At 40.6% G+C, this 72,089-nt stretch overlaps 3 protein-coding genes and 1 long non-coding RNA gene across 4 annotated transcripts; 3 read left to right on the top strand and 1 right to left on the bottom strand.

The window, feature by feature from the left end:
• The first annotated feature begins 10,109 nt into the window (after positions 1–10,109).
• On the top strand, positions 10,110–24,435 carry LOC147639082 (protein disulfide isomerase-like 2-3). Its single transcript, XM_086787263.1, has 9 exons — positions 10,110–10,269; positions 12,116–12,274; positions 22,012–22,125; positions 22,293–22,465; positions 22,623–22,722; positions 23,243–23,419; positions 23,519–23,664; positions 23,748–23,894; positions 24,020–24,435. The coding sequence occupies exons 1-9, from the start codon at positions 10,147–10,149 to the stop codon at positions 24,171–24,173; spliced, it is 1,293 nt and encodes a 430-aa protein (XP_086643389.1). The 5' UTR covers positions 10,110–10,146; the 3' UTR covers positions 24,174–24,435.
• Positions 24,436–36,146: 11,711 nt separating this feature from the next.
• On the top strand, positions 36,147–37,199 carry LOC147639083 (uncharacterized). Its single transcript, XR_015263414.1, has 3 exons — positions 36,147–36,315; positions 36,555–36,654; positions 37,155–37,199. It is a non-coding gene; the product is annotated as an uncharacterized LOC147639083 (long non-coding RNA).
• A 1,515-nt stretch (positions 37,200–38,714) lies between these two features.
• Positions 38,715–39,446, top strand: LOC147639084 (uncharacterized). The gene is made up of 3 exons (XM_086793371.1): positions 38,715–38,911; positions 39,013–39,245; positions 39,317–39,446. The coding sequence occupies exons 1-3, from the start codon at positions 38,792–38,794 to the stop codon at positions 39,444–39,446; spliced, it is 483 nt and encodes a 160-aa protein (XP_086649497.1). The 5' UTR covers positions 38,715–38,791.
• A 12,856-nt stretch (positions 39,447–52,302) lies between these two features.
• On the bottom strand, positions 52,303–68,217 carry LOC147639085 (ubiquitin-conjugating enzyme 15-like). The gene is made up of 6 exons (XM_086787275.1): positions 68,050–68,217; positions 67,514–67,617; positions 67,268–67,370; positions 67,122–67,185; positions 52,976–53,064; positions 52,303–52,741 (listed from the first exon to the last, which is right to left on the bottom strand). The coding sequence occupies exons 1-6, from the start codon at positions 68,068–68,070 to the stop codon at positions 52,646–52,648; spliced, it is 477 nt and encodes a 158-aa protein (XP_086643401.1). The 5' UTR covers positions 68,071–68,217; the 3' UTR covers positions 52,303–52,645.
• Positions 68,218–72,089: the final 3,872 nt, after the last annotated feature.

A 72,089-nucleotide genomic window follows, 5' to 3' on the forward strand; every position in this document is an offset into this window, starting at 1 on the left:
CCTCTAAACTAAGCTTAATTTCTATTATCCTCTAAAAACCTCTACAAAAATGAAGAGATTGGAGCTTCTCTCTCTCTTCAATCTTCCTTGGTGACTCCTACGACATACCAAACCAATTGATTGGTTGGGGGCCTCTACACAGTGACTAAAGAATCAAGCATTTTAGGAGGTAAAGAGTGGATTATGGTCTTTTTTCTATAATTTCTAAATGTTTCTTTCTTCTCAACCCCTCTCAAGCTTGAGAAGCTTTAATTTGAATGGCTTGAGAAGCTTGAGAAGCTTTAATTCAAATTAAAGCTTGAGAAGCTTTAATTTGAATGGCTTTTGAATATTATTCAAATGCTTTAATGTATTGTAATAAAGAAACACATAAATTTTCATTTATTCTTACTTTTAATGGTTTTTAAGCATTTCTCTCTCTCCCCCCCCAAAGAAAGGTCATTCCTATGACCTATTCTCAATCCAAATGAAGCTTGTCATGAAGCATTTCTCTAATCCAAAAGTAATTTTTATACTTGTCTAATTGGAGGCCAAAATAATAGCTTTCTAATGCTTTTATGAATCAATCCATAATTGGATAATGATCCAATTAGTGGCCATTCTAATCATACTAATCATATTAAACTTCATTCTCTCAATTAAATTGAGAATTATCAGTAATAGCAGCGGAGCTATGGCAAAATTTCTGTAAAATAAACACATAAAACATTTTCATTCATAATATGAAAAGAGGACTTCCTACCATATTCTAGGAATTATCATCCTAGATTAATTAAATGATTCTCATTGTAATCATGAAGAAATTTATTTTTATGATTATGCATAATTAGTAAATTAGAAAAAAGAGAAATTCTTGGTAATTTATTTTTATGTTAAAAGAGTAATCCCCAAGACATTGAAAATCCATGTATTCCAATAATTTAGAGAATAAAATTGGAATGCTAAAATAATGAATAATTTATGAAATATTTTAATTAAATTTATCTTTTTGTATAGATAAATTTTTATGATGAAAGAGGAATTCCCACCATATTGGAATCCAATTAATTGAATGAAGAAAGTGTAATTCCTAGTGCAAAGGAATTAATGAAGATTTTTAATTAAATTTTAAGAGAGAAATTTAATTAAATTTATCTTTTTGCATAGATAAGTTTAAATGATAAAAGAGGAATTCCTACTATATTGGAATTCAAATGTTTAGATGAGAAAAGTGGAATTTTTAGCTTAAAGGAATTAATGGTTATTTTTATGTAATTTTTAAGAAGAATTTTAATAGATTTAATTTAGGAAAAAGAGGAATTCCCATGATAATTGGATTGCACTCATTGAAATGAGAAGAAGAAGGATTTCAAGTTTATTCAAAAAAATAAGTATTGATATTTTAGTTAAAAGATGAGTTTCCATAATAATTGAGAAAAGATGGATTTGAATTAAATTCTAATGTCAAAAGATGAATTTTCATCATAATTCTACCTAATGAATTAAGGTTGAGAATTTATAAGGGGAAAAGAAAATCTTGGATAATTGAATTGGTAAAATCACTAAATGGATATTTACCCAAAAACTAGATGTTTAGTTGAAAGTAATCTTGGTAGAACTAAACTGAATGAATTTAGTTAGACTATGTGAGGTCAGACAGTAAACCTAATTGTCCTTCTCTCGAACTAAGACAAAAACTTCGTGACTAATCTCACCAAGAATCTAGTTGGATAAATGGATAAAATGACGGGTAGATTACCCTCATGAGAGATCAAGGATCCTCATTATGAAACTGGGAATTATTGGAAAAAGGGTCTTTGGAACCAATCTCAAACTGGAATCTCACTTGCATTGGAAACTCTGTTTTTCATTCAAAGGACTGTTTTATGCCAGAATGCTGGAGGAAGCATTTGGCTTATGTTTTACTAAAGGAGGTTCGTTGGAACAGCTGCTGGCAGGGCGGGGAGTTGTCAAGGGACGGCACCTGCGGGGCGACAAAGCCTGCCGAGGTCTTGACCAGCCTCGGTACGGTTAAAATGGTGTGCTTCCGGGGTACGATGGGCGAGGGCCGACGAAGCGGTCCCTGAGTGAAGTGCTAGGACACCCTAAGGAGGATCCTAGAGGGTTCTGACCAGGCGATGCATAGGCTCGCGGTTGCTAGGACACCCAAGCATACGTCGAGGAAGATATCTGATGGACAAAAAGGAAAGGTTTTTGGGAACAAAAGTTTGATACTGGATCTCGTTGGTTGGTCAGCTGGTCTTCAACGGAGAGTTCAGATGATGCATTTTTGTAATACAATGGACTTGGAATTTTAGGAAAATATTATGATTTTATTCAAGGATTATCTTAAAGCCAGTCAAATCTGTTATAAATGGCAATTTCATATTGGGTATGTATGTGGTGTGCCTATTTGATTTTTGTATGAATCGTCGGCTAGGGGGCCTGGGAACTCTTTTCCTCGGTACCCGGGAAAAAACCCAATCAAATCTTTATAAAGGAATCCCACCAATTCAATGGTCGGGTGGTTGGCTAACCCATGGACCGGATGGGGCTGGATCGGAGGATTCTTGAGAAACAACTAGATACAATTAGTTACGTTAATCAGTTTAAATCCTGAGAAGACCTTGTTCTATGGGAAGGGATCATTGGCTGTGCCTCTGAAATGAGGAAAAAAGCAGTGATTCCATGGACCAAGTGCAAGTCTCTTCTTGATCTGACATGTGACTTTAGGCTTGGTCAGATTAGTTTAATTTAGTCATGACTTGACTCGTTAGAATAATATCCTAGTTAAAAGATTTTTCACCTTCCTGGCGGAATCGCCCGTGCCTTCCGGGCGAGGGGAGTCTTCCGGGCACGGTCTCAGAGGGACCACCCCCGGGCTAGCCTCTCGTCCCAGACATCCGCGAGCGAGGCCCCGAGTGTGCAGGATCCCTGCCCCGCGTGGGAGGCCGACGCCGCTTCCGCCGTCAGTAGGAGCCCTGAAGCAGGCGGGCGGGGACCTCACAATAGCACACTTCTCGCTATACACATGTGAAGGGTTTCAAAAATGAGAGAGCAAGAACATGGCATACATGCCATGCAAGCACTTATACTTCGTGTACTTGCGAGTCTAGGCTTGGATTCATTGGCTCATGAGTTTATGCACCAAGAAACACTAACCAAGTTGGAGTTGTCAGGCCCTTAGTGATAGAAGATGCAATGTGCCTGCATGAGGGTGCTGATTTTTTGGGGTCACTTTTCAAACTATAGCACCTTGACATATTTTTGTTTGAAATATACCTATACCCTTCGAATATAAAAATATCTATGATAGTCTATGCACCCATTGGGATAATGATCTTTGTGAATCCCATTTGTTGATGGATTCTCGGCTATGGCATCTGCATGTTGGATGTACTTGATCCATTCTTAGTCGGAGATGCGTGGGTTTTTTTATAAATTGTATATCTATGCTAAAAACCTTTATGCATAATCTTTGGTTATCATTTTAATTTTGGTGATGATATGGCATAAAAAATTGCACATGCATGCTGCTAATGGATAATATTTAATCTCTACCTTTACAAAGTCTTATGAATAGTTGCTGACATACTATTCCACAAGAGGGTAATTCCATCTCTTCACTCTTTGATTTTGGAGCACAACTTTGGGTAGCTAATGAGTGCTACAGGTAGAAACAGGGAAGTCCCTTTCTCAGATTGAGACATCCTCCTAGAGACGATGGAAGACCCAGCTTGGATTAGCACCCAAACTTCAATTTATAGTGGTTATGTTTTAATAGCATGCAAGGAAACCAATGATCTAATGTTTTTTTGTGTGTGATGAAACTAGTGTCATTTCTTCAATTACATGTTCTAATCTGTACGTTAACTATAGTCTTATGCTTGTATGTACATGTTTAGAAACTGTACTTATTTCCTTCTTTTTGTAGATTGTTTGGTGGGTTTCACTCGGCTTTCCCTTTGCTCGAAAAAACTCACTTGGAGAATGGTTTTTCCCGGTGAGAGAAACGTGTGGCTAGAACAATTTTCAAAATGGGGCAATGCCAAACATTTCAGTTTGGGCCACAAAAGGGATGAGAAGAAGCTCAAAGAAGAGAGGGAGGCTTTGATACCATATCAAAAATTAAACATGGCACCCTCAAGCATGCATGGCTATGGTGTGCTTAACCCTAATTACTCGAACACTAATCCTATGGTGGGCGTAGCCTAATTAAAAACATAATGATGATCCTAATTACTTTATCAAGCTTGACTCAAGCACAATTAGGTTACAAGATGGAAACTTGTACTCATGGAGAGGCTTGAGAGCTGCTTGTATTCATTGCTTGAAAATGCCCCTTTATATATGAGGAGGGTACACCTCTAACAAATGTGCTCATGTGGGATGATGTCCAAGTGTGATGTGGATGCATTCTCCTGATCTTGGTCCTCTACTCATAACTTGCCCTCAATGGCACCACAAATTTCAACAACTTTCAGCATTAGTTCTATAAATTGCCCACATGCTCCTATGCGCATCATCCTCCACCAACAATGAACTTGCATTGCTATCAACCCTTTGTGCACCTACTATAGAAGAATGTCTCTCACCAACTGGTTGGTGCACATATTGATACTCTGGTATTTGTGAGTCATTCTTCTATATAGGTTCTTCTAAGGATACCTTTCACTTTCTCCTAATTGTCACATTTTGCTGGTGGATTCTTGCCCTTGCACCCATGTCCACGGTAACTTTATTAGTAAGATCAATGAAATTGCCTAGCAAAGAACCCATAGCCACATTTCGGAGGCTCCCCTCTTAGAGAGCTTTTGCAAACTTAGACCGCACCCCAAATATCTCCCTTTCGAAAATTCATGATATCTAGCACTCTACAGTAAAGAGCTTGTCATGTTAGTGGTGCATGCATTCACCAAAGTTACACAGATTACACCATCGTGATGCCAACCAACTTCCATGGATCAATTCTAAGAAACTAGCTCTAGGTTTCAAATATTTGTCACTTCAGAGAAAACCATCATTGATCACCCATCAAAATAACAATTTCTAGATAATATACCTTTATCATATATTGTCCTAGTGTGCTACTCATGTGTGGTGTCATCATACTATCCATGGCATAGGAATGTTGATTGTCTTTGCATGTTTGTTTCTTAGCCATACATGGAGGTTCTTCAATTCCATCTTTGTAGCCTCATGGGATGGAGCATTTTTCCATTGTCGGCATCTCAACTTGAACTCCTCTTGCCATTGTGGAGGAACACACTTACTCCCATGTCTTTGCAAGTTTTTCTCCCATTGAAACAAGCATGACCTTTCTTTTGTTTCCACTAAAACAAGCATGACCTTTCTTTTACCTCAAGCACATTATTTTTACCACCATTAAAAATTGTCTTGACCGCAAGCCAATTTTCTTGGGCCTCATCGACCATAAGTCTTGTAAATTCAACTTTGTGATACCCCTTCTTTTACATGATGTTGTTAAGCAGTTCCCAAAAAGGGGTTTCGGCATTGGTATCTTGTACTTTAAAGTTTACAATTACAAATATTTACAACTCATACACAAATGGGTTGTACATATGGCAAGCCATTGTTGTCTAATCATGCAAATTTGCTTTAAAAAGTTAAAAAAAAAATGCCCATTGACTACCAAGTTCTCCACTAGGCCTCATTTTTAAAACTAACTCTACACTACTCCGTAGTCCTTGAGGAGTTAACCCCATCACATTTGCTCTCAATTCCTTCTCTTCTCTGAGAAAATTCTTTGAATAGAAGATCAAATAAAATATTCTCATCATATGTAAAAGGAATCTCTTTAGCTTGTTTAATTTTTAAAACCATTTCAAACGTTGACCTCAATGAACTCCTTGGTGGTATCTATTTGATTACACTTTGTGCATCCTCTTGACCACATTTTGGTTTTTATCATTTAATATTCTATTACCTCTAACAAAAAACTTCTCCCCAAATTGAATATTAAAATGGGACACCATTTCTTCCCTCTTCTTATAGTAGGAATTTCAAAAGATAAATCATCAGACACCACTGCTCCATACAATTGATGCAACCTAATAGAGCATCCTTTCATCCTGAATGACTTAGTAAGATGAGCTATATTCACCTATGTCACCCCATTTGTTATTAATAATTGAGTTATCACGGATCTATCCTCAGTAAACAAGTATGTTAACTCCATTGTGGCAAAAAAATATGCATGGGGCAATATTTTTGAGCATTTTGAATTAACAACATCTATGGACCACATTACACCAAAAAAGAATTTTGTAATCAATGCATGGTAAAGATAATAATCAAAGGCCATCTTACATTAATTAATGTTATTCTTGTTTTTTGGATTCACATGATTATATTTATCTATGAATTTGTGCTTTATCTATTAATAAGGCACCTAACAATATTAATCTCTAATCATGAATTTATGAGGCATTAATTATCATGTTCAAATATTAGTCTCCTATACACCTTTGAGATTTTTTGCAACTATATTTTCTAGCAAGAAAACATTGAATTTTTTTTGTATAAAGGAGCTTTCACCACCGAGGAAACCTGGGGGAAACCCCCTATGGAAAAAGTTTCTAGTATCTATTATATATCTTTAAGATTTTTTTGTAACTATTTTTTCTAGTGAGAAAACATGAATATTTTTTGCATAGGGGGGTTTGCCGATGAATTCCCTCAAGTAAAAAGTTTTCAATATCTTTTTAGAAGATAAATACTAGTTAATTAACAACAACAACCAATAGAACACTCATTAAAATACACACACAATGTTGAATGTTTTTTTTGCAAAATAATCCACTCAAAAAGTTAAAATTATTTTACTTTGGTGAAACCCTCTTTGAAAAAAAAAATTCTCATTTTATATTTTAATAAAGAGAGCTCTACACAGAGAGAGAGAGAGAGAGAGAGAGAGAGAGAGAGAGAGAGAGAGAGAGAGAGAGAGAGAGAGAGAGAGAACACAAAACAAATATGGAATGCCAATGGTTCATTTAAGCTAAACAAATGAGGAATGCCAAGGGTTTATTTAAGCCAAAAAGCACAATAAAAAAATCAAAGTATCTAAAAAATAGTGTTCAAAAATTTGTACAAGGTGTTTCACAGGCAAAATCCCTTATGCTTTTTTTTTTGTGTGCTCTCCTTTTCATGATTGTGAACCTACACTCTTGCCCTTACATGGTTACAAGATTGAATTAGGGTTGGGATAGTGAGGTTAGGATATAGATATGAGGGATACCAAGTTGCATTAATGGCCATCACTCATAAATCATTCAATGGTCATCACTCATAGAACAACAAGTTTTCATTTAATGGACATCACTTAATGTGCATAAGTTTCATATCTAATCATGATATAATATCCAAGACTTAAAGTGCTTTCATATCATATCCAATGACCCTCCCAAAGAACATGTCAAGGAACATGCGTCTTAACACGTGTTCTTTAGTAAAGATAATTGAAGGGACCTCTTTTAATATTACCCTTTTCATCCTCTGCCTTGGGTTAGTAACTTAGCCATGGTTGCCTTTACCGTACCATCACTGAATGACCACTTTATACACACAATAATTTAATACACACATATACGAGCAATTATACATACATATAATTACAATTATACACACATATAATTACAATTATACATACTTTTAATTACACTCATACATACATACTCTTAATTACACTCATACATACTTTTAATTACATTCATACTTTTTGCAAATAGTTGCCAAAGATTTCTTTTGGCCTACTATGCATGAAGATGTTGCTAAGTTTGTGTCTGGGTGTGTACCCTATTTCATAGGTTTTGTACACTAATGCTATGCTGCTAGCACCCCATTGTGGATTTTGTACTAACCACATGCCCAATTCGCCCACAGAAAGGAGTTTATGCCAATTGGGCGATGGCAAAGTAGGGGGTTAATTTCATTAAAATTGATTTTATGCATAGAAAGATGCATAAAGGATTTATTTTTATTTTAAAATTATTATTTTTCTTAAAATTGAATTTATGCATCCCTTTGGAAGACACTCCATGCACACACTAAACCCCTTTGAAGCCTCCTTATGGCTTAATGCAATGTATCCCCTACTTAATTGACCACACAAGATAACTTTATTCCCACTTTGCAAAGCCTCCTTGTAGCTTATGAATTAGACTTTGAAGTTGTGCATCCCCAAGTTTGGCAATCATGTTATGTTGCATAGTCCTATTCTTGAAGGACTTGAAAGCTCAATCCTATTCTTGAAGGAATTTAAATCTCTTATGTTGAAGAAATTGTTGAATCCTACTCTTGGAGGAATTGAAAGCTCCCTTATGGAGGAAGATAATTAACTATATTGAAACTATGGAAGGCTTTCTTCTGCACTAAAGAGTATGAAAAGAAATACTAAAAAAAAGAGAGAGTATACAAACAAATACAAAGATGAACTAAAATAATGTCAAGAGATGAGCCAATTATAAAAAAATTAGGCATGAGATTACTAGTCAAAAAAGATAAACGAGCACAGAACACTATGGAAGCTAAAAATGATAGCATATCGCCTAAAGGAGGAGAGTGGAATTTATTTTAAATGATTTGAAAAAACATTGCTCTTAACCTCTTGTATTTGCATGATTGTTCTCCCACCTTGGTTGAAAGAATTTTATAGGCAAACTGGTAGGCCAAGGTTATCATTTAGCAACTAGAGGCCCTAGTTTAGTCCATAGTTATAGTTGTGTTGTAGCATCGTTTTAAGGAGGGAGCTAAGGTTACTATCAAGAGGGAGTGTTAAAAAGTTTACCTTTTATTCCTATATAGATGAAGGGGGAGGATATGCCTTTGTATTCGTGTGTGTATGATTGAGAGCTTACTAGTTATCTTGTCGTCGAAGGTTATTTGCAAGATTGTTGAATGTAAAAAGCAAGGCACATGAACACACATGTTTTATGCTAGTAGTCACATGTTTATTGTTTAGGTGACATGGGATAGCATGTATAGTCACATGGACTAGGCGAGTCTCATTCATTAGGTTAGACACATGAGGATTGTTGTTGAGAAGATAGGATCCATAGGGGGATCTAAAAGCCTTCATCCAAAGCTGTAAAATCATGTCCTTGAAAGGCTCTTATTTCAAGAGAGTTTGACCAATAGAATGATTTTATGGTTTGAGTTTTTAGTTGTTTTGTTATTTTCATTGTCATCTTCGTAATTATCCTTAATCATATTTTTAATGCTACATGTTCTCCTCTCTAAAATGCAATGTAATAAGAAAAATTAAAAGTTTAATCTACCATGAGTAATAAGGATAAGACTACTCAACCTCCTAGCTCTTAAGAAAAAGATGAGCCCAAATGGTTAAAATTGATGACCTAAAATCGTAACAAAAGTAACGTTCCAAAAATTTCAAAGTGGAAGAAAGATTAAATGGTGTGCTTTCACTTTCTATTTGTTCTACGAAGTACATGAAGAGTCTCATAAGCGTATGGTTTGCATAGATGCTACGAGATTTTACATCAACTTGCTTCCAATGCTGAAATTTAATTGTGTGGGCCTGTTAGGCTTGTTGGTCTCATAAGAGGTGTGGACGGAGCTGGTCTAGACAAATATTAGGGTGCGTGTGTTGGGCTGAGTTGGTGTAGCTCTCATAATGTTACATACCACTTAAGCTTACCTTTTTACATACCACTAAGGCATACTTTTTTTTAAAAAGGAAGGCCAAAAAGATATAAAATATGGAAAATGTAGATTGTTTTCTTAAAAGGGTTAAAAAGATAAAATATGGAATATGTAGATTGTGCCAAGCGCGAGCTAGTGCAATGGAAAAGTTGGGAATCGAGAGTCTCGAGGTTAAGGGTTCGATTCTTCCTCGTGCGAGAGGTGGCATGAATGGGTGTGTGGGCGTTGATGTTGTTCTTTCACAGCTAATAAAAAAAAATAAACGGAATTGTGGCATGAATGGGGCGTTGATGTTGTTCTTTCAAATTTCCAGCTAAAAAAATAAATAAACGGAATTATGAATATGTAGATTGTTTTTTTAAAAGAGTGAGAATGACGTGTAAACTGTGATTCTATTGGTCGGAAAATCTTAGATCATATACAAGGTATTGTATATATATATGTGAGTGAATATTTGCTGCATTGTTGCATCTTTTCTTTGCAGCGATGGCGTGGTCTGGCTTCATCGTCGTCTTCCTGTCTCTGTGCGTGGCTTTCTGCCCAGCTCTCTCTCTCTACAGCCCTTCGTCAGACGTAGTCCTGCTCTCCGCTTCCAACTTCAAGTCGCAGGTCTGCTTTGCTTTTTTGCTTTTCCGCCATGAATCTTGTTGTTAAAAAATCCCTTTCTTTCTTTATTTTTTTTGTTTTGGGATTTTGATGTCATTCCCACATCAAATCATGTAGAATTCTAGTTTGAGTGCCTGATTGCGCAACAAAGACGAGCTTCAAGGTTAAGTACAATACTGGCTTGAATAAAAATGCCAATTTTAGGATTTATGGAATCCTTTCTGCAGTGTTTTAGTCAGAAGTTAATCTACAATTGCAGTGGAAAATACCAGGGTTCATGCCTCTTTACCTCTGCATAGGGATTTTTTATGTTCAAAAAGCATCAATCAAGTGGCCTTAATGGCTAGATTAAGGGTTATATTAGGTGGGTGTGACCTTAAGTAAAGAAAAAATGGGATGTTTCCAACTTGATAAGTTATCATCACTGTTGCCAAGATGAGGGTTCATGTCATAATAATAAGGTTGAAGTCTTGCATCTAAACAAGACCGCCATCGACTTGGTTTGAGAGTGGCTTAGTTAAAATTTGAAAGTTTAAAGTACGTAACTTCTTGGATGCATTCTCGGTTTACAATCAAAGTATTATGCCCTAAAAATGTATTAGGCCTAGTAGTATCCTAAACCAACAACACCCCCAACCCCAACCCCCTCCCCTCCCCTCCCCACCCCCCCCTCTCCCCCTCCCCCTCTCCCTTGTCAAGGACGGGGGTCGTTAGAGGGGGGATCGATCAAGGGGCCTTATTTTTCAGAATTTCCGGCTCGACCTGATGTGGGTGCATCAAAATGTGAGCCCTGTCGCCATTGATCTCATTAAATTTTGGAGTGCTTAGTGGTCAGAATCTGCTGCAGTTGCCTGTCATTATCAGAGGCAGAAACTGAGATGTCGAAATCTGGTCCATCTGCCTGTCTCCATCTCATTGGGAATACACACAAACAGATCCACCCACCCACAACCCTAGGCCTCAAGTGGTACTTGGTTGCCAAGATTCACTACCATATGGTGATTTTGATCATACAGGTCCCCAAACCCTGCTTTTGGGGCTAATTGATAAACTATGTTAATGTATGGTCAGAAGTGTATTTCTATAACCTTAATCAATTATTATGAGTGCATCTTTGTGACATTTCTTCAAGAAAGTGAGAACAACGTTTGAGCAGGTATGATAATTATTAAGAGTTTTTAAAGTGGTGTCCTAGGTTTGAAAAATTGGAAGAATGCCCAAGGATGGCGTTATTCTCATTCAAAAGAAAATACTAGTTGGACATAAATATAAACTTAAAAAACAAAATTACATGAGGCATATTTTAATGTGACTTTGGTAATGAAAAGGGATTATTTCTTTCTCAGTAGGGGGTTTTGTCCACACCCTTTGAATGCACATGATTCAAACTGTCGTGAACCCCCCCTAAGCAGTAGTAAAGTGTTATGTGGATTGAAAATCGAGATCTTAACAAAGCAACACCTAGGTTCTTTCATACCTTACATTATAGATTTGATGGTTCAAAGGTTGGAAGCGGCTCTCTAGCAAATGAAGTTTTTAAAATGTGAAGGGTTTCTGATGGTGGTGACAATTGTAAGCAATGCTCATTAATGGGTTGCTTAGTAGATGGTAGTGAATGTCAGCTTTTTAGCACATGAAGATCTCAAAATGTAAAGGGAAGCCATGGTCATGAGCATCATAAGCAATGCCCTGTGCAATTAATTTGGGTATCTTAGCAAAGTTAATTAGTTAGTGTTCTGGCTGTGTGCTGAACCCTCCTTATATGAATATTTCTGTTTCTGACAAGTGATGGATGAGAAGAGTTAAAGCTTTACTACATAATACTGAAAGAATTTTTATGGCATTTCAGGTACTACAAGCAGACGGAGTTGTGTTGGTGGAATTTTATGCCAATTGGTGTGGCCATTGTAAGGCTCTAGCTCCAGTGTGGGAAAAAGTGGCGACTGTTTTGAAGGGAGTTGTAAAAGTTGCTGCCCTCGATGCTGATACACACAAATCCTTAGCACAGGTAAGAAGGTTTGAACTGTTAGTGGAGAGTAATGACGGTTTTTGAAGCATTGCAATGCTTTGTTTGTATATTTCATATTGAGGAAAAGACAAAAAGAGAAAGCTACATGATGTATATCAAAGGTCAAAATGTTTCAAATGCACGAAGAGGTGGTTTTCAGTGTCATATGCCTAGTGCTTTTGCTTCAAAGAAAGATATGGCAAATGTACTGCCTGGTGCTTCAGATACCTGATGAAGCTTGATGCAGCTTGTGGGATGTAGGCGTAGTTATTGGAATTGGGGAAATAGAGATGGCATTGTGGGGGAGGGAGCTGAAATGTGTAAATGCCACGTCAGCAAGAGAGATGCAAAACAAGGGGGAGAGGGGAGAAGAAGAGGGAGAGAGGAAACACATGGAGATGTAAGAAAAGAGGAGAATTGTCACATGTGGAAGCTCTTGGAGTCTTCTTTCAGCCCTAAACACCTTTTAGGAACATCTTGATGCAAAACGCAAACAAAAGATGGAGAGAAGAGAGAGAGATAGCTGAGTTTTCAGTATATTAATATTGTACAAAAAGGGTACAATCTTTGGCAAGCCCTAGGCTACCTATCTAATTCCTAGTCTATGACCTAACACCCCAACAAGGTGAGAGATGCCAACAATGAGCCAAGCGATTGCTATTTATGGGCTCTTGAAGCATTTGTGGACCTGGCCAACCTGCTGTTGGCCAGGTCCTTGGACACATAATATTCCCATGCTACCGACGTCCTCTGATAAGCCTCTTATTTGCTGGCCGATAGGAACCTAGGCCCACCACAAAGCCTTTCCTGCCAATACTAGCTGCCCAAGCTCCTAAATTTGGTCCTGAATCTACTCTCTATCTGCTGCCCTTTAGGGATTAGCATGTCCATATGCATGCACATGATATCCCCTTCTACTAAACTTGATGACGGGATTCCAACTTCTGACCCTAGATGATTGTCATCATCCCCTTGTGTCATCCTTCCCTTCTTGGCAACCTTTTCACAGACAATCTTGCCCTATCTCTGACTTCACTCCAAAGTGATGAAGATGTGTGCATCTGTTACACTTGAAAGGAAGTGAAGCAAATAGAAAACACAGATGTTGGCCCAGGTACAAGACCTATAAATGCTGGAAACTGATGTTGATTGCTGAAAACTGAGCACGAGGGAAGCTCGTAGGTGCTGTACAATGGGAAGAAGCAGAAGCAGTTGCTAATGACCTCAAGTGGATGCAAAAGAATGAGATGAACTGGGGGAAAGGGGGTCAGCCCTTATATATTCCCCCAATGTGCTGGTCGGCAGCTGTAAGCAGGGCCGACAGCAAGACAGTAGTATAAAATGCTACAAAAATGCCTAAAAATACCTAAAAACTGGTAGAAAAATGTTGAATAACCTCTGCTAAGATATGCCAATGCAGGGCCTCATAAATGGCCAATACAAGCATGAAAAAGGTGATGTAGACTCTCTGGAGATGATATAATCCAACACCTCCTCTTCAGTGCCAGAGGGGCGATCCAATGCCAGCACGCTGAAGTAACACCTCCATAGTAGCTCTCAAAAATGGTTTGGTGAAGAGATCAGCCACATTGTCCTTGGTAGAACAGTAGACTAGTCAAAGAAGGCCCAACTCGATCCAGTTGCATACAAAATGATAATGCACTTGAATATGCTTGGATCATCCCCGTATCACAGGATTCTGTGCTAAAGCAATAGCACTCTGAGAATCCGAGAAGATAGTAACCGGGGAAGTGTCGGCACAGTACAAATGCTCTTGAATTTGATGAATCCAAAGTGCCTCCGTAGGATTTATACTCAACCTCGGTGGAAGAAGCATAAACAATCCTCTGCTTTTGAGACTTCCAAGAAACCAATCCAGTACCAAGCATGAAGCAATATCCAGATATAGACCTCTGAGTATCAATGCAGCCTGCCCAATCAGAATCTGTGAAGCCAACCAAATCAGCCCCATTGGAGTAGGTGATGCCATAATCTAAAGTACCTCGAAGATAACGAAGAACTCTCAAAGCTGCCTGCCAATGAGACCTTGGAGCGGCTGATGAGAACTTGCTAAGGACACTCATAGCATAGGAGATGTGTAGACGGGTGTTGGCAAGGTAAAGCAATGAGCCAACAATCTACCGATACTCTGGAATCCACCTAGGTGTATCATCTTCTTGGATAACTTGGCATTGGGATCCATGGGACAAGAGAGAGGTGTACAATCTGACAACCCATAAAGTGAGAGCAGCTTCCTCACATACTTCTGCTGAGAAATGAAGATACAGTCATCTTTTTGCCAAACCTCTAGCCCAAGAAAATAATGTAGAAGGCCAAGATTAGTCATCTCAAATGTCTAAAAGCTTGGATTGAACCTGTGCAACCAAACCAGTATCTAAGCCAGAAAGAATGAGGTCATCAACATACAAAACAATGACACAAATATCTCCATTAGAAAGAAGCACATAGAGATTGTTGTCAGCATATGCCCTCTCAAAGCCAAGAGATAACAAGAAGGCATCAATCTTCTGATACCAGGTACGGGGTGCCTATTTGAGACCAAAAAGAGCCTATTGTAGAAGATACACATGGGTGTCCTGTCCTGAAACACAAAACTAGGAGGCTGCTCAAAATAAACTTCCTCCTCTAAATCTCCATTCAGAATAGCGGATTTGACATCCATCTGGAACACGGGCCATCTAAAGTGTGCAACCAGAGCCAAAACAATTCTGATGGTGGTATACTTGGCTGCAGGAGCAAATGTCTCATCAAAGTCTTCACCTGCCCTCTAAGCATATCCTCGAGCAACAAGGCGGGCTTTGTACTTGTCCAAAGTAACATCTACACGAAACTTGACTTTGAAAATCCATTTCGCACCAATAACACGATGATGTAAAGGCCGTTGCACCAAAGACCAAGTGTTATTCCTCTCAATAGAGGCCATCTCTGCTTCAATAGCTTGCCCGCCACCACTGCGGCTGTGAAAGAGCCTCCTCTGGACTCTCAAGCTCATCGATCTCCTGGAGAGAACTCATGAGAGTATAATTCACTGTGTGATGAGATGTGGAAGCCGGAGATGAACGACGAGGTCCAGGGGTGATGGTAGAGGTCTGGTTATGGAGCTGTGTGTCATGTGCATAAAATGCCATGGACCCTTTTCATGAAGGCAGCCTAGGGCTGTAGATGTAGGTACCTTTTTGTACCATCAGAAATATACTGAATTTCTAGCATCTCTCTCTCTGTCTCTCTACTCTCCCTTCTGTCTGCGTTTTTGCATCGGCATGTTCTCAGTGGTGTTTAGGGCTGAAAGAAGACTCCCAGAGCTTCCGCGTGTTACATTGGTATCAGAGCATCATGCTTAGCAAAGCTAAACATTGATTCAGTCCCATATGATGGTGTACAGGTCCAAGGTACAAGAAAGTACACGGATACGAAGCCAAAGGCAAGGAACACAGGAATGGGAAGAGCTCCTAGGAGGTTTGTTGGTGGTGTTCCACAAAGCCAGAGGGGATGGCAGTCCTATGAGCCAGATAGGTTCTCGGGCAACGGTCCCAAGAGAGGATTATCCTCCAAGGGGTGATGTGAGAGTGCCAGACTCATGTCTCAGGAATGAAGACCAAGACAGTGTTCAGAGTCAAGGCAGGAATGGATTGGGGATTGGAGGGAACAGATGCATAGATTTTATTCAGAGCCAGAGTGGTTTTGGAGACCGGGCCGGGTTTTCAGAGAAAAGGGTTGCTAGAGACGGATGGATGACAGAGGGATTCAGGGAACAGAATGGAATGATGGCAGTCATCCAAGAACAAGTTGGAATCCCGTCACAAGTTTAGCAGAGGGGGATGTCATGTGCATAAAATGCCATGGACATTCTCAGAAGCTAATCCAGAAGGGGCAGCCAAAAAAAGATCAATTAGAACTAGAACTTGGAGCATAAGGTGGTGAAGAGGCAAGTGTGGACTTGGAGCAAGGCATGGAGGCCATGAAGAGGATGCTGTCGGCTGCAAGAAGGATGCTGTCGGCTGTACCAGAGGACAGGGCGGTTGAAAGCGCATTAGTACATGGGATTATGACCAGTCGGCACTACATTTATGATTATGTGACCAGTCGGCCAGGGCCAGTCGGCTGGCCGACTGCTGGTCGGCCAGCACTCCAAGAAGTCCAAGAGCCTATAAAAGGCGTAGGTGCTCATTGTGTTAGATCATTCAACTCCTTTGAGTTGGGTCTTAGACTAGGATTTGTTTTGGGTGTATACCACCTTTTCATGAAGGCAGCCTAGGGCTGTAGATGTAGGTACTTTTTTGTACCATCAGAAATATACTGAATTTCCAGCATATCTCTCTCTCTCTACTCTCCCTTCTGTTTGCGTTTTTGCAGCAGCATCAATGGTGTTTAGGGCTGAAAGAAGACTCCCAGAGCTTCCGCGTGTTACAGTGTGCATCAGTGAGACCAGAATCTCTAAAGAGTTGCTGAACCCACCAAGGTAGGCCAGCCTTACTCTCAAAGCGTGAAGAAGAAGATCTAGCCTCAATAGAGGACTCATCCGATGCTGTTGGAAGTAGTGATGAGATAAGCATTGGTGAGGGTAATCCCGGAGTCAAAGCAGGACTCGATCCTCTTTGAGTTCGGGGCAAGTGTGATCCTTTTCTTACTAGGACATGCACATAAGCAACACAACCGAAAACACGAAGATGAGAAATAGAAGGCTTGTGGCATGTAAAAGCCTTCTCCAGAGTCATCCCCTCAACCGCTTTTGTGAGAGAGTGGTTAATGAGATAAACTGAGGTAGCCACAGCTTCACCCCAAAAAGCAGGAGGGAGACCTTCATGATGCAACAAAGCACGAGCCATCTCTTTGACGGTCCAGTTCTTTCGTTCCACAACGCCATTTTGCTGAGGAGTGTACGAAACGGTAATCTGTCGGTGAATGCCCTTCGAAGCAAGGAAGTCATCAAATGGTACAACCTCACCACCATTATCAATCTCGAGGAATGAAACTCTACCCCCAGATTGATTTTCCACCATCGCAATCCAAGTCTTGAAACTGGCAAAAGCATTTGACTTGCGAGCCAAAAAACATACCCAGACTTTGCGAGTGAAATCATCCACAAGAAGAAAATTTCGAGCCCCGCCCGGCACCAAGAGACTCAACCTCCATAGGTCCTACAAGATCTGCATGTATAAGCTCCAGTATTCGGGGTGCTCGATGAGTGGCCTCCTCTGGAAATGCATCTCGATGATACTTGCCCATCATGCAGGATGACCAGATGTGTGAGAGAGACTTGAGCTGAGGTAGTCCGCTGACAATCTGCTTAGAATGGAAACTTTGTAAGGCAGCAATGGGTAAATGACCGAAGCGAGAATGCCACAAAGAAGTATCTGCCTCAGAAACCAAAGCCATCACGGGGAAGAAAAACTGATGAATATGGGAATCAGTGTGAGGGATCTGGGAAGAAAAATTGGTGATCTTGTAGAGCCCCCCATCATGGACTCCATTGGCAACAACCGAGAGAGTCTTCCTGTCAATTACTTCGATGACCTCATCATCAAAGTACACACCAAGTCCCTTCTGAGAAGCTTTGTATACTGAAAACAAATTTTTGGAAATCCGTGGTACATCTAGAACATCATGTAAGGTGGCAAAAGAACCCAAAGAAACATTACCAACACCGGTGATAGGAAGCGAAGAGTTGTCGTTGATATAAACTGAAGAAGAGAGTCTGGTAGTCCTCCAAGATATGAGCCTGATTGGTCATGTGGGCAGAAGCACCACTATCACCAACCCATTCCACCGCTTCATGTATGTCACTAACATCTTCAGGAGAAGTCATATCTGTGATCACGAGGAATGAATCGTGTGAAGAAGTGGATGAATCTGTGACTGCCATGTATGCAACTTTGGCATATCCCTCCTCTGAAACTTTGCCTTAATCTTTGGTGTTGTCCTTGTCAGATGCTTTAGAAGCATCTTGGGCTTTATACTTGGCTTTCGAGAATCATCACGACGAGCAAAGAGCGAGCCTCAGTACGACCTGACCTGCCACAGTAATCACATTCATTGCTTTTGTCCTTGGATTCCTTAGAATCTTATTTACCCTTGCCTTTGCCTCTGTTTTTGTTGTTGTTGTTGGAGTTCCCTTTTCCGCCTTTGCTTTTGCCCTTGTCAGAGGCAACAAAGGCAAACTCCGACTTGCCTTTTCCGCAAAGCATGCACTTGTCGTGGAGATAACTCACGACTTCCTCAAAAGGGGGGATAGGATCACGGAAATAAATATTATCCCTGAAAGAGTCAAAGGAAGCAGGCAACTTACCAAGAAGTTTATGGATGGTATTGTTGATGGTGCTCCTATACTCCTCAAGCTGCAGCTTGGTACGGGTGAACTCTCCAATCTTCTCAATCAAGTTATCTGACTTATTGATTGTAAGCTTCTCCAGATCTAACTCCAATTTGGCAATCTTCACTGTCGAAACGCTCCCATACCTCCTCTGGATCTCTATCCACATCTGATGAGCATTACTCCAAGAAGAGACAAACTATGCCTGTATAGATGGAGTCATGCAATGGATGATGATAAGATGAGCCCGAGCATCCAATATGCTTCTCAAAGCAGGGTCCACCAAGTGAGGGGTGGAAATAGCCATCCACACACAGGCTCCTTCCATCAACAACTGAGTGTAGAAAGACCAAGTATGATAGTTGGTTGCTGTAAGCTTCATGGAGTCACTGACTTGGGGAGGATTGTAGGATGGTATGTGGGTAGGGGTGCGAGCAAGACCTGGATGAGCGAAACTCAGAGAGGAAAGACTGGGAATAGGAACCACCTGTGGAGCGGTGGGAGCAGGGGATCCAGGCTGTGATGGTGCTGGAGAATCAACAGGACAAGGAGCGGCAGTAGAGAAACCTCGTGAAGCCATGTCCTCTGACAAGAAACCTTCTCTGAAGAAAGGGGCTGAAAAAAATCAGCAAATTCTCCTCTTAGGCTGTGCACAGCAAGAAGAAAGGGAGGGAGGGTGGGAAACTGAAAGGAGAGGAAGATCTCTCCAAGATGTAGATCCCTGTCCTCAGCACCTAGAAGAGGGCTTCAACAATCAGACAAAAATTCAGAAATACAACAGTCCCAAGTGTCAGATGAAGAAAACGCAGCACTCTTGAGGAAGCCTCTGCTCCCGGAAGAAAACGCAGCACCTTCTACGCTGAAACCTGCAGAAAACGCAGCAAACTATCGAAGCCTCTACTCCAAAACAGAAAACGCAGCTCTCTTCTACTCACAGATCAGCGTTTTTCTTTGATACCATGAAAAAAAGTGAAGCAAATAGAAAACACAGATGTTGGCCCAGGTACAAGACCTGTAAATGCTGGAAACTGATGTTGATTGCTGAAAACTGAGCACGAGGGAAGCCCGTAGGTGCTGTACAATGGTATGAAGCAGAAGCAGCTGCTAATGACCTCAAGTGGATGCAAAAGAATGAGATGAACTGGGGGAAAGGGGGTCAGCCCTTATATATTCCCCCAGAGTGCTGGTCGGCCAGCTGTAGCAGGCCGACAGCAAGACAGTAGTATAAAATGCTACAAAAATGCCTAAAAATACCTAAAAACTGGTAGAAAAATGCTGAATAATCTCTGCAAAGATATGCCAATGCAGGGCCTCATAAATGGCCAATACAAGCATGAAAAAGGTGATGTAGACCCTCTGGAGATGATATGATCCAACACTACTTTGTCCCCTTGCCTTCTTGCCCTATCCCTGAACATTTCTTTGGTCTTCTTTTCCTGAGTATCGAGTCTGGCACTCTCACTCCACCCCTTGAAGGGTCATCCTCCCTTGGAACTGTTTTCCTGAAAGCCTTTCATGGTGTGCCCCAAGTGGCATCCGACTCACAGGGCTACAATTCCTCTTGGGTCTTGTGGAACACCACCAACCAACCTCCTAGGAACTTCTTCCATGTCTTGTGTTACTTTCCTTGGACTGTGCACCTTCATCTGGGACACCATCAATGTTTAGCATTGCTGAACCTGATGTTGATATAATGTTGCCTGGTCACCATCAATGTTTAGCATTGCTGAACCTGATGTTGATATAATGTTGCCTGGTCACCACACTGGCAACAACAGCAACAATATCTCAGAAGCTCTGATACCAATGTCACATGTAGAAGCTTTGGGAGTCTTCTTTCAGCCCTAAACATCTTTCAGGAACATCTTGATGCAAAACGCAAAGAGAAGATGGAGAGGAAAGAGAGAGAGAGAGCTGACTTTTCAGTATATTAATATTGTACAAAAAGGGTACAGTCTTTGGCAAGCCCTAGGCTGCCCTTGAAAAGGTGGAAAGACCTATTGAATTCCTAGTCTACGACCTAACACCCCAACAAGGTGAGAGATGCCAACAATGAGCTAAGCGACTGCTATTTATAGGCCCTTGAAGCATTTGTGGACTGGCCGACTTGGTGTTGGCCAGATCCTTGGACATAGAATATTCCCATGCTGCCAATGTCCTCTGATAAGCCTCTTATCTTCTGGCTGACAGGAACCTGGTCCCAACCACAAAGCCTTCCCTGCCAATACTAGCTGCTGAAGCTCCTAAATCTGGTCCTGAATCTGGTCTTTATCTGTTACCCTTCAGGGATTGCCCAGGATTAGCATGTCCATGTGCATGCACATGACAAGAATAAATGAAGGGAGACAAGGGGAAAGGAGATTGATGAGAAGTAAGAACAGGAGAAAAGCTAATATCAGACTGAAATTAGGGATTTGCATAAGCAAACAGCAGGGAAACGACCGAAACGGGAGGGGGGGAATGGAGGAAAGAGCAGAAATGTGCCTAAAATCGAAGCAGCCAATATGGCTGAATCACAGTTCAGACTTTTAGATCCCTTCGAAAAAGCTGAAGCAGCCCAAGACCTGGTGTTTCGAGCATTTCCTGTGACTATGGAAGAAGGATGCATTGCTGGCACATGAAGCAAGCACATCTTGAGCTGTTGCAAGGGGACTTTGGTTGTAACATTGGGAGGGGTTGCAGTTTTCAACAGCAGGATGCTGGCCAACAGTGGCAGCTATGGTGGCGAGAGGGAGCCTTAATGGTGGTCAGTAGTGGCATTTATGGTGCCAAGCAACACCAGTAAAGGGCAACTGTATGATGTGACTTGGCCTGGCACTGCTAATGGTGGCAATGTAATATCGTGTAGGGGTAAGGGGAGGATGTTGGAGTGGCTAAAACAATTCAGCAAGGTGGCACTGCTAATGGTGGCAATGTATAGTATTGTGTAGGGGTAAGGGGAGGAAATTGGGAGTGACTAAAACAATGCAGCAAGGTGGCTTAGTTTGAGGGTAGCCACTGTTTTACTCTGGAGGTTGGCAAGGCAGCTCATGGGCAGCGGTAAAGCTTTCAAGGGCGGTTGGGTGCTTCATAAACTGTAAGGTGATGGGTGCCTCTGGTACTGAAGGCTGTGAGAGCTGAAGGGAACCAATACATACCGGACGCCTAGTGTGATGGAGCTTGGTTGATGAATGATCATGCAGTGTCTCAATCTGGGTCCTTTGTGTAGGCTGGGATACACGTGTGCGGTCATCCTCTCTTCTCCTCACCTCAAGGTTCTTGGTGCTACATACCTGCATCTGTGCTAATTTTATAAGCATGTAAAGACAGCACAATGTAATTATAAATTTCTTTGTCATTTCTTTAAAGAAACAAATTTGTTGAATGTCCTTCATCTATTCATATGTCGAAGTTAGATTGAAAACAGGAGTATGGAGTACAAGGCTTTCCCTCAATCAAAGTTTTTGGTGTGGGCAAGGGACCTGTAGACTACCAAGGACCCCGGGATGCAAAGTCCATTGCAGAATTTGGTCTTAAACAGGTAAGTTTATATTAGCTCATTGTTAACAGGTTTCCTTTGAGTTTTGAATCTCTAGCAACATTGTTTATTTGAGTAGTAACACACCAATATCAAAACTGCAGTTCGCAAATGTGGGGGAGTTTTTAGCGTTCAATTAAGAGCATAACATGATCTATGTGAAAATACAGGTAAAGCTTCTTCTGAAGGAGAGATTGAATGAAAAGAGTGGAAGCAAAAGTGGTGGAAGCAAGAAAGATGGTGATGATGGGGCTAGCTCATCTATAGAGCTTACATCTAGTAACTTTGACAAGCTAGTGCTCAATAACAAGGATCTGTGGCTGGTGGAATTCTTTGCCCCTTGGTCTCTCTCTCTCTCTCTCTCTCTCTCTCTCACACACACACACACACACACACGCACATGCACGCACATGCGGGCACGTGCTTGCACGTCTGTGCACCCATAAACATGTCTATAGTTGTGAAGTCCTGAAGTTTTTTGTGCTGGTTAATGCTAAAAGGTGTGGGCATTGCAAGAAGCTTGCACCTGAGTGGAAAAAGGCTGCGAAAGAACTGAAAGGAAAAGTAAAGCTTGGACAAGTAGATTGTGATGCAGAAAAGGTATGAAGTTTGACAACTTTTGACTCGTTTCTTGGTAACTTTACGTCTTGTGCATATGTGAAAGTTAGACAAATCTGCACTAGCACACGTATCCTACAAAAGTAGTGTCCGTGTGAGTTCACATTTCCGCATCCATGCCCATGCCCACACACACTCCCTAGCATGCATGATGCAGCACACCCGCCCACTCAGTGTATGGACAGCACACTGAGTGCACCATTCACACCCACAGCCATGCCCACAATGACTCCCTTTTGCAGGAAGCATGCTCACTTTCATGCACACACACTGAGTGCACCATTCACACCCACAGCCATGCCCACAATGACTCCCTTTTGCAGGAAGCATGCTAGACAAACGTACCCATGCACCCACCATATGCACATACACTTACTTTCATGCACACACACACTGCATAATGCACAGGCACATGCATGTTCTTGCTGAGAGGCCAATCTGGGCATATTTTTGCCTTCCAAGCAAGGTGTTCTTATTTGGAGCTGTCAGTGCTTGTGTGCAGGGCCTGATGAGCAGGTATGGTGTCCAAGGCTTCCCAGCCATCTTGGTTTTTGGAGCAGACAAGGAAAATCCAACTCCTTATGAGGGAGCAAGGGTTGCATCTGCGATTGAGAGTTTCGCACTAGCTCAACTAGAAGGTCATGCTGTCACTCCAGAAGTGGTAGAACTTACTGGGCCAGTAAGTAGAAAATCTTTCTTCAAGTGTTTGAAGATAGAGAGTTGCCTTGTGGACCCATGGCAAGTACTTAAATACTTTTTTTTCCCTTTGAATTCTCAGGATGTGCTGGAGAAGAACTGTGAACCAGCTGCAATTTGTTTCGTGGCTTTTCTGCCCGACATTCTCGACTCTAAGGCAGAGGGCCGCAACAAATACTTGAGCATTCTGCAAACAGCTGCAGAGAAGTTTAAAAAAAACTTTTATGGGTATGGGACTGGTGGATCTCACAAATTTGTTTTTCAGATTTTCTAAGATTTGAGGATACTAATATGTTGCAAGTCTGGGGCAGCTATGTATGGGTTGCAGCAGGAAAGCAGCCCTCTCTTGAACAATCAGTGGGAGTAGGAGGTTATGGATATCCCGCATTGGTTTCTCTGAATGTCAAGAAAAGTGTGTTTGCACCTTTGCGAAGTGCATTCGAGGTTGATTCCATAATGTAAGCACGTGTCCTGCCTTTTTTTGGTGCAGTTTACTGATGCTACAAGGGGTGAGAAAGAAAGACTACAAGATGGGTCCAATTTTCCTTTTGTAGGTAGCTCACTTTTATGTACCTTTCTGCAGAGAATTTGTGAAAGATGCTGGTAGAGGAGGGAAAGGCAACATACCCATTCAATCTATACCTGCACTTAAGCAAACACAAGCTTGGGACGGTAAAGACGGTGAGGTTATAGAGGAGGATGAGTTCTCACTCGAAGATCTGATGTCTGATAGTTGACCAGAATTTACTCGAGGGAGAATTGAAACATAGATGAAATGGGCCAATTTGTCTGAGATGGCAACTTTCGGAAAGGGATTTCCAAATGCTTACAGCTCGTGTTTGAAAGCACCCATTTGAATCAGTGCATGAAATAGCTGAAAGGTGGGAGCTTCAAATATAACAGCAAAACATTGGGATGTGAATGTAACAAGGCTATGTATCCTGCAAACAATGAGGAGGTATTAATCAATTTGAGAACTGAAGGCATCTCTCACTCTCTCTTTTGACTTGTTAGGCAGTGCTTTTTATGGTCTTCATGCTTGTATGTGATCCATAGTCACAAGAAACGTTTCTAGGTTTTTTTCGTTTCGAAGTTTTTGGGGGTTTTGTTTCGAAAGGTTTCGTCCCTTGGCTAAGAAACCACGAGGTTTCGAAAAATCTATAATTTCATAAAGTATAAATACTTAAAGAACTTATAGTAGCCATCTAAAAACATAGTGTAATGATGAAAAAATGGTCTCTTCTCACACATCTCGGGAAACCATGCTTATTTTGGTGAGGCATTATGGCAATTTTGCTTGATTAGAACTCTTAAGAAATTGAAGAAGAGAAGGTAGAAATTGGGAAAGATTTAAGACATTGAAGAAAGAAAAAGGGCAAAGAAGACAAGAGAAGAAGAGAAAAAGAGAAGAAGAGAAAGGGAGAAGAAGAGAATGAAGGAAGCAACAAAAGGTGGAAAAGGGATCCAAGGAGGCAAGAGAAGAAGAGAGAAGGAAGGTGATGAGGAGGATATTAAAAAAAATAAAAATAAAAAAATCCCATAAAAATCAAGAGGGAAAAAAACTTGAAACTTGGGTGAAGCTGCTATACTAGGGAGGTTTCGAGGTTTTTAAAAATTGTTTCGAAAGCTAGAAACAAGTTTTTTTGTTACTATGATGTGATCTCATAGGTCATTATGGACACTCTTCACACATCATTAACCTATGAAAGGCCATTTGGAACGTCTCCCAAGGAACTTTGTGGTGGACATTGTAATAGGATAATTTATTCAATATAGGTATTCTCTACGATTTGTTGCAAGGTTTGGTGACAAAGTTCCACGTTTTGTGTGCTTCACTCGTGTATCATTGAGCTCCATAGATCCCCTTCCTTCTCTATACGGCATAACCTCAAGTGGTGATCTACCTTGTACTTTTCACAGCATTCTTGAGCTTGGTAACTATTGTGTGTAAAGGGCCCAGCCTTCTCAATAACTGCAAGGTGATTATCATGATGAAATTAAGAAATGAATGGCAAACTCATGAATCGAGCCTATCGAGAAAGTTCGATGTAAATTTTCACCAACATTTCTTGCAACTTAGACATGTGTAACTTTAATAGATCCTGTGTCTCTTTCTAGGATTGAGTAACAAAATCATAAAAGAATGAAGTTCAAAAACTCGGAGGCAAGCCCAAGTCCTGAGCCGAGCAATCAATGGCATTGATATCATTAAGAAACTAATCTTTTATTAGCATTCAATACCTTATCATTGGCCTATAAAGGGTCAAGGAAATCACTAGCATGATGCTGATCGATACATTGTTTTGCAATGAACCGAGCCATTCCATGACATGAAATTGAGATTATGAAGGCAATCATCATCATATTATGAAAATGAAAAAGTCGAATGCAGAATGGCAATGTGTCTTATTAATGTAATTGAAATGGAAGTAAGCTGTATACATAATGTGTTAATTAACTGACATCACGAGCACAATGAGTAATCTTAATACACCCTCTCGAGTAGGGGTTAGCAGGCCCGGTGGCTAGATAGCAATTGGGGGTGTAGTAAGATCGCCCAGCTTGAGGGGGGCATGGGGTATTATCAGCACCAAGGGCTCTATAGCCAATATGTTTATCATTGGATGGAGTGCTGCTGCCCATCACTAGGTTCCTCATTGGCCTTGCAATCTCGCATCCCTTTGTGTTGGAGCTGCCTTTGTGCACTCGATTTGCTAAATTGCTTGCCATGTTAACAGTTGGGCTATGGCATAATAACACAGACAAGATGAGGATAAGGAAAACAAGGGGAGAACCCATCTTGGTTTGAAGAAAGGAGGCTGGTTTTCTCCCCTTTTGTTGTATACGAGGAAGTTGAAAGGGCATTTTCTGCATCTTTTGTGGTAGAAGTAGCGTTTTTTTTTTTAATGAATGCCCAAACATAAGATCTCGAGGTCTCCATAGCATCAAGTAATCCATCCTCCTCACTCCTTTGCGTTACAAAAGTGCATCTTCAATTGTTTGTTTGGTATCCTTTTGTTCTCTCAAAGCAATACCCAATTGCAAGGTTCGGTACTCCACTTTAACTATATATATATTCTTCTTTTTGGCTGTTTTTTTTTTAAAAAAAAATCATGTATTCTTCATATCTTGGCAACAAATCCTCCTTTCATAGCACCAAGAATCTCTCTCTCTCTCTCTCTCTCTCTCTCTCTCTCTCTCACACACACACACACACACACACACACACACACACACACGATCCCAAATTGTCATATTTTATATTGATTGAGGTTTCTCTCTCCCTTTCTATGGACCTATAGGAGGGAAGGAGCAACTACATGGGCTAATCTAGGGGAATCGATGCACTTCGTTGGCAATAAATGATGGATTTTACCGTTCTCAAAATAAACATTGGCAACTTCATTCTATGCCTTGGAATAAGTATTAAGGATTAGTTTTTTGCATAAGGTTTAGGTGGGGAACAAAGCTCTCTTTTCTTGGAGGAAGCGTGTACATGGAGTCGTCCATTTTTATCCCACATGCCAGGATTTTCGTAAAGTAAAGAGCCTTTATAGGGCACCTTGTACTCTCTTTCTTTCCATCACCTAGAGAGGGAGCTCTTGAGCTTGTGACCTTTGTCGCCGCCCAGTGCTTAGGCACTTCCTTTGGTGTGGAAAGAGCCACACTTTTTGGGGGTCCAAGGTTGGCAACCCTTCTTGTGGCTATTTGCACCGCCTCTCGGCTGTCTAAACATGGCCCGTCTACCCCTAAAGGCAGGATGTTGTTACCCACGAACCCTATTTTTAGGGTTCGGGCTTTCTCTCTCCCCGTCACCTCCCTCTAAAAAAAGACTCTTCTTTTCCCTAAAAGCTGCATTATTTTGTCATGTTTACAAAAAAAAGAGCCTTTTTTAACCCAAAAGAAGCACAGTTGGCAATAAGAGGACATGGACCATTCCTTTTTGGAAAACAAAGTAGAGGAAGAGAACAACTCCAAAAGCTCTATAAAAACCATCATGTACCTTAGTTTAGAAGAGAGAAAGAAGGGATCGAGCTACCTCACCATATGATTGTAAGGGGTTTCCCTTTGAGATGCAATTAAATTATGATACTCTTTTTTTTTCTGTTTCACGAGTTTTGTTCACCTTTGTCAATGCTATGGAGCTTCATCTCTTTTCTCTTGGTCTATCTCACTTTGTTCCCAATTTACAAGTGTGGTGTGTTTCGGTGTCTTGTTTCCCTAGCCGGGTCTGTGTAGAGCTCCACCTTAGTCTAGAAGGACGACTCGAGGTTTGCTTTATGGGTGCTGATTGAGTAGCTTGGTGAGAGTAGAGGGAGTGCTCTGCTCTTACTCGAGGAGTGTTTTCTATAGTGAGAGTGCATAGGGGTGTTATAGACAAAGGTTTGTGTTGCTCCCATAACACACATGGTTGTAGGATATCCATCATTTGATCCTCCCGGATCAAAATGAAACTCGCCATCGGGTTCATGACCCTCATAATCATCTAAAGAGTCAATGCATTCATCAAATATCTCCACTTTATCCTTGTGCTCATTCTCAACAAGTTCGGAGATCACCATGTTGAGTGAGTGTCATATTCCTTGCTTTGCATGACTTTGGGTGCTCTTTACTCCATTTTTTACCACACTTGTAGCACAAGCCCTTACTTCTCAGATCCTCTTTAACAGATTTGCTTTTACTTACCCATTAGAAGCTTTCCCACCATCACAAATGGGTCCCTTTGAATGAGCCCCACCAAATCTAAAATTGGTCTTTGCACCTTTACCATACACTGTAGGATAACTCGGGACGGTGGTAGTGGTTGGAGAAGCTTGCTTAGATGACTTCTATGATGGTGGAGAGGATACATTGATCAATCTTATAAGTTCCCTCATGGAAACTTTGGCTAGCATACTTTTCTTCATAGGTCTCGATCAACACCATTGCTTGCTTGAGATTGATCAGCTTTTGAGCCTTCACATTAGCCCTAATGTTTGGCTTCAATCCCTCAACCTCAATGTACATGACAATCTTGAAGTGCTCACCAAATTCCTTCACATGCAACATGAGCTTGACAAACTCATGAGTGTATACACTCCCCGTTTGTTCTAAATCATCCCATTCACATATGAGCTTGTTCTTTTAAAGTGTAGAAGTGAAGGTCTCCCTCGACTCTTCCTTGAAGACCTCCCAAGAAGTAAACGCAGAATCATCCCTTTACAATTCTTGCCACATAGCCTTCCAAATGTAGAGTGGCGAAGTAGACTTTGGCCTTCTCACTTCTTAGACTAATCTCGAAGTACATGTCCAATTTGTTGGCCCATTTGAAATGCTCATGGGACATCTCTCACCATCAAACTTGGTGAAGTTAACTTTGTCTTTCACTCCATCATTGTCCCTTTGGTAAGTGCCCCTTGAGTTACCCAAATTCACATGGGCATTGGTTAGTCTTCTATCCCAAGTACCATTGGTGACTTTTAAAAAAAAACTCAACTATGTCAATTGACCAACCAAATAGTAATGGATCGGGGAGTTCAATGGCTCTTCTCAAAGCTCAAAGGGAGTACTCTTGGAATATGTAAACACTTGAGCAAGATACAAAATAGGTTATGGCTGAATTAGGGTTTTTACTTATGGTTGACCTTGCCGGCGGTTGGGATAGCAAACAATACTAGAATTGGAAGCTTGATAGCTCTAGACTTAGCCTACTTAGGGAGTACTAAAAGGCTATGCAGACACTAATAAATAGCCCCAACCCATTTTCACTGAATTACGTTTTTGTGGTCTTGCATAACATAGTCAAAACTATGAAAACCCCCAATTCAATGCACTCAAGGCTTCCATTGTCCATGACACTTATGTATAAGCTTTCCTTGATCAAGAAGGCATTATTCCACTGCTCCTTCAATGCATTAAAGCTTTCCCATCAAGTGTAGCCACGGAGTTTTGAGAAAATTTTTCCATGGTCTCCTTTGTTTTTGCATCAAAATGTCAACATGAAAACTACACAAATACCATTGCATTGCCTTGCCAATTTGAAACCATGCCAATACCAAATGATGGATGTCGGTGATGCGCTACTTATCGATCTCCCTGCCAAGTCTTCTCATTTCCTTACCAAAGTTTATGATCCAATGGCAAGGACCGGGGCCAAGTCTTCACGTCCATGTACCTAATCCTCCATTTATTCACTTTTCTAAGGCACTCACGAGGAGAGACATATTCAAGCCATTCTCCCCTTTGGCCTCTTCACCTATTCCAAAGGTACCCTCTCAATATACTAGATTATACAAGCAAGAAAGAGATGTATATAACCATGAGCTTGCAATCAAGTATGTGAGAGTTCACTTACAACATAGACATTTATAATTGTATGCCAACATAATCCATCTCAATACAAGATTTTAATGCTAGTGGTGCAGACATGAGCGCTAAATGGTTATTTGCCAATATATAACTTCAAGCGTTGCCTTGCACAATCCCCAATGCTATAGCTCATCCCTCGATGCCACTTATGCAAACGCTAGATCAAATGCACGCACAATTCCATGAAGAACTCATGTCTTTGATTAAATGAATGAGAGAGAATCATGCATTGATTTTCATTAAGCTTAATTAGGGTTGCAGTTAATGAAAAGGATGTAGGAAAATCCCAATTTTTGTAGAAATGCCCCAAATTTACAAGAGGGAATGCATATGATCAAAATGATTCAAGATTTTGGCTTTATGGATCATGAATTGCTATTGAGCCAAGATTATGATGAAGAAAGCAATATTAATGATCATGTGAATCTCCAAATCTTGATTCATTACTTGAAATTTCTCAAGGAATGCATCCACCTCAAAAGAGAGTATATGAACACAATATTCAAGATCTTTTTGGCTTAATGGATCATTAGAGTAGTTAATCCATGATTAAGAGAATGAAGGAGCTTAATCTTTATACAAAACCCCTATTCATGATGCAAGAAGTGATCATTTGTTGCCAAACATGATGGAATTGGAGTGTGAAGCAATTAATTAAGAAGAGATGTGGTAAAATGAAACTTCATTATGCCTTAATCCCCTCGAGAAACCCTAGCAAACGACACAGCCCGCTTTCCCCAATGTGACCCCCAAAGTCATGCTAATCACAAGCATATTAGGTATTTTATGCCTTATGACATGAGTAAAAGACATAAGAAACCAAGTTTATGTGCTTATGGTAGCTAGGGTTTGAGAGAAGCACCCAAATGCAGGCATCGAAAATCGCAAGGAGCCATGGAGGGAAATACCACAACAGTTGGCATCATTTTTGGTCATAGAAGCCTCCAATCATTGTTAGAAGACTCCCGTTGTCTTTCCAAGCTTTAATGGTAGTCATTCTTGCTCCATATTCTCCATGGCTTCAAAAACGTGAGAGAGGGATAAAGGGGAAGAAGGTGTAGGTCCACACCATGAAGCTTTGTCCATTGCACACCAAAAACTTATCCACACCATCTTCGACTCTATTAAAAATTTATACAATTTGATCAAAATTGAGTCCAAATCATGTTCTAATGCCATGGCCATCACTCGAGGTCACCATTGCCATGATTCTTATCATCAAACTTAAAGTATTTTCCATGCTTGCACCAATTTTCTTAAGAAAATATTGGGGAAAATCAAGAAAATCAAGAATCACACATTTCTTTATTTTTGCAAAAAGTGAATTGAAAGGAAGATGAAGATGGATCAAGATCTAGGCTCTGATACCAATTTAAGAAAGAGATTAGGGTTAGGGTAAGAGACACACTCAAGTGGAGTTCACACATATACACTCATTGGGAGTACCACCATAGCCAAGAGCATGGGCTCAAGATTTGTAGTCATGATTGTAAAAAGGTAGTGTCCATCTTCCCTAATTCACTTATATGGCCCATGGTGTGTTCACATTATCACCTTTCTCTATAGCATCCCTATGCACCCTCTATAGAAAACACTCCTCGAGAAAGAGCAGAGCACTCCCTCTACTCTAACCAAATTTCTCAACTCCCATAAAGCAAACTCCAAGTCCCCCCCTCTAGATTGAGGTGGAGCTCTACATACACACATCAAGGAAAACAAGACACCGAAAAACACACCACTTGTAAATTGTGTGCATTGATTGCTACCCGAGCAATTGGGGTTGAGCGTTGCTATATATAGGTAGATAGATATAGGATGAAGCTCCATAACATCGACAAAGAAGAACAAAACTCATGAAACATTAAAAAAACTACTATCATTATTCAAATGCATCTCAAAGGGAATCCATATGGTGGGGTAGCTCTTCCTCTCTTCTAAAGTGAAGTACATGATGATTTTTATAGAGCTTTTGGAGTTGCTCTCTTCCTCTACTTTGTTTTCCAAAAAGGAATGGTGCGCATGTCATCTTATTGCCAACTGTGTTTCTTTTAGGTTAAAAATGTCTCTTTTTTTGTAAAGCTAATAATGCACCTTTTGTCATCTTACAACTGTGTTTCTTTTGGGTTAAAAATGTCTCTTTTTTTGTAAAGATGACTAAAAATAATGCAGCTTTTAGGGAAAAGAAGAGTCTTTTTTTAGAGGGAGGTGACAGGGAGAGAGAAAACCCAAACCCCAAAAATAGGGTTCGTGGTGGGTAACATCCCGCCTTTAGGGGTTGGCGGCCATGTTTAGGTAGTCGATGGGCGGCGTAAACAACGACAAGAAGGGCTGGTGTCCTTAGACCCCCGAAAAGCGCGGCTCTTTCCACACCAAAGGTGGCGCCCAAACATCAGGGCAACAAAGGTCACAAGCTTAAGAGCTCCACAAGTAGACGCCCTCTCTAAGTTATGTAACGAGAGAGAGAGAGAGAGTGAGAAAGCACAAAGTGTCCTATATAGGCTCTTCACTTTACGCAAATCTCGGCATGTGGGATAAAAATGGTGAACTCCATGTACACACTTCCTCCAAGAAAAGAGACCTGTTTCCCACCTAAACCCTATGCAAAAAACTAATCCTCAATACTTATTCTAAGGCATATAATGAAGTTGCCAATGTTTATTTTGAAAATGGTAAAATCCATCATTTATTGCCAACAAAGTGCATCTATTCCCCTAGATTACCCCATGTAGTTCCTCCTTCCCTCCTATAGGGTTCATAGTAAGGGAAAGAAAAACCTCGATCAATATATTCATTTTTTCTTTTCTTTATCTCATTGTAATCCCTTTCACACATACATCTAATATAATAAATTATTTTCTTTTCTTTCATACTTTACACATGCACCCCCCTAACACACACACATAGCCCCCACCACATCTACTTACCAAAATACAAAATAAACTAAAAACATGCTTACTCTTTATTATTTACCCTTTCATACACAAACAACAAACACTCTATCACACATATGCATATACATAATATGGGTACTCTCTCTCTCTCTCTCTCTCTCTCTCTCTCTCTCTCTCTCTCTCTCTCTCTCTCTCTCTCTCTCTCTCTCTCTCTCTCTCTCTCTCTCTCTCTCTCTCTCTCTCTCTCACACACACACACACACACACACGCACGCACGCACGCATGCACGCACACACACACACACACATACAACTACATGAAAGCCATCACCAACCAGCACGTGTTGCAAGAAAAAATTAAACAAATATTTTTGCATTAATAAGAATATCTAGAGATGGGAAAGTAGGCAAAGTTAAATTTAAAATTCATATTATTTTTCAACGATCATAAAGTGTCAAAAGTGGAGGGAATGTGCATGAATTTCATGATCAAGAAACATAATCCTAAATGGGATCATGCTCATAGCAATTCGACACTGAAATTGGTGATATAACTCATATTTGGAAATTCAGTGATTCCAAATACCCCACAACTCATGAAGGGGGGGGGGGGTGGATAACAAGTACACACAAGTATATGATGATGGAGTATTAAGTGTATATAATGGGAGCTACCAACATGATATTAAAGCAGCAAGTTAGTATATCATGTTTGAACATCATGTGTGCATAACATATTTATGAATGCTATCATATTCATAGTACAATTTAAGTTTAGTCACTTTGTTAAATTAAAGTATTAATAGAATAAACAATGCTTAAGAATATAGTTGATATATGCCATACATGTGCATCCCTAGTATGAATATTATCATGTTCATTAGTACAACTCGTCACTAGGTTGGTTAGTTCGTTAGCTCACAACATCAACGAAAATATGGAAAGTATGTTGTAGTAAAAACACTCTAGAAATTAAACGTTTGCTTCTAGTAATCAATTTTGTTATTTCTAGTGATCATTTTATTGCGCTTTGGGAGTGCAATCTCTTAATGGTGTAGAATTTAGGAGAGCTAAAAAATTTACACAATTCAGTGGGTCATAGTCGAGGATCGGAGTCTTGTGTTCTAAGTGTTTTAATATATGTAGTTTAGTGTCTTGCATTTCAAAGTGCCACAAGAAAGTTTCGTATAAACTTGACATTGAAGTCCTTAGGAAAATAGCCTTATTTTCTCAAGTATATTTTCAAGATCCTTCTACTTTATTGCAAGTCAATTGGTTGATTTGCTTTTTGCCAGCTCATGATAGCCAAGCATCATGCTTTCTTTTTTTCGATGCCCATTTAGACTTCTAAATCTGATAGCCCCTTGGGTGCCTAGCAGAAAGGGACAATTTGATTGCCTAAATTCGTTGTCATGAAGCAAGGAATGTAATCCTACATGGGATCGTGCTCGTATAGCAATTCAACATTGACATCGGTGATACAACTCATATTAAAATATGTGGGGTATTTGGAAATTTGGTGATTCTCGCAACAAAGTAGTTTATTCACAACTCGTGAAGGGGGGGGGTGGAGAGGGGGGGAAAGGGGGGCAAGTACACATGTGTATGATGATGGAGTATCGAGCATATATAATGGGAGATACCAACAAATGATATTAAAGCATCAGGTTGAAAAATCATGTTCAAATATCATCCATGTATAATGTATTTATAAATGCTCTCGTATTCATTAGGAATTTTAAAACAAATTTAGTCACTTTGTTAAATTAAAGTATTAATAGAATGAATGGTAATCAAGCATATAGTCGATGTATATCATACATGTGCAACCTAGTAACCTAGTACGAATACTATCATGTTCATTAGTACAATTTGACACTAGGTTGGTTAGTTTGTTAGCTTATAACACCAACAAAAATGCGAAAAGTATTTTGTGGTTGAGATTAACTCTAGAAATCAAAGGTTTGCTTCTAGTAATCAAAATTGTTATTTCTAGTGATCATTTTATTGTGCTTTAGGAGTACATTTGTTCCAATGGTATAGAGTTCAGGAGAGCCAAAAATATTTCTATGAGGTATTTGGAAATTCGATGATTCTCACAACAAACTAGTTTATTCATGTAAGATTCCTCCCTCCAGCTTTTGAGATGTAAAGGTGTAAGAATCTCTCCTTCAGTCTTTGTAATCATCCCCTAATTCAGAATGCAAGAAAACATTGTTTTCTCTTGTTTTTGGTCTAGAGAGAGAAAATATTCTAAAGAGATATAATACAGTTTTGAAATATTTTTAGATAAGTATTTTTTCCCAGTCAATAGGAAGAGATCCCCTGAAACAAAATCTTAAAAAGATTTTTCCAATGTGCATTAGAAATTAATTGAATATGTGTATTGGATATCTTGGCCTAGGAGTATATAATTTCAGAAAATTTTGATTAAGGTCCAAATAATATTCAAAAAGGGCCAATAAGGTTAATCCAAGGTGTTGGAATAAGAAAAAGGCAAAGAACAAAAGGAAATCTCCCAAAAATGAGTAAATTCTCACATAAGATGAAGAGTTGACTAGTACTAGTGTATTAGTTAAAAAATGTCATTTATTAGTATAAAAATAAAATTTTGACACCTCGGGATGGGGGGAGGGGGATCATGAAAGAGACGCCTAGAAATCACATCAAAGGGACATTTTTTATTCAAAAAAAATGAGATATTTCATCTCTCTTCCTTCAAATCAAATAAAAAAAGTGAGCCAAACTAGTCTAAAACTTGTCCAAAATGAATCAAACTGAAGCTGGAAGCCTCCTAGTTGGACTTGGTTGGTGGCCTCCCTCTCCTATAAATAGACCCCCATTCCTTTGTATTTTCATATTGGAGTAACTCTATGCTAGTGTAGTTTTTAGTTTAGTGAATTCTATTAATTCTCTTCTTCTCTTGGATTACCCTCTTCTTCTTGGTGGCCAAGCTTCTTCTTGTGGGGCTTCACTTCTCTCTAAAGAATCAAGCCAAAAACCAAGGGTAAGCCTAAAACAATGGTGTTTTACTCTCTTCTTCAATGGTAATCTTCTTCCCAATTCCTCTAATGCTTGGGAAGCATTTTAATCCATGGTTTCTTCTTTAAAATCATGCTTTTATTGATTAAATTATTTAAATAGATTAGTGCTAATCTTTTATGCTTAAATATAATATTTTTGATTTGTTAATCTCTCTTTTTGTAAGAATACTCATCAAAGTTTTTGGTGTGGGCAAGGGACCTGTAGACTACCAAGGACCCCGGGATGCAAAGTCCATTGCAGAATTTGGTCTTAAACAGGTAAGTTTATATTAGCTCATTGTTAACAGGTTTCCTTTGAGTTTTGAATCTCTAGCAACATTGTTTATTTGAGTAGTAACACACCAATATCAAAACTGCAGTTCGCAAATGTGGGGGAGTTTTTAGCATTCAATTAAGAGCATAACATGATCTATGTGAAAATACAGGTAAAGCTTCTTGAAGGAGAGATTGAATGAAAAGAGTGGAAGCAAAAGTGGTGGAAGCAAGAAAGATGGTGATGATGGGGCTAGCTCATCTATAGAGCTTACATCTAGTAACTTTGACAAGCTAGTGCTCAATAACAAGGATCTTTGGCTGGTGGAATTCTTTGCCCCTTGGTCTCTCTCTCTCTCTCTCTCTCTCTCTCTCTCTCTCTCTCTCTCTCTCTCTCTCTCTCTCTCTCACACACACACACACACACACACACACACACACACGCATGCACACACGCACGCACGCACATGCGGGCACGTGCATGCACGTCTGTGCACCCATAAACATGTGTATGTATGTATATACATTAGCACCTTTTGAGTTGTGAAGTCCTGAAGTTTTTTGTGCTGGTTAATGCTAAAAGGTCTGGGCATTGCAAGAAGCTTGCACCTGAGTGGAAAAAGGCTGCGAAAGAACTGAAAGGAAAAGTAAAGCTTGGACAAGTAGATTGTGATGCAGAAAAGGTATGAAGTTTGACAACTTTTGACTCTTTTCTTGGTAACTTTACGTCTTGTGCATATGTGAAAGTTAGACAAATCTGCACTAGCACATGTATCCTACAAAAGTAGTGTCCGTGTGAGTTCACATTTCCGCATCCATGCCCATGCCCACACACACTCCCTAGCATGCATGATGCAGCACACCCGCCCACTCACTGTATGGACAGCGTTCATGCACACACACTGAGTGCACACACACTATATGGACAGCGTTCACTTTCATGCACACACACTGAGTGCACCAGTCACACCCACAGCCATGCCCACGATGACTCCCTTTTGCAGGAAGCATGCTAGACAAACGTACCCATGCACCCACCATATGCACATGCACTTACTTTCATGCACACACACACTGCATAATGCACAGGTACATGCATGTTCTTGCTGAGAGGCCAATCTGGGCATATTTTTGCCTTCCAAGCAAGGTGTTCTTATTTGGAGCTGTCAGTGCTTGTGTGCAGGGCCTGATGAGCAGGTATGGTGTCCAAGGCTTCCCAACCATTTTGTACATGCTTTTTTGTACTCAGATTGGGCTGGTTGCTATGACACAAGAGTGTCCACAAGTGGTTTTTGTTTCATGCTCGGTAGCTCATGTATATCTTGGTTGAGCAAGAAGCAACCTACTGTGGCCACTTCTAGTTGTGAAGCTGAGTACAGGGCAGCTTTCACAGTTACGGTTGAGTGTGTGTGGCTCAGACGGCTTATGGCTGACTTGGGTGTTGGACAGGAGTATGCCACCTCTATCTTCACTGACAGTCAGAGTGCATTGGCAGTTGAGAGATCAGCTTCGCCTCTATGTGCCAACACAGGACAACCTCGTCAATCTTTTCACAAAGGCGCTTCCTCGTGAGAAGTTCAAAGCTTTCCGCAAAGCTTTGGGCTTGCTCCCCTTTGTGGACTGATCTACTTCGGGCATGGCACTCCCCTATACATGAGTGCCAGCTCTCGTTCACACCATCACTCCCAGGGGGGATTTGTTGCCATATATATATAGGCAATGATGTGTGTGAACACACTTAGGACTGCCGGGGCACTTTTTCCCTCTTTAGGAGGTTTTTTCCCCCGGCTTGTATATACGCCCATCCTTCTAGGACTAACTTATCTTTTGTACATTGACACAATCTAATACATCGTGTGTTGTGTGCATTCTTGCTTCTTCTTCTCCAAGCTTTGTGTGCTTTCCTGCAACCTTAATTCCAACAAACTCGAGGCCACGGAGAGTCATGGGAGCATGGAGCACCTTTCCTCTGGATGGTTCCAGAAAACGTAAGTCTCAATGACATCCACCAATAGCTTTACTTCTTTGAGGTCCGGCCACCATTACACACACTTTTCCTTGTGTATTAGGATGTGATATTTAGATAGATAGATAGATAGAGAGAGAGAGAGAGAGAGAGAGAGAGAGAGAGAGAGAGAGAGAGAGAGAGAGAGAGAGAGAGAGAGAGAGAGAGAACAAGAGCATCCTTCTCTAAACCTTTACTAATCACTTGAGTGTGTAAAACCTTGCCTAACCCAAGAGCTCCTACCATGCCGTAAGCTTTTAAGCTATAAATAAATGTACTTGTGTGCAACATAGGATTTGGGCAAGCAGCGAGCCATTTGTTTTATACTTGTGTGCAAAATAGGATGTGATGTATTAGAGAGAGAGAGAGAGAGAGAGAGAGAGAGAGAGAGAGAGAGAGAGAGAGAGAGAGAGAGAGAGAGAGAGAGAGAGAGAGAGAGAGGATAATATACATTCATATTGTAGGTTAAGCAGCTTTTCCTTGAGGAGTATAGGGAAAGGGATGGGACACTTGTTCGTTATTGTCGTGTGGATGAAGCTTGTCCAAAATGGAATAGGGCATGGGAGAAATGGGTTGATCTTATCCATCATGTCAAAAAATGTCATGGTCTCCTCATTGATATCTCTCGTAGACCCGTCGGAAGACCAAAGGATAGTCAAAAGTCTGAATTGGCCTTTGGATCAAGGTCTCATAGGCAAGCCAAAGCGCGGTCTCAAAACTTATCTATCCGCATAAAACTTGCCCGAGACAAGCATCTTAGAGATCTACAAAAAAATGCAAAGAAGAGATGGATCTTTAGCTCCTTCAACGGAAAGATGCCATATGAGGAATGGGAGGAAGCCCATATTCAAGAGGAGATGGCAAAGTGGGAGAGTCAAATGCCAAATCGAATTGCAAAGATGGAAGCAAATATTGCCAAAGGATACGACAGCGTGGTAAGACATGTTGGAGTTTCTTGCTTCAATGTTGGTCATATTGAACTCTCTTCTCATTGTTTCTAATTCTAAAACTTTTTATTTTCAATGACTTCTTTTAGTCAAGAAAATACAAGGATAAGAAAAATGAGGAGGAAGAAGATCATGACAAGGAGAGCATGGAAGGATTGGAGCATGAGGATGAGATAAATGAGACTGCGGAGAGTGAATCCGAAGATGATTTGTCCATGGAGAATGAGGATGAGGTGGTCGATACTATCTCACCAAAGAAAGCTCTCAAATCCAAAACCTCCATGCATATAGAAATTTCTTCTCCATGTGGAAGTGAGACAAGGTATGTGTCTATTATGCAATGATTTTTTCTTTCTTTTTTTTTTGGTAGTTATGAGTGTTCTATGTTTGTAGATCGCCCAAGGATACCTCTATCCACTTGTCCTCTTTGAGATATGGTCTTGAGGTGATTTTCGATGCTAAACTTGCGCGTGGAATCACTAGCAAGAAAGCAAGCTCAAGTGTAAATCTTTTTGTCATGTAAATATCACTTTTGTTAGAATTCTTTTTTGTTTGAATATCTTGTGGTCTTGTAGTGTAATAAATTATGGATTTGTAGGTGGATAGAGCGTACCTTTGAAGAGGATGCCCTCAAGAATGTTTGGTTTGTTGATAGTCTATGGCTATCATTCATTCAATCTCAACCTAGTGAAAGGGTGATGCGAAACTATTTTGGAAGAGTGGATCTTTCCAACCACATGTTCACTTTCTTTCCGGTATGGAAATGTTTGTCATGCATGAGTTCTTGTTACATTTGTTCCACAACACTTACATTCACTTACATTGTGAATCTCTCATTTTTGTAGAGATCATTGGACATAAGCGGTATTTTTTGATTCCATCGCTATTCGTCAAATTGATCGCTACATTGTTCCCTTGACAAGGTATGTGTACTTCTCCTCTAGCATTATAACATGATGGATTCTGTATTTATAATATAGTGGCGCTTTGTGTGTTCAGAGTTTTGCAAATTTTTTCAAAGTACACATCGCATGAACAACTTACAAAAGAGCTATAAATTTTGGAGAATTGTCATGTTCAAACAATGGAGGTGTGGAGTTCTTGTAAGTTCATAAAAACTTTTTTTTATTTGTGAATATGTATGCATGGAAATTTTATTGGTTGTTTAGATGCTGAGACAAGCCAATACCAAGGATTGCGGATACTATATTATGCTAGTGATGAAGCTACTGATTCAAGGTGGTGTGAAGAATTGCACACCAAAGAAGTGGGTAAGTAAATCATGGAGTTGTGTTTCTTATGATACTTTAGAGTAGAATGGTTTGTGATTATTGTCTTGAAAATTTGCAGCTTACTTCGGGTTGGTTCTCTCATGCAATTGTGGAGGCGCTCAAGATGGAGTTTGGAGCATGGGCGCAACATGAGGCTTCGGATTCCACCAAGTAGCAAGCAGGAGACAGCGATGTATAGTTTTGTGGCTACCGAGCTAGACGTCCATACACTTATTTTATGTATCAATTTCTTTTGGAATAATCATGTATCAATTTCTTTTGGAATCAAGAACATACACTTATGTTATGTCTCCATGTTGGATATGAGTGCTTTTAATCTCGTAATGAGTGCTTTGTAATGAGTGCTTTTAATCTCGTAAACTTCAACTCCGGCAAGTGTAAATTTGCTTTGCACTTTTTTGTAAATTCGGGCTGTAGGACTTTTGACATTAGATATACTCTCTGGAATTTTTGTAAATTCGGGCTGTAGGATTTTTATAAATTCGGGCTAAATTTTTTGTACATGTGCGTCTGGTGGAATCTTCTACTCATCACGAGCTGAATTGGGTTCCCTGTTGTTGCTTCTTTTCATGGTGTTTTTTAACACCACCCACCTCTTGAGATTAGTTCAGTTTCCATGGCTTCTTTGCTCTAGGCTTTTACGTTAATTGATTGTCTACATCATTGTCCTTGAGATTCCATAGCATGCCAAGTGGAAATGAAGGGAAGCGATTCTTAGCAAGTCATTGAGCGTGAACCAAAAGTTTTAGGTCGGATGGATGAGGGTTTACCAATGTCGCATATAGATAAGAATTAAACAACATGGCTGTAGTCTGTTGCATGCACGCTTGTGCTGATTGTAGTCATTCTTACCTTCTTATCCATAGGACATGATGATGCGACATAGGCCTTGGGTAGAAGAGCATCACCTTCTTTGCTCCACACTCGTTCAGGTTTGTTCCCATGCTTAGTGTCATTATATGTAAATTCAGGCTGTAGGACTTTTAACATTAGATATACTCTTTAGAATTCTTGTAAATTTAGGTTGCATTATATGTAAATTTGGGATGAATCTTTTGCTGTTTTTCATAATCTGGAATTTTTGTAAATTCGGGCTGCAAAATTTGTAAATTTGGGCTGTAGGACTTTTAAAATTTGAGACTCTCTGGAATTATTGTAAATTCGGGTTGTAGAAAAAGATAGTATTTCTACTCCACACAACAAAAAAGAAACATGGAAACAAAATTGATAAAGCAAAAAATAGACGTATTCTTACAAAAGATGGAATAAAATTTCATACGGACTTAGGGTTAAGCTTACAACAACTGCAATTGAGATGGCGGATTTATGGTATACATGAGCAAAATCCTCATGTTTGAGACTTGCACTTTACAAGTGTTACCATTCTGGTTAATAAGAGTGAAAACACGCTCAATGTCACGGTCTTCTCCATGCTCACAAGAAGCAATAGTGGCACAATAGTGGTTTGTCTTTTGGATTTTGTGCGGTTGGATTATATGGTTGAAAGTAGACCACCTATAAACATAACAAATGTCAATACAATACAACGAAAGTATTGTAGGAAAAGAAGAGATAAATTTACAACCTTTTGTTGTTTTTGCAAAATTGCAACCTCAATGTGCATGGTTGTCCAATCATCATTAGGAATCCTACCTGCACAAAAGGTCTCGATAAAAATTGCAACAACACGCACTTTGATAATAGCAAAGAAAACATCTTACTCATTATACCTTCGATGTGTTTTTGATATGACAACATTTGAACCTCCTTCGGGATCATAAAGAATTGAAAGATGATTTGATCAAGCATGGTAGCTCTCTCCAACTGATACCTTTCTTTGGATATTGACAATTGTGCAACATGACGAGAACTACCGATATCAAACAAATCCTCTGCACGACATTCCACAACGGATGGGTGTACCGGCAAATGATAGAGATCACTCTTGCTGCCCGGGATATGGCCATCATGATTTGGATGAATGTGTATAGTAACCTCATCTTTATCATCAAAGCTTTGCACTTGAACTTTGAATGGACAACCACACTTCTTTGATGTTCTAATCCTTTTCTTTTGTGAACCACAATGCTTAGGCTTTCCACCTCTATGACAAATATAGTCAATCACAAGAGTTGACAAATGATGCCTCTTTGCAGATCGCACCATAACTAATCTCACTATGTGCTCAATCATTAGTTGCTCTAGTTGAAAATCTAGAATTTGCTTTTAAGTGTACCTATTATGTATGATGGGGGCTTGTTAAGATCCAAATTACATTGAGTAACCACCTTAGTCTTCTTTTGATGGCTACATCCACAAGAGTTGACAAAGTCCTTGATGAAGGATATAGGAATTCCATAACAACGGGCACCAATGCACCATGTAGACCTCAATGCCTCAAGTGTATTTGCAAGATCTCTATGACAAGATGCGCCATCTATGCAATGCACACCCTCAATAATGTTTTGCCAATCCTCCATACAAGCAACCCTTATGGATGGATTGGACTTGAGACAAATACAAAGTGAACCATTTTCTACCTCTCTTAAGCACAATACCTCTTTTATTTTGCGCCATTTCTTAAGATCAAGAACTCCTCTATGATCAATCATTTTGAGTGTATGCAAAGACATGGAGGTATCATCTTTTAGTGATGTGACCATTAGAGTATAAGCATCTCTATCAAATGAAAAATACCTGGATGATATATGTTGGGTCACATTAACTAACGTGGAATCCTCATCGTGGACATCAACCCATTCAGTTTGTTTGTGTTTGTGTGCATCATCGTCTTCTTCACTCGAGCTAGTAGATGAGCTTTCTTCAATAAGAAAGTCATCATCCACATTATCCATTTGAACATACCACTCCATGGTGATGATAGAGCAACGGTGTAATAAAAATGACAAAGAGAAGAGGAATAAAGAAGGGAAAAAGAGGTATTTAGTTGAGGGATCAATAAAATACAAGAATAAAGAGGACACACATCACTCAGGCCGAATTTACTTGACAGCCCGAATTTACTAGTTGCGAGCGTATCTTGCTTAACTTCTATGCTTAACTTCTGAATTCTTCACACTTTACATACCTACTACAATTGGTCATTAATACATACCCATCTCACTTTTGGGGCTCTTACTTCAAAAAATATATTATTCCTTCTCATTTATTGGCGCCGTCCGCCATCCGCCGTCCTACACCGAATTTACCAACTTTCTCGAATTTACCAAATGCCGATCGACGGCCCATATGCCATGATTTGACTTTTTTCTCTCTCCACCCTTGATCCCCTCAAGAGCTGAGCGTGTCATTTAGAGCTGAGGGTTGGCAACCCTTCTTGTGGCTATTTGCGCCGCCTCTTGGCTGTCTAAACATGGCCCGCCTACCCCTAAAGGCGGGATGTTGTTACCCACGAACCCTATTTTTAGGGTTCGGGCTTTCTCTCTCCCCGTCACCTCCCTCTAAAAAAAGACTCTTCTTTTCCCTAAAAGCTGTATTATTTTGTCATGTTTACAAAAAAAAGAGCCTTTTTTAACCCAAAAGAAGCACAGTTGGCAATAAGAGGACATGGACCATTCCTTTTTGGAAAACAAAGTAGAGGAAGAGAACAACTCCAAAAGCTCTATAAAAACCATCATGTACCTTAGTTTAGAAGAGAGAGAGAAGGGATCGAGCTACCTCACCATATGATTGTAAGGGGTTTCCCTTTGAGATGCAATTAAATTATGATACTGGTTTTTTTCTGTTTCACGAGTTTTGTTCACCTTTGTCAATGCTATGGAGCTTCATCTCTTTTCTCTTGGTCTATCTCACTTTGTTCCCAATTTACAAGTGTGGTGTGCTTCGGTGTCTTGTTTCCCTAGCCGGGTGTGTGTAGAGCTCCGCCTTAGTCTAGAAGGACGACTTGGGGTTTGCTTTATGGGTGCTGATTGAGTAGTTTGGTGAGAGTAGAGGGAGTGCTTTGCTCTTGCTCGAGGAGTGTTTTCTATAGTGAGAGTGCATAGGGGTGTTATAGACAAAGGTTTGTGTTGCTCCCGTAACACACATGGTTGTAGGATATCCATCATCAAAGTTGTCTTCATTTGATCCTCTCGGATCAAAATGAAACTCGCCATCGGGTTCATGACCCTCATAATCATCTAAAGAGCCAATGCATTCATCAAATATCTCCACTTTATCCTTGTGCTCATTCTCAACAAGTTCGGAGATCACCATGTTGAGTGTCATATTCCTTGCTTTGCATGACTTTGGGTGCTCTTTACTCCATTTTTTACCACACTTGTAGCACAAGACCTTACTTCTCAGATCCTCTTTAACAAATTTGCTTTTACTTACCCATTAGAAGCTTTCCCACCATCACAAATGGGTCCCTTTGAATGAGCCCCACCAAATCTAAAATTGGTCTTTCCACCTTTACCATACACTGTAGGATAACTTGGGATGGTGGTAGTGGTTGGAGAAGCTTGCTTAGATGACTTCTATGATGGTGGAGAGGATACATTGATCAACCTTATAAGTTCCCTCATGGAAACTTTGGCTAGCATACTTTTCTTCATAGGTCTCGATCAACACCATTGCTTGCTTGAGATTGATCAGCTTTTGCGCCTTCACATTAGCCCTAATGTTTGGCTTCAATCCCTCAACCTCAATGTACATGACAATCTTGAAGTGCTCACCAAATTCCTTCACATGCAACATGAGCTTGACAAACTCATGAGTGTATACACTCCCCGTGTGTTCTAAATCATCCCATTCACATATGAGCTTGTTCTTTTAAAGTGTAGAAGTGAAGGTCTCCCTCGACTCTTCCTTGAAGACCTCCCAAGAAGTAAACGCATAACCATCACTTTACAATTCTTGCCACCACATAGCCTTACAAATGTAGAGTGGCGAAGTAGACTTTGGCCTTCTCACTTCTTAGACTAATCTCGAAGTACATGTCCAATTTGTTGGTCCATTTGAAATGCTCATGGGACATCTCTCACCATCAAACTTGGTGAAGTTAACTTTGTCTTTCACTCCATCATTGTCCCTTTGGTAAGTGCCCCTTGAGTTACCCAAATTCACATGGGCATTGGTTAGTCTTCTATCCCAAGTACCATTGGTAATCGGTTCTTCAATCATCACTCCTTTGCCTTTGTCATGCACAGTTGGAGGAGGTACTTTGATCTTGTGGAATTTCTCACCAAGATAAGCAAATGCACCCTTGATTTCTTGTGCAATGTACTCTTAAGTCTCCTATCAAATCGATCAAACATGCCTTAAATCATGTTTTGCATAGCTTGCACAATAGCTTGCAAGTCATTTGAAGCGTGTATGATCGAAAGCAGAATTTGGTAAAGCATGTGATGCTTCACAATGCACTTGACCATCCTCATTAATCACTTGACGGCCCTGACTTCATTGGCACTTGACCATCCTCATTAATCACTTGAGCGGCCCTGACTTCATTGGCACTTATATTAGCATGATTCTTCGTTTGCCTTGGATCTTGAGATGCTTTGCCCGACCTTCCTATGTTCCCCATGTTCATTTGCAACTTTGGAAAGGTTGAAAACCCTAATTTGGGTGTAAATGGCTCAAACGGAGTCAAAATTCAACATGCTAGCCTTACACGCTCGTGATGTCGAGATGAACACTTGTATCACCCTAGATCTCATGTTTGACAACAAGTGCTATATCTCTCTGTTTTGACTTTTGTGATTTGCAAGTGAAAATAGACAAATAGCCAAAAATCTCCAACAAGTGATCCAAATGGCATATTCTATAGCTCGATGGAAAGATCTTGAGGAGTACTCACAACCCCTTAAGAGGTTTGACTTCAGTCAAAGGGCAAGTACTCTTTGTTTTAATTTTTTTTTTTTAAACTCAACTATGTCAATTGACCACCCAAATAGTAATGGATCGGGGAGTTCAATGGCTCTTCTCAAAGCTCAAGGGAGTACTCTTGGAATATGTAAACACTTGAGCAAGATACAAAATAGGTTATGGCTGAATTAGGGTTTTTGCTTATGGTTGACCTTGCCGGTTGGGATAGCAAACAATACTAGAATTGGAAGCTTGATAGCTCTAGACTTAGCCTCCTTAGGGAGTACTAAAAGGCTATGCAGACGCTAATAAATAGCCCCAACCCATTTTCACTGAATTACGTTTTTGTGGTCTTGCATAACATAGTCAAAATTGTGAAAACCCCCAATTCAATGCACTCAAGGCTTCCATTGTCCATGACACTTATGTATAAGCTTTCCTTGATCAAGAAGGCGTTAATCCACTGCTCCTTCAATGCATTAAAGCTTTCCCATCAAGTGTAGCCACGGAGTTTTGAGAAAATTTTTCCATGGTCTCCAACATGAAAATCACACAAATACCATTGCATTGCCTTGCCAATTTGAAACCATGCCAATACCAAAATTGTGTTAAGGATATGAATGAACTATTTTCTGATATAACGAGTTTTGTATGTTTATTCTTATAGAAGGAATCTTTATCCCAGGATTCTGAGAGGGTTGACCAAACTTTAAGGAACCCCAGAATCAGTTGGATCTAAAGTTTAACTCCTTTTTGGATTTAAATAAAGTGGTCTTTTCACACCTGAGCGTCTTGGTTAAGTTGGAATGGTTAAGTTGGAAGAAAAAAAGGACTTGACAAGAATTTTCGTATTCATAGGATCATGGATCGAGGTCGTCGTGGTAGAAATGTTTACCCCCAACTCGATGAGGAAGAGCTTGACCCAGATGTTCGTAAAGCTCTTCATAGATCTCAGCTTGGACCTTTCAAAGGTGAAGAGGAGCACTTGGGAGAAACAGTAGACAAGTGGATCGAAGCCATCGAGGAGTACTTCGATGTCACAAGCTACAACGAAAAGAGTAAGGTGGCTCTTGCCAGGCTGAAGATCGTAGAAACAGCCAGAGTAGCGTGGAGGAACCACTGTGAGACAAACCGCTTGGATTGAAACACACAGACGTATGGGATGATCGCAAATCATACCTTAGAAAGAGATTCTGTCCTCCAGGCTTCTTGGAGACAAAGATGAACGAGTTCCTGGAGCTAACCCAGGGAAGCCGAACTATGGAGGAATATCACGAAGCATTCGCTCTTCTCCTTAAATACTTGCCACAGTTGCATGAAGAGCAGCTGATGGCCAGGTTCATTCGGGGAATGAACAAACCCTTGGATACTTAGGTGAAGAATGCTAAGCCAGTTTCTATGGCCGAAGCAGTGCGGATGGCGAAGGATTTCGCTAAGGCCTTTGTTGTCAAGGTCTCGCCAAAGCCAACACCATCGTCCTTCAAAAGATTCCTAGCCCCAGAAGGTGATTCTAATTTTCCGCCTCCTAAGAGACAACAAGGTCCTAGTCAAACCTAGGATACGGGAAGTTCCAGAATGGAAGAAAGGCCTTTTTCTCGGAATACAATCCCCTGGAACTCAACTTCAGAAATTCCACCCTTGAACAAAGAAATTAAATGCTTTAACTGCCAAGGATATGGTCATCGTAGCATGGAATGCCCAACTCCTTTTGGATCAAGGTTTTCAGGACAAGGAAGTCAAGGACCAAGATTCCAGGTTCCAGCTCCTTCCTTCCAGAGTAATCAAGGTTCTTCTCGTCAAAATTAGGAAAATCCCAGAGATAGACTCCCTAACTAATCCTCAGCTTCAATGCAAAGTAATGCAAGACCATAGTCTAAGAATTGGGGAGATCAAATCGAGAAGTTCCCAAACCAGTCATCTACTTCCAAGGTAGTAATGTTGGAAGTAATCGAAGAAGAAAGAGATGAAAGAGATTATCCTCCAGCTGCTGCGAGATGAGGACATCTCACGTTTTTTAAGTGGGATAGAATGTAAGATTCCTCTCTCCAGCTTTTGAGATGTAAAGGTGTAAGAATCTCTCCTTCAATCTTTGTAATCATCCCCTATTCAGAATGCAAGAAAACATTGTTTTCTCTTGTTTTTGGTCTAGAGAGAATACAAATTTGAAATATTTTTGGATAAGTATTTTTTCCTAGTCAATAGGAAGAGATCCCCTAAAACAGAATCTTAAAAAGAGTTTTCCAATGTGCATTAGAAATTAATTGAATATGTGCATTGGATATCTTGACCTAGGGGTATATAATTTCAAAAAAAATTGATTAAGGTCCAAATAGTGTTCAAAAAGAGCCAATAAGGTTAATCCAAGTGTTGGAATAAGAAAAAGGCAAAGAATAAAAGAAAATCTCCCAAAAATGAGTAAATTCTCACATAAGATGAAGAGTTGACTAGTATTGGGGTTTATTAGTTAAAAAATGTGATTTATTAGTATAAAAATAAAATTTTGACACCTCGGGATGGGGGGAGGGGGATCATGAAGGAGACGCCTAGAAATCACATCAAGGGGACATTTTTAATTCAAAAAAATGAGATATTTCATCTCTCTTCCTTCAAACCAAATCAAAAAAGTAAGCCAAACTAGTCTAAAACTTGTCCAAAATGGATCAAACTGAAGCTAGAAGCCTCTAGATTCTAGTTGGTGGACTTGGTTGGTGGCCTCCCTCTCCTATAATAGACCCCCATTCCTTTGTATTTTCATATTGGAGTAACTCTATGCTAGTGTAATTTTCAGTTTAGTGTAATTCTATTAATCCTCTTCTTCTCTTGGAGATTACCCTCTTCTTCTTGGTGGCCAAGCTTCTTCTTGTGGGCTTCACTTCTCTCTAAAGAATCAAGCCAAAAACCAAGGGTAAGCCTAAAACAATGGTGTTTTACTCTCTTCTTCAATGGTAATCTTCTTCCCAACCCCTCTAATGCTTGGGAAGCATTTTAATCCATGGTTTCTTCTTTAAAATCATGCTTTTATTGATTATATTGTTTAAATGGATTAGTGCTAATATTTTATGCTTAAATGTAATGTTTTTGACTTGTAAATCTCTCTTTTTATAAGAATACTCATCTTTATAGATTAATCCTTCTTGGAAGAGTCCTCCTTTTAGTGCATATCAAGATCACATTAATGATGATGTTAATGGTACTTATGATGTTGCTTCTTATGTTGGACTTTCTGATGGTGTTCCAATTGCCACCTCCTACAATCATGCATTACAACCAACTCATTCAAACGCCGTACATGCTGCTCTTTTTTTTTTTGCTAGGGTTCTTAATAGTGCTTATGCTATCACCCATAATGGTGTTTACAATGCTATGCCGAGTATTCAAGTTGTAGCTCATATTTCTACGAGTGACTTATATTGTTGCTCATCATGATGATCAACTATACTTTCGGTTTCATTCCACAAAAGCCTTAAGTCACTCATGGTGTTGATGACATTATTGCTGATTCATAGGATGGTTCTTCTAAAGCTACTCATGGTGTTCAAGTTTCTAATGGAGTTCACATGGATGTTGTCACCATCTACATTCCCAATTTACAACACTTTCCTTTGGATGCTATTTATGCCACTCTCTTTGCTATTTGTGCTGATTTTTTGAATCCAAACTCTCTTGATGGCCTTAAGGATGCTCTTGCTGATCTTTATGATGAGGGTTTATCCCTTCTATTGTTGCTCATGGTGGCTAATTCATTACATAAAGTTTCTGACCTTCTTCATCCCATGGAAGGGGGGGAATACACATTGAAGTCTCTACATCAATCTGATCTTAATGCAAATAACAAAAGATGCTCCAACTAGGATAAAGATAATGAAGCTGTGTTCCATTACGACTTGAGTCAAAAAGAAGCTATTCGCTAACAACCTCTCTGTCTCACAAGTCTCAGTTGACCTTGGATAACTCACACTTTACACATGTAAATCTTAGCTTATTAGAAATTAACCTAAATAATTGGCAACTCACCCCTATTCAAAACTAGTGAATCTTTTTTATGTACTTGCATGCATACTCATATAGACACATGGATATGTTTCCTCTCACAAGAGAGGGATGTAGGAATACTAGTGTGAATGCCCACCAGATGTGAACCATATGGATTAGCAGTTAGCCACCAACATCTATGTAATCATTCCTCTTCTCATGCAAATACTATAAACCTATTCCCCCAATTCTCTCTCTCTCTCTCTCTCTCTCTCTCTCTCTCTCTCTCTCTATTTTTATCAATGTCTATCTTCAATGGATTATGCCCTCCAGGGCTACCTTTTGTTTTCACAACAAAATCCTTGACACATTGGATGAGTCTTCTCAACTTTTAACTCTTATCTTCAAGGTTTGGTTGCCTTTCAAACTGTAATGTAATTGGTTTCCCAATCGTGAACTAGCCTTGGATCTCTTCCCTTCCGAGGATCATGATGTACGATCCTCTCCTCTGAAAATCCATCACCATGAATGTGTCGAGGAAGACTAGCTCAATTTTCTTAACCTTTGCATTGTGAAGGAAATCCAATGGTTTAGACTTTTACCTATGAGTGGTGGACTTCCCCAAGTCTCTCAACAATCCTTGGCGATTATGTTAAGCCCAACACCACCATCCAACATCGCGAAAATCATCAATTCTTTGTGATATATAATATTCCTCCCCAAGCCTACAATCGATATGTGAAAATCTTTGCATTTACCAAGTAAAAAGCTAGTGAGAGAAACCAAGTAGGACCTAATGACGCTTTGTCCAACCATTAAAATCTCTTAGGAGGAGAATGTCACCTAGCTTAGAGTAATCCATAATGTCCTCATAAAGGGGAAGGTATGGCGATTATCCATTGGGATACGCACATGAAGATGTCTCTAGCAAGAAGTAGCAAACTGTGATATGCACTATTGTCCCCTAGTAGGCAAAGCCTCATCCACATGTAACGTGTTTCCTTATCTCTTGACCAATGTAGGAATCTTGCAAAGGTGTGGCATGAATAGGATGAACCCCACTCCTCCACATGCTTTGATCTCCCCTCTGTATATTGACTCCTACTTGTATCCACATACCTGTGGCAATCCTCTCAAGGCTCTATATTTCTTGGAGTGTAAGATGATTCCCCTTCCCCCCTTGTGAATGTCTCTGTAAAGCCTCCAAGATCCGACTATAATGTGTCGTTGCACTTCCATGCATGACTATAATGTGCCATTGCACTTCCATGCATAGATGCAAACTCCTAGAAGGATGAGTTTTGAGAATCTTTTTTAATTAAAAATTTTATTTTGGTCTTAAAACTAGTGTATGCAATGAGAACTCAAATCAAACTTCAAAGAAGTAAGATTTTTAGAGTACCATCCTGATGAGAACTGTAAAACTAGCGGAGTCAATGGAAATCTTCAAAAATGATCATTCAAGATTAGATTGTGGTCAAGTAACCTCTCAAAATTTATCATCTAAATATTTTATGAACATCAAAGGAGCCAAAATACGAATTAATGAGAATTTAAGTCCTCGAACTTGCCCAAGTAAAGTGAGGTAATAATAGAGCTTTTGATATAAAGAGAAAAATAAATTATGGTAGGACTCGCTTTTGAGAGAACATAAATATTGGCTCAACTCCCGAAGATTTATAGCCTTAGAATCATAGTATAAGGCTGGTGACCCCACTATGCATATATGTATAGGGTCAAAGTTCTCCAAGAGGCACACGTCAGATGTTGCTAAGGTTACAATTAGATCCAAATTCCCTAACATTATCCGAGATGCTAGAGAGTACCCACAATCACCAACTGCTCATAACACCTCCCAACTTACACAATATTTTTTCACATCTCTTGCACTAGGGTAAGATGCGTCGCCCTGCATATATACATAATTCTATTGAGATTCGATAATCCCTACGAAAATCACTAATTAATTACCAACGCTGATCACCTTAATAGTAGGATGCAAGGACAGAACCTTCACTGTGGAACACTCAACTAACCACAAGATCTGTGTTCACACCAGCTCAGAGGCCACAATATTCATGACCCTTAGCAATATCTAATGTCTACATAACTTGCAATCTACCACAATCCACGTACATTTGTTAAGTGTCTATAATTGTCTTCCTTATTAACAATCCATGAAAGCTACAATTTATAAGCACGCATAAAGAGACCTGTCTCTTAATTTCAACCTCACAAATGCAATGACGCAGCTGTAAAGCCTGCTACGTACTGACTAAAGCCTTTCATTAAGGGGGAACTAGAGAGAGTAATGAAGGAATTTTCAAAAAACAGCCATATCTACAAACCAATCACAACATCAAAGCTATTGTCAATTCAGGGACTAAAAGGCTTTAAAACAATGTTAGAAGAGCCTTCTTATGAAGAGCAGCAGGTGTAAGATTTCAATTTGGGCTCATATACAAAATCAAAGGGAGGTACTAAACAGTGGCACCTAAACCTTCAAATGTTACAAATGTTACGAAGCCAAATAGTTGCAACATCGACACCTGGACAGGGCGCCTACTCCTACCGAGACAACTCCATAGCAAGAAAAAAAAAGGGGGGTGTAGGAAGTCACCCCAGCTAGCTTATTGCTAGAGCGGCCCCCTCATGCTTTGTCATCATGAAACTCCCAAGAAGTCAGCTTTGGTGACTTTCCCTTGCGACAATTCTTCACGTAGCGATCATTATCTGCAGGCCTTTCCTGACCAGGGAACACCAAGAAGCTTGAGAACCCTTTGCCCTTAACCTATCAGGGCACTCCGTACAAGATGCTAGGTGAGGGTGCTCTTGATTTTTAGGGCAGTTTCAATTGACCCATTCGTTAATAGCTTATTAATACCTCAAAGAGTGTTCTGAATGATGCAAAACATGGCACTTGTAAACGTGTACCAGCACCCAACTTACTTTGACAAAACAATCATGTTACAAGACTCACCTTCACTGTTGCACTGGATAGCATGGACAGGATACTGATGCATACAGAGTTTACAGTCATCGCAGGAGACCAAGAATCGTAAAGAATGTCTGCAAGCATGTCAATAATAAAATCAATCTCTCTCTCTCTCTCTCTCTCTCTCTCTCTCACACACACACTTTGCAAAATAATATCTTCTAACCAAAATGCACAATATTTCATGTGAAAGAGCTCTAATGCAGTTGCTGATTGAAAAAATGGATATTACAATGGCTATCAAAATCCAGACAAAGAATGCAAACACTAAGGTGGGACACCATCAAATCCCTTAAATCCATTCAAAAAAGTTTATGACCACCGGCTATTGAGGATTGTGCCTCCTTGATACAATTTGGGTGCCCATGGAAGGTAGAGAGAAGGTGGTGATGGGTGAGACCATGCACCCATCCACACATTTGTGTGGGTGGTGTGTGCCAAGTAGTGTGAGCAGCCCACTGTTAACTAAGGTGTGCCCAAAGAGTGTTTGCATACCCCAAAGGGTGGTTCACACCCACTCACAAAAGGGGCTGTTGGCCGCCCAAGTTTTAATAATGTGTGAAGCTGCAAAACCAAGTTAGAACAAATAACAACTTTCAAATAAAACTTAGCGTTTAGAATGTACTTATCACCAACAAAATAGATTTAAACATAACCCAAGGGTTCATAGATGTCTAATGAAGTCCACAAATATCCAATCACCGCCAAATAGCCACCAGAAACAGGCACAGCCAAACAGGCTCGGGGATGCCCACCATGCCACACAATGATGATCCACGCGTCAACCTGCTCTCTTCAGCTCGCCACCCTTCACTTTATAAAGAGTTGATGCGCTTTCTCAAAAACGCCAAAAGCAAGATTAAAAACGCACTTTATAAGGTTATTAAACCTTATAAACAATAAAATCCCTTTTGTCCCCTTTCACACTTGGGCTGGCCACCATATATGGGTTTCCTTTTCATATCCAACTGATGCCTGTTCACGCTATCCACCCCGTGCCCGTGCCCACCTGCTTGCTGTCCAGAGGGAAAAACACAGGGTCGTAACAGATTTACAACGTGAATAGAGGCTGGACAGAGGTTAAAAACTGATAGAATGTGCAGCGGAAGAAGGGAAAGTGGAAACACACGAGAGAGAGAGAGAGAGAAAGATGGAGAGGAAACATAGGTGAGAACCTGCTCTCAATATCATCACCAAAAGGAATACATGTCCCGAGCAAGAGGGGAGAACCTCGTATGTGAAGAGCGATGAAGCCAATCTAAAGAGGAAGTGATGAGCAGATGCTGTCTAGAAAACGCAGCAACAAAGAGGTTGCAAATCTGAGAAAAACGCAGAAGAGTGGGTGCTGAAAATAGGGCTGAATCTAGGGCAACAGAGGAGTCGCTGAACCGGGAGCGATGATACCATGATAGAATGTGCAGAGGAAGAAGGGAAAGTGGAAACACAGGAGAGAGAGTGAGAGAAAAAGATGGAGAGGAAACACATGTGAGAACTTGCTCTCAATATCATCACCAAAAGGAATACATGTTCCAAGCAAGAGGGAAGAACCTCGTATGTGAGGGACTGCAGCAAACAAAGCTAGGCCAACAATGAGAAATGAGAGAGGTATGCTAGCTATATATATGCCCATATGAAGGCAGCCGACTGGTGATAAAGAACCTCCACGACTGGGAAAATACCCATGACCATAAAATGGGGAATAAGTATGGGTAAAATATACGTGAGGGGTGACCATCCCCTCAAGCTAACATGGTCAGCCCTAGAGGCTAAACTAGGACACCAAATGGGACGCCAGCAAGAAAGGGATGATGTCTAACAAAAACAGGGAGGAAGAGCTAGTCGTGGGCTTCTAAACAGTTTTTTTTCCGACCTGAGGTTTGCAGGCTTGTGTACAACTACTGGTCGCTGTCTTCTGTGGCTACTGAGGGCTGGTCGACTGCTGAAAACAGCCTTTGAGGGTTGGTCAACTTGCTCTATGAGCCAGACAGGAGGAAGATGATGATGTTGAGTTGTCCCGGGCTGATGTAGGAGTGCTATGGGTTGTCCATAGTTATCCTGCATGTGCTTGATGTCGGGAATGCTCACTTGTGCTGAGAATTGTCAACAAATTCAGATTATGTAATGTGTTCTTGTTTTCATATTGTATTGGAAGAAACAGGTGCAGCCAGTGGTGAACCCTGGGCACCCACAAAGTTGTATTGGAAGCAGACTCCTTTTTGGTAATCTAACCATAAAAAGAAAGGGGGGGGGGGTCAGCCCATCTTCTGGCCCCTGGTGTGCTGTGCTGTGTAAATTTGTCATCTTGTTTTATCTGGCATGCTTACGTGTATTTTCAAATTTCATGATTGATTAGATTTTCCGTGTTCAATTGCCCCTTCCGTTTACGTTGGTATCAGAGCCTGGCTTTCTACACAGTTGTGCCTAATATGATGCTGGATATAGCTGTAAGGAGTCATTATCCGTGAGAGAAGTTTGGGATTCTGAGGTAGCCCACGTCTTATTGTCGCACCTCGAAAGAGGTTACCTTTGGTTTAAGCGGCAGTGAGCATGTGGAAAGACTTCGTGGCCCTCCTGTCTGTGTAGGGGCACTGTTGCACCCTTGCAGTCTATTCGGTATCATACTTGGGAAACTGGTAGACATCGATTCTAGGGCACGGAAAATTCTTTTCTTTCTGAAAAGCTGAAAGATACATTATGGCCAGCCAGTCTGATCATTCTGTGGAGGACTCCACCCCCCATATTCGCCGCATGCGGGAAGAAGATAGAGACACGGATCATGTTAGGACTTTGGCGGGTAACGATCCACCGTTATCTGTCAGGGCTGGGGATCAGCAAGATATTGATGCCTTGATGAATGAGCTTGAAGAGCTCCGTGCTTTGGAAATAGATATCGTGATGTACAAAGGGTCATAGAATCAAAGTCTCATGTCAAGGCTGATGTGGTCACTTTTGATGCAATTTCCCAACAGATGGGAATCGACAAACCTCGAGAGTTGGCTGTTACTTATTTAAAAAGCCGTGGCGAAGTTGTTTCCGATGATGAGGGCGAGTGGGTCTTCACACGACAGCCTCGCAAGCTATCTCGTGAAGGGAATTCCGATGATGTTGTGAGAGGGCATGCAAACCGCACCAGTGATGTGAGAGGGCATGCGGCCCGAGCAAGTGATGTAAGTGGGCATGCAGCCCGAGAAAGTGTTTTGAGGGGGCTTGCAGCCCATGCAACAGATTTGAGGGAGCATGCAACCCGATGAGATGATGTACATCGATATGCAGGTCAGGTCGTGGGAATGATGAGGGGTTTTCAGCCCATTTGAGAGATGCAAAAGATCTTCATGCATTGTCAGTGGTAACTCCACCTTCTAGGTATATTCCTCCTCCTAAAGTTCCATCCAAAGTGGAAGGTGTTACGCGGGAAATCAGTCCTAGATCTGGGCATTGTCGTCAACGTAGGCATGACGAGGAGGATGATGTATTAGAGCGTCGGGATGCCCGTCATGGCAAGAAGACCAAAGAGTTCAAATCAAGGGACAAGGACATTAAATTCGAGAGCTATAATGGAATTTTGGATACTACCAAGGCACTTGCTTTCATAAGGCAATTTGAAATAGCCTTTTGCACTGAGGAATTTACCGAGAAATCTATGCTCAGGCATGTGGGTATGCATCTTAAAGAGACTGCAAGTGATTGGTGGATGACAAAGCTTTTGGATAGGACAGTTGCCCGTACATGGAGTGCTTTCAAAGAGCAATTTTATGATCAGTTCCTTCCTCCTCACTTTGAGAAGGATGTACGAAAGGAATGGGATTGGCTAACACCGGATGAAGGCGAATCCGTTTCTTCTTATGTTTCAAAGTTTGGCGGATTCTTCTCAAAGTCACACCTTTCATGACAATTAGTGAGGACGAGAAGAAAAGAAAGTCCGAGTCAGGGCTGCAACGAATCATTCAAAAGAGCCTTGCAGTGTACCCCCACAACACTTTACAGGAGCTCATATACTCGGCAACTATTTCTGATGAGTTGCATGGCAAGGGAGCATCAAAAAGACAAGAATTCAGCTCATACAAGGGAAAATTCAGAGCTAGAAATGAGCAGAAAAAGGGTGGACAGCCACCTAAGTTTATGTCTCATGAGTCCAAGGATGCAAAAGGGGGCTCAGAAAAGAAGCCGGGGGGTAAAAAGGATGATCCTAAGCTGTCTAGATAGTATATCTTTGATTGCATGAGAGAGGGGAAGTGCTTCTCATGTGGGAGCAAAGATCACATGAAAGCTCAATGCCCCAGAATCTCAAAAAGAATAATGTGCAGGATGCCAAACCGAGTGTGAATGTTATACCCGATGTTCAGGGTAACACTGCACATGAGCCAAAGAGCAGGATTTTATGCAAAGCTTGGGCAAGTTAAAGAACCAAACAGCTTTATTCCTTTTTGATAATGCCTCAACAGATAACTTCATATCCATACAGACGGCTGCTGCTCTTGGGTGAAATCTGAGGAATTGGGCCTGGACTTTCATGCAGATGCTGCCTTTGAGGGCAAGGAAGTTAAGGTCACTCCCATCATTGGGAAGCTTTGCATACAGATTCAGGGATATTTGGATCATGAAGACTTCCTCATGGCACCACTTTCGGGATGTGATGTGATACTTGGGATGCCTTGGCATTACCGATTGGATCCCAAGATTTTGCACAAAGAAAAGAAAATTATGTTTACTCATAGAGGTAGGGAAGTTTGTATTGATGATGCGGATACTACTAGGAGTACCATACCCGTTGTAAGCCATATATCTATTTCAAAGGCAATAAAGAAATCAGCTTGTTCTTACTTAGTCTTTGTACGTGATAATGTTGAGAATGATGCTATAGCTTCCGTAGATCAAGATAAGATTGATTTCTTAAGTGAATATGCTGATTGTTTTGTTGATTCACTACCAGGACAGTTACCCCCAGAAAGGCCAGAGGATCATTGTATTGACATAATCCCTAGGAGAGCTCCTCCTAACCAACCTCCTTATAGGGTGAGTGCTACCCAACAGGAAGAAATCATGACTCAAGTAAATGATTTACTTGAGAAGGGGTTGATAAGGCCAGGATCTTCGCCTTATTGTTCTCCAGTTTTACTTGTGCAAAAAAAGGATGGGACATGCAGGATGTGTGTTGATTATAGGGCCCTTAACAAGATTACTATCAAGAACACGTTTTCGATTCCTCGAATCGATGATATTCTTAATAAACTTGAGGGAGCTGCTTGTTTCAGTCGCATTGATCTCAAGATGTGCACAAAACGGCTTTTCGAACATTATTTGGATTATATGAGTATTTGGTTGTGCCATTTGGACTTACGAATGCTCCCGCCACTTTCAATAGAATGATGGACAGAATTTTTATACCTCACCGCAAGTTCACATGAACTTTCTTTGATGATATTATCATTTTCTCAGAGAATGAGGCTGAACATAAAGAGCATCTTGCCATTGTTTTTGAAGAGCTAAGGAAACATAAGCTTTTCATCAATGGGAAGAAGAGTGAATTCTTCTTGTCAGAAATTCACTATTTAGAGCATATTGTTTCCAAGGATGGAGTACGCATGGATCCCGCAAAGATTCAAGCAATCGAGGATTGGCCAGAACTGCAAAATGTGCATCAAGTTAGGATGCTTTATTGGTTCATGCTCGTACTATCGTCGATTCATTTGACACTTTGCTTTCTTAGCTTTCCCGTTACATGATCTAACGAAGAAGAAAGTAGCATTCCGTTGGTCGAAACCCGAAAGACAGCTTTTGAGAAGTTGAAAGATGCCATCATATCAAGGCCAGTTCTTATTATTCCAGATTTGCATAGACCTTTTGTGGTCGAGTGTGATGCATGTGGAGATTGTTTGGGGGCTGTTTTGAACCAAGAGGGACATGCAGTGGCATTTGAAAGCCGCCACCTACAACATGCGGAATTGTATTTGCAAGTTTATGAGAAAGAGTTGTTAGCCGTTATTCATGGCCTTCAAACATGGAAGCATTATCTTTTGGGGACTGAAGTTATGGTAAAAACAGACCACTAGAGTTTACGGCACTTTCTTACACAACCTAAACTCTCAAAAAAGTATCTAAGGTGGGCAAACTTCTTGTCCATGTTCCATTTTCAGATTTTGCATACCCCAGGCAAGAAGCATTTGGTGGCGGATGCTTTGTCACACAGGCCACAAGTGCATGCCGTAACTACCGCCTACCATCATGACTTATTAGGGATGCCGGATATGTATGCTTTGGACACAGATTTTCAGCTTATGCTGATTTGAATCATGGTAATGCTGTCCTATCTTATTCGGTTAGAGATGGGTTTCTGATGATGCAGAATCGTATTTGTGTAGTGCGTGAATTACGCCAAAAGGTTATGGAAGAGTGTCATGCTCCACCATATGTTGGTTATCGTGGTATTCTGGCTACTATGCAGGCTTTGGAATTTTGGTCAGCTCTACGGAAGGATATTGAAGCTTATGTGCGAGAATGCATAGTGTGTCAGAAAGTCAAGTTTGACAGACACAAGACACCTGGTTTGGTTCAGCCCTTACTCATTCCCCAGGAACCATGGGAAAGTATTGCTATGGATTTCATTATGGATCTACGAAGCACATGGAAATGATGCTATATGGACTATTATAGATCGTTTTAGCAAACAGGCACACTTTATTCCTGCGAGGAAAACAATCAAGCCAGAGTACATGGCAAAGTTGTTCTTAGCTCAGATTTTCAAACATCATGGCATGCCCAAGTCTATTGTGGGGGATAGAGATCCTCGGACTACCAGTTTATTTTGGCGAGCATTGTTTGATAATATGGGCACAAAGTTGAGTTTTTCATCAACCTATCATCCTCAGACGGATGGTCAGAGTGAAATAGCAAATTCAGCTGTGCTTGACTTGCTCAAATTTTATATATCTGAGCAGAAGTCACATTGGGAAAAGTATTTGCCATTGGTTGAATTTGCATACAATAACACAGTGCATTCTTCAACTAATAAGGCTCCATTTGAGATAGTCTATGGCAAGGTGGTGCTTCCACCTATCTTACGAACAAAAGATGAAATCTTTGCAGCAGATGAGTATGTCCGTGATTTGGATACTACGTTTGCACACGTTCGGACAGCCATAGAAAGATCTCAAGCTAAGCAGAAAAAGATAGCTGACAAACACAGGCGAAAGGTGGTTTTCAAGGAAGGTGATTGGGTATTACTAAAGTTTGAGAAAGCACGTCTTCGGAAGCGGCCAGGTCAGAAAGGCCGGTTTCCTAAGCTTTCAAACAAGTATTACGGGCCATTCCAAATTTTGCAGAAAATAAATGAAGTGGCATGTAGATTGGTATTGCCCGATCACTGGAAAATACACAATGCCTTTCATGTCAGTTTGCTGAGGCCTTATGTGGGGCCACCTCCTATATGGAACTAGTTTTGGAAGATCCACCAGAAGTGGATGAACTTGAGGAGGTATTGCAACCTGAGTAGATAGTTTTTCATAAAGAGCACAAGCATGCAGGTGGCAAGCTAGTGCCCAGGTATCTTGTGAAGTTTAAAAACTATTCGGCTATGGATGCAAGATGGATGGACGAGGATTATTTTGTGGATTATCCTGAACTTCTGAAGGCCTACTTGGAAGCCTTTCAGTTGCGGTCAACTGCTTAGAAGCCCGGAAGAATGTCTCAAAATTCCTTACAGCTTCTATTTATTTCTATTGTTCATGTGTGGCATGTGGAGCCTGACATGACATACATGTATGGCTGGTGTAGCTTGACATGGTGTGTCTATGTGGCATATGGAACCTGACATGACAGTACATGTATGGTTGGTGTAGCCTGACATGATAGTACATGTGTGGCTTGTGGGACCTAACATGGTGTACATGTATGGCCATGGAGCCTGACATGACGAAAGTCTCTGGGACTAGCTATCTTGGAGATCTTGTGTATTTATGTTCTGGGAAGGTTCCAAAAGGATCATGAGCCCTGGACATTTTATCGAATACAATTGAGCAGATGGGTGTTTCTTCCAATATGTTTGCACTCATGTGTGCATGACTTTGATTTTATCTTTGAATGACTTCTCTTGTTTGCCTGGACAATGCCTGAGATTTCTGCCTGTGTTGTCCATGGGGCCGAGGACGCCTCGGCACCCTGTGGACATGTATGTGCACACCTGTTTGGGACTTACAAGTGGTCTACATGTGTTTTGCAAGTGGTAAGTATTCCTAAAAACTCAATTTACAGCTTTATGAGTTCACATGTTAATAATTATGGGTGTAAGTTCACACTCACTTATAAGTGACCGGACAACTTATAAGTGAGTACACATTGAGCAGGACTTATTTAACACAAGTGGCGGCCAAAGACCGGGCACTAAACATTATTTGGACCTCCTTCATGTAGGCGCCTCTTTCTGGACCAAAAAAGCACACGTGTGGGATATTTTCAACGGGGAAGCCTCTATTATTGACAAAAAAAACTCTTCATTGAAGGGGGGCTCATGCTTTTCAGGGTGCATGAGGGCTGGTCGGCTGGTTTTCAGCCTGTTGGCAAGTTTCTACAGCCATCCATCATGACTGAAGTTCACCGGATGCATGGGAGAAGCTGGCCGACTCCTTCTGCATGTTCTCCAGTGCTGGCCGGCTGATTTACAGCTTGAATAGAGGCTGGACAGAGGTTAAAAACAGGGAGGAAGAGCTGGTCGTGGGCTTCTAAACAATTTTCTTTCCGACCAGAGGTTCGCAGGCTTGTGTACAACTGCTGGTCACTTTCTTCTGCGGCTACTGAGGGCTGGTCGACTTGCTCTATGAGCCAGACAGTAGGAAGATGATGATGTTGAGTTGTCCCGGGCTAATGTGGGAGTGCTATGGGCTGTCCATAGTTGTCCTGCATGTGCTTGATGCCAGGAATGCTCACTTGTGCTGAGAATTGTCAGCAAATTCAAATAATGTGATGTTTCCTTGTTTTCATATTGTATTGGAAGAAACAGGTGCAGCCAGTGGTGAACCCTGGGCACCCGCAAAGTTGTATTGGAAGCAGACTCCTTTTTGGTAATCTAACCATAAAGGGGAGGGATCAGCCCATCTTCTGGCCCCTAGTGTGGTGTACTGTGCAGATTTGTCATCTTGTTTTATCTAGCATGCTTATGTATATTTTTAGATTTTCCGTGTTCAGTTGCCCCTTCCGTTTACAGCCACAAAGGGAAGAGAGTCTAGGGCCTTGCACAAAGAGCACCCAAATGCGGAAAAAGTGCATGGTACTATTTCGGAGCATAATGTCACAAGAAGCCAATGGATCTGGATCTCAAGAGAACCCCACAGTAAACCTGAAAGCTTCGCACTACAAGTGCTCTCATCAACTGTCCTCTTTAAAGTTCATTTTTGGAGATTGTACATCCTTTTACAGAATTGGGGCAACCTTCCTCTTGCCTTTGTTCACATTTGCATCAAACTTATATTTCACATGACCATTCTCAGCAGCAAAGGCAGACTTTACATGTTATTGCAGAAGTTGATTTGGTTAGATCTCCATGCCATGTTGAATGATGAATGCTTTGAGTAGAAAACCAACATATTCTATCATGTGTCCTGGTTTTCTGTTTTTAGAGCTGGAGTCTAACACGGCCTTAGAATGCCGCCCAAAGACTCAAACGGAGAAACACTTTTGTCATTAGCTTCATCGCTCCCATTTCTAAGAATGATATCGCTACCAACCTTAAGGCATTGCCCCAGCGGACTCATTAGGAGCTGTGTGTCCTTGTGTGTAGTGGCAAACAATGATGAGCATTACTCGAGAGTGATTGTGGGTTCAAAATCTCTTGGAGGTCTAGCTATGCTGAAACATAGAGGTCTCTCTTACCAAAAACTATAGATGAGGGTGATAAAGGTGAGGAGGAAAAGAAGTTTCTTATCCAGCCAAAATGGCCAAGCTCTTGCCTACACACAGACTCACAAGAGCTCAAGTTCTCTATCAACAGTCCAGGCCATTCTGGATATGAAAAAAGCTGTTATCAGCTGGAACACACTGGTATCAAGCTATTTCAAGACCCGCTTCCAACCATGCCATTCAAGCTGGGACCAAGAAAAGAATCACGGTGATACCTTGTCAAAGGCCAAAAGGGTGAGGATGGTTAGTCAAAGGCCTTGAGGTAATCAAAGAGTTTGTTACAACCCCACGGATACCCTAAACGCAAAACACGAGTGATTAGTACAAACCCCGTGAGAGGGGTGCAAGCTAACTCACCACCCAACCGTAGGCTCAGTACTTCAATCCACCCCCAAGCCAGGGGCTAAGGCTCCAATCCCACAAACCATGCCAGTCAGCACTCGTATACCACCAACGCCTGCCTGTTGAGGCCTCCGGCATGACCGTCCGTGATCCATCGAATCCAATCATGTTCCCAATGGTACTTGGTCCATCGCAGACCACAGAGTGAATAACTCTCTCTGAACAATAATAACCCAAGTCTCATATTTATATAGTGGCTGTTGCATAAATAACTCTTTAGTGATAAATAGCCAGTATACATGGTATAGTGCACCTCAAGAAAAATATGGCACCAATCCTCACCATGCTGACGACAGTAAGTTATCTGTAACCGGCCTTCAGAAATCTGATGGGTGGTGAAACAAACACTCGCACACAAAACACTTCATCACCCATGGGAACCTGGAAAAGTAAAACAAACAGGGAAGCTAGAGTGCTCCTGCAAATAGTACAAGGACACCGATTGGCCCCAAAACGCAATGGCGCCCCTTGCGGTATTTCTTTACTTGAACAAAAATTGAGAACAAAGTACAACTTGTCGAATCCTCTACCAATAGGATCCCTTATAGCTTTCACCCAAGACTTCCAAATAAAAACTCTTGTTATCACAGCAAAGCATTCCATAGAGAAGACACACCTGTACAACACCTCCCTGCTTGAAAAGGTCTTCTCCATCGCTACCATGGATCTCTCAAACCCTTTCCCAAACAGCAGTAGGGCTATACCAAACCATATGTCCTACCCTGTAGTCATAGCTCGCATGTAACCTCGAAAAAACTAGAACCTGTTCACTAGAACCTGTTCACATGAATCCAAAGACATGTTTTCCACATGAAACCAAAGACTTGTATCTGATAAACCATAGACCTGTATCCCATAACCCTAGGCCTGTTTCCTCGAAACCAAAGTCCTGTTTCTTCTCGAAAAAAAACCAATGTCCTTTTTCCATGACAGATAAACCCCCATATGCACCATCCAATCACGGTGCCAAAAACCTAGAGAGAGAAAGATAGAGGACGTGTCAAGCAATCCCTGAATACACATAGGTCCAAGTCGAAGAGCAACACACATCTCTTCCAAGAACATCATCCTGTGCATATGTAGCTTGATCCTCTGCATCCTAATCTCGTAAACAAAACCTGCTTGCGAAGAGAGAGAGAGAGAGACCCCTTTTTCTGTTAGCCCCTTGGTGCCTCCTTCAGCTCGCCTTCTTCAAGAGAGATAGAGAGAGACCCGCACTGGCTGCTTCCACACATGCAGCCCGCCTGCACCCGCCTGACTGCCCGGTTGGCTATAATGAGTCTCCCGCCTGAGTCCCGCTGCTGGCTGCAGCCCATAGGCGCAGCCGCCTGAGACCCGCACTGGCTGCTTCCACACATGCAGCCCGCCTGCACCCGCTGCTGGCTGCAGCCCATAGGCGCAGCCGCCTGGTCTTCCATACGTGAGGCCTCCCACCAGAAGCTTGCCTGGCTGCCCGACTGGCAGCAGCCCATAGGCGCAGTCACCTGGTCGCTTGCCTGTAGTCCATGCACAGCTGCACCCTGAAGTCATGTGCGCAGCAGCACCCTGTAATCATGTGCGCAGCTGCCCTGCCTGAAGCCCATGTGCAGCACTTACCTAGTCTCCCTGTGTGCAACAACCTGTAGCCCATGCGCAGCAGCAGCACTCTGTAGTCTATGGGCAGCAGCCTGTAGTCCATGCATAGCAGGGCTAGCCGCTAGTAGCGCAAGCGCTACAGCGCCCGCCGCCTGTAGCCCACGCAGCAGCAGCGCTCAGCTGTGGCCCATGTGCGCAGCAGAGCCCTGGTCACCCGCCTAGTAGCCGATTGGTAGCCGTACGCTCAGCAGCACCCGACTCCACATGGCAACCACCCCAAGGGGATGCACCCTGTCAGACGACGATGATCCACACGTCAACCTCTTCACTTTATAAAGAGGCGATGCGCTTTCTCAAAAACGCCAAAAGCAAGATTAAAAACGCATGCTTTCAAAAATATAATAATATTTTAAGCCTTCAAAGGTTTATTAAACCTTATAAACTTTAAAAATCCTTTTTGTCCCATTTCACACTTGAGCTGGCCACACTTATGAATTTCCTTTTCATATCCAAACTGATGCCTTTCACAGTCCATCCCGTGCCCGTGCCCGTGCCCATGCCCACTTGCTTGTTGTCCAGAGGGAATAACACAGGGTCGTAACATTATCCATGGTCACAAAGAAACCTCATCAATGTAATCTTCTTGACAAAAGTCAAGACATGCTTCGCTCGTGAGTCAAAACTCATCCAAAAATAACTGCCCACATTAAGCTACACTGAATCCCCAGCTTAAAGCCAAAACCTCTCTGTCAAAAGATGACTGAATAAGGTGTTCCTAAGATCTTGTGCACTACATCCAAGAAATATGCTTGATCAAATACATGATCTAAGGTTACTGTTGGTAGCTCAAAATAGGCAAAATCAATGATCGTACAAGTAACTACAAGTAGTCACAATCTGGTCACTAGCACTCGCCTGTGATACACATGGATGCAATCGAAGCAAAAGCCTAACAAAATTCACCCATCAAAGCTTCCTGATTGGCGTCTACCTTTCCAAGACTAACCAATGTTATTTCTAGATGCACAAAGAGACTATTAATCATAACAACTCTACCAACAAAATAAATTAGATAGGTGCATAGTATACATAGCACTAGCAACGTCATGCTATAAATGATTCACATCCTCTCCTCGTTCACACCAGGTAGCTTGCAATCACTAGGATCCCCACAAAAGACATGGGTTTCCACTTTGAAAACACATGGGTCACAAGATAAACACCAAAGTACATCCGCATCCAAGAGTTCATCTAAACAAACTCAAGGTTACATTGGCAAGACCAACCAAAGAAGGCTCTCTAGTCTCCCAAGTCAATGGTCTCTATAACGAATTCTTCTCTAAAGGTCAGGGTTGTTTCCCATAAGGAAATCACCCTTCTACAACTAGACCCACTCAAATATCCAGAACAATAATCTGTCACATATCACGTACTAGATAGGACACCAAGATATGTCTCCAAGATGTGTATCTCCACCTGAACCTCCCAAGAGATCAACTACTCTTGGGCTCCTCTCTTGGATCACCCCTACATGGTCCAGATCTATCTACCACAAATTCGAGTAATCAAGGAGAATCCTAGTCCATGTTATTCAACTAAGTACAACTCAAGAAGCTATCAAAAATCTACTTCTCGTGTGATCTTCTGCATTCACGTTACTCTAACACTTGGCAAAAATCTACTTCTTGTGTGATCTTCTGCATTCACGTTACTCTAATACCAAGTGTTACAACCCCACGGGTCTCCTTAACGCAAAACACGAGTGATTAGTACAAACCCCAGGTGAGGTGTGCACGCTAGCTCACCACCTAGCCGTAGGATCAATACTTCGATCCACCCCCAAGCCAAGGGCTAAGGCTCCAATCCTGCGAACCACGCCGTTCAGCAATGGTATACCGCAAACGCCTGTCTACTGAGGCCTCGCATGACCATCCGTGATCCGTCGAATCCAATCATGTTCCCGACGGTCCAACACAAACCACAAAGTGGATAACTCTGTATGAACAATAATAACCCAAGTCTCACTTATATAGTTGCTACTGCTGCTATGAATAATTGTCCAGTAATAAATAGCGAGTATACTTGGTATTATTAACCATCTATGTACATAATAGGGTTCTTGAGGTAATCCACTATGCCACTAAGAAACATCCCCTTCACGATCCATCATCATCCACCATGCCACCAAGAAAACATCACTGATTCACCTCCACAATCCATCTAGAATCTAAACAGAAAATGTTCAAAGGTGAGTTCCAGAGCTTACCTAGGCAGATGTGGCCATTGCTGTATATATGTGGATGCACGGGAGGATTACCAGCAAAAACAACCTGTAGAACCAAATCTGGTGTTTGACAAAACTTCTGATAAACAGTGCTTACTTAGGCAAAACATCTGACAAACAATGCTTACTTGAGGAGAATCCATAGGGTACTTTTCAGGAAACTCAATTTGTAACTGAAAGCACTCTCCCTCATAGAAAGTACCCGTGGCTCCTGTGAATTCGATGGTCCATCTACAAATACAGTTATGGGTGCCAACATAGGAACAGTTAAATTGAGAATGCTGGCATGGGTGCACTGATACAAAAGTGCCGTTTGGGAATACGGACCCCACATGCAGAAAAATGAGAAGAAGTAAACCTCACTGGCAGCTTACCTTGAGAGGTCATCAGTAGGGTTGATCTTGAAGCCAACTGGCGGGTTGTTTTGCCATTCTGCAATCTCCTTCTGCAGGCGCTTAACTGCAACCCTGCCGAGGTTCTGCAGAGAAGTTAAGGTTATGACAAACCCTAATCCACTGGTAACTTACTTCAGCAGAAACCTTAACAGAAAAACTAGGGGCAGAAGAACCCTTTACCACCAGAAATCCTAAATGCTAATTATCAGGAGCCACTAACCAACAGAAACCCAGAAGGTCTAAGACGTCAGCAAAAACCCTCATCATATGCCCAAAATCTGACCATTATAACTCCTCGTAAACCCTAATCAACAATACCCTGGTCAGCAGAAACCCGCCCTGATCATCGCAGGCCCTATTCAACCCTAACCCTATCATCAAAAAGCCTTAATCATCATGATGATTGTCAGGGGTAATAACAGTATACCCTATCACGGAATCACAGAAAGCCCTGATCACAGTATGCAGTAATCATCGGGCAAATCTAGCAAAGAGAAACGCAGTGAAAGACAGACCTGCGAGGCAGGGGTGCCCATGTGGCGGCTTGTTGTTAGCTCTTCAGAAGAAATGAAGTCGACGCAGGAAAGCTAGTGCCGCCAACGGCCATGGATTTATTCTCCACAGAGTCCACACCGACACCCTCGAGTGAGCAAAGTATTTCTTTATGGTCTAATTCCACGTGCCAATTGACGTTCCTACATTTTCATCAATTTAATTATTGATTCTTCCTTTATGTTTTTGTCAAGGTTCGTTTTCTGTTATAAACAAATCTGGAGTGCTTAATAGCTTATCATCGTTAAATATGGACATGACATATTCATATATCTAAGGGCTCACAATTTTTTAAGTTTTATACTTTTTCATTTAGTGGTGTTCTATTATATATCCAGCTGAGTACTGTTGTGCAGAATTTACAGAATCATCAATACTCCATGCTTATAGCCTTACGCCTTTCTGGTGTTGTGGTGTGATGGATTGCTAGTACTATTAGCTAGGTCCAATTTTTGGATAAAATAATGCTCTCTATATTTATATTTAAATATATTTTTCCAGTGTTCATTGTGGACACTTTCAAGTTGTGTTTTCAAGTGATATCTATGGTGGTTGCCACACTACATTCAGCTTTGTTAAAACTTAAATGGTACATCAATGGAGTATGTATGTATGATGGTATGTTGATGGTGTACGTATGTATGTAAATGATGGTGAAATTTGAGAATCTAGATGCGATTTTCTCAAAATATATGGGTTTAGTGGCCACTGGCTATACCACTGAGTGGTCTATACTTAGCCGTATTTATTTTATTCCAACTAATAAATTCTCTTTTGCAATCTCATTCAATAGGCTACATTGTGGGCATTCGACATAAAGAGATCAATCCAACAAGGTTACACCCTGGCCCCCTTGCTTTTTATCATGGCCCCACCAAGTCGTTGTTGTTGGGCCAATGCTAGATACTACCAAGCAAGGGGTATGATCAAGGGGCTAAAGTTGCTCAAAAGACGAGCTAGCTTACCACTCTATTCTCGCAATTAGCAAAAAGCTAAAGCTATATGGTTGGACACAAAAACTCAACCTTGCTAGACTAGTTCCTAGCCATGGTTAAGGACTTTTGTGAATAATCAAGTCCTTGGAAAAATTAAGAATGAAACTCAGCTCAACTATCCCTCGTTAGCAAAATGATAGCAGTTAAACACATCTAGGCTCCTGCCAATGTGTTTGTTGTGTCCATATGTGTTTTTCACTTAATGGGCTAAGGTTTTTAGAGACTTCCTTTAGCATAATCAAGATAAGAGAACCTAGCAAGCAAAGATGTGTTTGGCTCTTGGAAAAAATTAAGAATGAAACTTGGCTCAACTGTCCCTCGTTAGCAAAATGATAATAGTTAAACACATCTTGGCTCCTGCCATTGTGTTTGTTGTGTCCATATGTGTTTTTGCTTAATGGGCTAAGATTTATAAGGATAAAACACTCAATGTTGACATAACTATGAAGCAAAGATTTGATTGGCTCTTGGAAAAAAATTAAGAATGAAACTTGGCTCAACTGTCCCTCGTTAGCAAAACGATAGTAGTTAAACACATCTTGGCTCCTGCCATTGTGTTTGTTGTGTTTATATGTGTTTTTCGCTTAATGGGCTACGTTTTTTAGAGAGACTTCCTTTAGCATAATCAAGATAAGAGGACCTAGCACTCAATACCTTGGGAATACGTCTACTATGGTGGCAAAAGCTAAAGGATTGGCTTGTAGATGACGGTAAGGAGCTTGTTGGATATTACAATCTTGAATCCTATGTTGTATTTGGGTGAGGTCTAGGAGTGAAAATAATTTCCTAAGTTCATTTAGTACTGAGGTCAAAGGTGCATAACTCTTGCGTGCAAGACACATGGTTCACATGTACATGGTTTGTATGGAGCTCACATGATATTTGAGAATGTGCATACTTCTAAATTTATGGGCATGCTAAGGAATTTATAGGTTTTTTTGGGCGTAAATACATCTTAAGGTTTTGGGATATATAAGAACTTGAGATTTTTTAATCTAGTTAGATATTGAGAATGTGCATACTTCTAAATTTATGGGCATGCTAAGGAATTTATAGGTTTTTTTGGGCGTAAATACATCTTAAGGTTCTTGATCAAGCGTAGGCATGTTGATGTACCCATTGACATTTAAGATAGACAAAACTAGCTTTAAAAAATAAGAATGATGAAAAATGTCTTCGTTTTGTTAATCTTCTTTCAAAGTAAGGATTATTAATATTAAGTAGATTCCAATGGCCCATGTAAAAAGGGACCACCAAAGTGATTGAAGTCCTTCCAATCATGGATAAAAAGTATCTTTCAACCTTGCACGTAGATGCGAGAATCTGTGTTATGTGCATAATCATAGAATTTGGAAATGATGTACTTCTTTCATGTTACATGTCATATAATATCATTGGCCATGTGTTATCTATCACATCGATTGTTCTTGCATGATTTGCTATCATGTCAAATAAGCATGTGCCACCTAATGTGTCATTTTGCATCGCATTATGTGGTTTGAGTTACCTCATGTCTTATTGTGTCAAATATATTTGCTAAAGAACACTTACTTATGGATGATGGATATCTTTTGTGTGTTACTTATGGATACTTTTTGTGTGTTACCTCATTTATTACATACTACTTGTTGCTTTATCACCCACTGCTTTAAAAAAGAACTTATATTTTGAGCTACATGAGATTTGGTGGTCAAAAATATGGTTTCGAATGAGAAGACATGTGCATCTTTCATCACTTTTCCTTTTGAGCTTTGGTAATTTTAGCACCATTGCCCCACTAGCTGAGATTATTTGGCTTCCCTTTGGTCTTCATGTCCTCTGTCTTATTGTTGTAGCTGTTCTCCACCGTTACCTTATCCTTCATGAAATTCTTGACTGACTTGAATTTCTTAAATTCCTTGGTCCTTGGATCGTCTTAAATTTTATAAGATATAAGATGATAAAAGACAACTTAAGGTCCTTGGTCCTTAGATTGTCTTGAATTCTATAGGATATAAGATGATAGAAGACAATTTAAGGTCATTCTAGCTCTTAGTCCATCTTAGGCCTTAAGCCTTGGATGATATTAAATTGATGTTCTAAATGTGTTAGTAGTGGAGGTGATATACCTAATTATGGAAGGCTACAACAAGAGAATCAATGATATAAAGAGCTTGAAGAAAGTTTAAAAGGCCAGACATCATACATCTCTTAACATGGGATATCTCAGAGAATTGCCCATTTAACAAACTGCACATTTAATGTCTATGTTATTTCAGATGAATCAACTCCACACAAATGACTACCTACCAATTTAAGACTAGGGTTTGATTATCATGGAAATCCCTCTTCTGGGCATAACCTTCTTTATTTTTCAGGCAAATGAATAATGCTCAAAACTCCACTTTTAGCATAAAATTTACTATGCATAAATTCATTCTCTCTATAGCTTCCCCACATTTTCCAAGAAATGATAATACTCAAAATTCCACATTTGATATAAAGTTATTCATGCATAAATTTCATTTTCTAATGATAAAGATTTTACCATAACTTTCCCATATTTTCTATGAAATGAGAATGATTAATAAAAATTAATTATGCATAAAATTCAAAATTTTAATAATAAATATATTACCATAATTCCTCGCATTTTCTATGAATTAAAAATGCTCAAAGTTCCTCTTTTAGAATAAAAATTATTTATGCATAGACCTTCATTTTCTACTGATAAAATTTTGCCATAACTTCCCCGTATTTTCTATGAATTAAAAATGGTCAAAATAACCCTTTTAACATAAAAATTAGTTTATGCATAAACCTAAGCTTAAACATAAACATAATTACATTTAAGCACCTTATTTATTTAAGAAAAATTACCCAAATATGACCTCCATATGAAAATAATTATAAGAATGTTAGCATAAACTCTCTTTCACTTTAGAATGAATAAATATGAATTTTCTTAACATAAAACAAGCATAAATGAACTAATCCTCATTTTAATTAGATTAAAAATCATAAAAGTG

Source organism: Cibotium barometz, chromosome 4 (assembly GCF_041138505.1).
Source record: "Cibotium barometz isolate CiBa-2024 chromosome 4, ASM4113850v1, whole genome shotgun sequence".
Classification (NCBI taxonomy): domain Eukaryota; kingdom Viridiplantae; phylum Streptophyta; class Polypodiopsida; order Cyatheales; family Cibotiaceae; genus Cibotium; species Cibotium barometz.

Coding starts and splice junctions, on each gene's coding strand:
- LOC147639082 (XM_086787263.1), top strand. CDS start 10,147: ATGGCGTGGTCTGGCTTCATCGTCGTCTTCCTGTCTCTGTGCGTGGCT. Junction 12,275..22,011: donor CACACAAATCCTTAGCACAG/GTAAGAAGGTTT, acceptor GATTGAAAACAG/GAGTATGGAGTACAAGGCTT. Junction 23,895..24,019: donor TTCGAGGTTGATTCCATAAT/GTAAGCACGTGT, acceptor ACCTTTCTGCAG/AGAATTTGTGAAAGATGCTG.
- LOC147639084 (XM_086793371.1), top strand. CDS start 38,792: ATGCCATATGAGGAATGGGAGGAAGCCCATATTCAAGAGGAGATGGCA. Junction 38,912..39,012: donor CCAAAGGATACGACAGCGTG/GTAAGACATGTT, acceptor GACTTCTTTTAG/TCAAGAAAATACAAGGATAA. Junction 39,246..39,316: donor CCATGTGGAAGTGAGACAAG/GTATGTGTCTAT, acceptor CTATGTTTGTAG/ATCGCCCAAGGATACCTCTA.
- LOC147639085 (XM_086787275.1), bottom strand. CDS start 68,070: ATGGGCACCCCTGCCTCGCAG. Junction 67,371..67,513: donor CCTACTGATGACCTCTCAAG/GTAAGCTGCCAG, acceptor CTGTATTTGTAG/ATGGACCATCGAATTCACAG. Junction 52,742..52,975: donor TATCCAGTGCAACAGTGAAG/GTGAGTCTTGTA, acceptor TTCCCTGGTCAG/GAAAGGCCTGCAGATAATGA.